Below are 57,750 nucleotides of genomic sequence, written 5' to 3'. Positions count from 1 at the left end.
CCCAGCCCTGAATCGCACCCCAGGACCCTGCTCTCCTCCTTCCGGGGAAGGCTGCCCCTCAGAGTCTTCTCTGCTCCCTTCCTCTGCCCACTCTGCAGACCCAGGCTTGCCCCAGGAGCTGGCTCAGGCCTCGTCTCTTCTCTCTCGATGTTTCTTCTGCAGTTTCCAGCTCTCACCAGCTCCCATGGTTCCAATCCCACCACCAAGGAGACACATGTCTCCTTCCCTGAGCCCCAGATGCTTGTGCTCCATTACAGTTGAGCATTTTCACCTGGCTGTCCCTCAGATACTGCCACCCAAACTACTGTCATTACCTTCTCCCCCATTACTAGCTTCTCCCCTACTCCCAGGTGCCCAGGCCAGAAATCTGGACATCACTTCTGACTCTTCTTTCTGTACAGGTTCAGTAAGGAATTTCTTTAGCCTATACCGTGCCTTAGCACAATTAGAAAAGGTTACCCCTCCCTCCAGCTGACTCAGGCCCTATTCATCACCTTTCCTGGGTGCTCGTACAGTAACCAACCTGCACAACTGTACATGACAGCCCTGTTCCTTTACCCTCAAACCACCAATCCAATCCTGTGGACTCTGCCTCCTTTAGTTCTCTCACTTCTGTTCCTTTCCCTCCTTCCCCATAGTCTCTGTCCTAATACAGACCTTGTACTGTCCTAACACAACCCAGGGCCTGGTGCATCCAAGCCACTCAGTAAAGGTTTGTTAAGTTAAATTGCCAAGTTCTCACCTGGATTATCCACAAGAGCTTCTTTCCCACCCCTCACCCTCAGCTTCTCTGTTTCCCTCAATACATCCTATAGATACTCCAGCAGTGCTTCTCAAACTTGAGTGCGCATCACACGGTGTGTTAAACTATTCCTGGGCCCCACCCCAGGGATCCGATTCAGTAGGTGTGATAGGGCCCAACATCTGCATCGCTAACAAGCTCCCCAGTGATGCTAACGCTGCTGCTGATGCTGTGGACCATACTTTGGCACAGCTCTGCCCATGGCCCTCCCCTGCTCTGGATTCTCCAGTGGCTCCCTGGTACCGACATGATAATTTCCATGTTATTCTGCAATCTGTGTGGCTTCCTGGAGGAGGACTCAGGAAGGATGTAGACCAATTTTGTAGACCTTCCTACTTTAGACTCAGTAGGATGTGGACCGAATAGGATGGAGGGGGTAGAGGGGGTGGAGAGATACCCTCTAGGGCTAAGAGGTATGTGTGTAAGGGGCAGTCTTGGGGCCAGCTCGCTGTGGGAGCCACGTGGGTGTGCGCCACTCCCATCTGAGTCCCTTCTTCCACATCTCTGTGTCACCAAGTCCAGGTCCTCACCTGCCTGTGTATCTCAGGCGTCTCTTGGTGCGTCTCCTCCTATCTCTGTGTCACTGTCCCCTCCATCTGCCCATCTCTGTGACCGTTTGTCTTTCTCTGTCCTCTCCCATGTCCTTGTCCCTAGATGCCGGGCTGAGTTCCAGGCTCTGTAAATCTCTAGCTGTCAGTCACTTGACGGGACCCTCTGGAACACCAGCGTCCACAGCCTCACGCTCATGCTAACATCAGGCCCGGGTCTGCCCTCCCTGGACACTCCCTGAGCAGCCCCCAAGGTCTAGGTGGGGACTTGTGGCTCCAGAGCCCATGAGCTGAGCTCTCTGTCCTGCGGGATCACTACAAGACTCTGAACCCCTCGAATTTAAACATGCAGGCGTGAGGACCGCCCCAAGGCCAAAGAGCTGCCTGCAATCTGCGCGGGGGGAGGCGGCCAGGCTGGGGCAGGGCTACCTGGGGGCTGCCTCACTATCCGGGTTGATGGCAGGACCAGAGGTTGCCCCCTCCCCACCTTGCCTACCCACCTGGCTTCGGTTCCACCAAGAGTCCCAGCATCCCTCCCCCCACAGGTAAGGCTCCCAGACCACAGGGGACCTCTATCTGGGAAGCAGTACTAGAAGGAGGCTTGAAGGACAGGTCAGAGTTCAACAGACCCATAGTGCCAGGTGATGGTGCAACATGGAAAACTGAGGGCAGAGCAAACATCTGGGCAAGGAAGACGAGGGGGCTCCTGGGGTGCGGGTGTCCAAGAAAACTTGCGGGTCTGGAGCTCGAGAGAAAGAGACATAGGCTGAAGACGAAAATAGGGCTTCGGGGCTGGCCCGGTGGCGCAGCGGTTAAGTGCGCACATTCCCCTTCGGTGGCCCGGGGTTCTCTGGTTAGGATCCCAGGTGTGGACATGGCACCGCATGATAAGCCATGCTGAGGCAGCGTCCCATGTATAAAGTAGAGGAAGATGGGCACATATGTGAGCTCAGGGCCAGTCTTCCTCAGCAAAAAGAGGAGGATTGGCAGCAGATGTTAGCTCAGGGCTAATCTTCCTCAAAAAAAAAAAAAAATAGGGCTTCACTGGCTGGGTTGGGGCAGCCTGGACGAGGGCCATGGGCTCACCCTTGGGGAAAGCACCCATGTTTAGGGAGTGAGAGGAGCCCACAGCAGCCCTGGGCTCCAGCACCCTAGAATCCAGACACCCCAAACTTCTCGATGTTTCCCTCTACCCCCTGCCTGCCTCTGCCAGCATGATCCCCACGCGTGGATGGTTCTTTCTGTCTTTCTCCTCCAGGCAGACGTTATTCGGCCTGGGCACCTCCTCCCCCACCTTATCCCTGACTCAGGCTTGGCACACAGTAGGTGCGCAATACAGTCTGCAGCCCAGGGGCTCATGCTCCAGGCCTCTGACAACCCGCCCTACCAGCTCCAGCCAAGCCCCCAGGATGGCTTCTCATAGGACCCCCTCTTCTTTGGGGCTCTTGCGGAGTCCTTCTTAGCTCCAGGTGGGAGGGGGCTTGGGCTGAACGTCCCTCCCCACAGGGGACTAGGTCCACCTCCCAGGCCCCCAGTCTCTGCCCATCTCTGAGACTAGACACCCACTATCCCCAGCTGGTCCTCCCTAGGGCGGTAGGAACAGCCAGGCAGGGGCAGAGGAACAGAAGAGGCCCAGCAGTGGGCAGGACCCAGGGCAACAACGTATCCTCAGGCAGGTGGCCAGGGGACTGGCCCTTCCCCGCCAAGGAGCCAGTCTCATTTCCCAGCAGAGGCCTTGAGCTTCTGACCGGGACTGACATGGGGGCGTCCCCTGAGACCCAGCTACCCCCAGGCTCCAGGCCGGCCTAGGCGGGGCCTTTTCGGCTGCCAATTCCTCGCCTTCTGGTTCACATTTGCAGCCTTTTCCGGAGCGCCACCCGCCGCCCGCTGCCTCCCCACGCCTGCCAAGATTCCTGGGCCTTCGCGGCTTCCCTGCGCGGTGGCGGCAGCGTCGCGACGGCAGGAGGGGCTGGGCTGGGTAGGGAGGGGACCCGGCAGGAGCACCCGCCAGGCCACTGCACTCGGGCAGGCCAAGCAAACACGGGCTGCGCCAAAGAGCTGGGGCGAAATAGTTCACAAATGAGAAAAAGCTGCTTCCGAATTGGGCCAGGGTTTTAAAGCCCAGGCTGCAGGGAGCTGAGGTCACTTGCAAGAGGGGCTGCCTGTCAGGACACCCTGAGCTGAGCCTGGGAGGGGCTTCCACTGTAGCAGGAGGGAGCGAGGTTAGACAGCAGCAAGCACAGGCCTCACCCAGCCAGGGAAATCAGAGAATCCCGCCCCAAAATCTAGCTTACCTTTCAGGTCGGAGGGGCCTCTGAAGGTCCCAGCAGAGGCAAGGCCTGAGGATGAAAGGGAGAAACAATGAGGAAGAGGCCAGGAGCCTGGGCAGCCTCTGGCCCCAACTCACAGCCACCCCCGTGCCTGCCACAGGCTTCTGACCAGGAGCCCCTGCTGCAACGTTGGCCCCCACCCCAGTCTCTCTTCTCAGGAGGCCAGGCTGTGAGACTCCTTCATTCATTCCAGGCACACAGAGTAATGCCCCAGGGCGCCTGGCCCTGGGTTGATGGCGTTCCTCCTGTCCTCGGGCCCAGGCTGAGGAAGTCTTTCTGTGTGCCAGGGTCCTACTGGAGAAGCCCCTACTATATGGCAGGCCCTGGACTGGAGTGGCCCACATTATAGGCTAGGGTTCCTGCTTGGGGAAGCTCCTACTATGTGGGGAACCCTAAGCTGGGCCTTGGGACACAGAAATAGCTCAGCCCTATACCCTGCCCTGCTCTGACTTAGCTAGAGGCATCAGACCAGTGGCCTGCATGTAACTGGCAAAGATCTCAGGCTATGGGAGCACAGAGCAGGGAGCACTGATTCCCCCTCGAGTCTCCCCAGAATGCTTCCTGTAGGAAGGGACATCGGAGGTGGATCCTGAAGGATGAGTGGGAGTCTCAAAGGCAGACCAAGTAAGAAAAGGAACTTCAGGCAGTAGGGAGCTACTTGGCAGATACAGGGAAGGTTCCAGAAGTGCTGTGGGGTTGAGAGGACAAGCAGGGGCTGAGAAGGCTGGAGCAATATAGTGAGGAGACATGAATCCCGTGCTTGCCTTTCTCTGGAAGGCAATGGGGAGCCATGGAAGGTTGTTCCTGGGGCCACGATGCAGTCAGAGCCCTGGACGGCCAGGTCCCCATTTCTGCCTCCATCAACCAGGATGCCAGGCTGTTGCAAGCTCTACTCCAGATCACACAGCTGCACACAGGGGAGCTGGGGCTGCAGTCCAGACCCAGACGTGACTCCCGGGTGACGGAGAGGGGACGCCTAGCCAGCCCACCTGGCAGAGAGGCCTGCTGGCTGCGTCACTCTCTCCCCCAGCTGCTTGCTCGCCTCTGCCCGCTCCCATGGAAACTCTGACATCCCGGCCTGTCTCTGCACAAGCAGCCAGAGGCCGGAGCCAACTCGCTGGGCCCTGCCTCCATCCCCGCCACTCTGAACACCCAGAGGTGGGTCATGAGGCTACTCTCAGAGGGCCCCTCCCGGCTGAGGGAGCCTGGAGGGGAGGTCCTCACTGCCCAGCTCAACCCCAGCTTCTCTGGCCCCAGCCCCCACCCCCACCGAGAGGCTCAAGGAGGGGAAGTGACTGCTGCTGGATCTGGGCTTTGAAGGATGAACGTGGATTTCACCAGGTGGTAGTGGGGAGAGGCGATGGGTCCAGGCCAAGGGAACCGCGCGGGTGACGGTATTGGAGATGCAAAAGCCCTGGACATATTCAGGGGATGGAAATAACAAAAAGAAAAGAAACAAACAAGAGAACTAACCAATTACAGCTAACACTGACTATGTACCTACTATGTGCCAGGCACTGCTCAGGGCTCTTCTCATAGATTATCTCATTTAATCCTCACAACAACCCAGTGAAGTAGGTACTTCATCTTCCCTTTTTTACAGATGGGGAAACCAAGGGACAGAGAGGTTAAGTAACTGGCCCAAGGTCACACAGCTCATCAAGGGTAGAGCCTCGATTTGAACCTAGGCTCTTGGCTCCAAAGCTTGGGCTCTTAACCTCTCCACTACACAGATGATTTGACGTGATAAGGGCTGGCTCAGGTAAGCCTAAGAAATGCCCTGAATATCAGGATCAGAGACCCCAGACCCAGCCTAAAGCTAGCTCCCCATCCCATCCACCCATGTTAGCCCTTATAACGGTTTCTAAATCCCAAGTCCGTGTTCGGCAGCAGACATAGCCCCAGGCACACCCCTGGCATTATTTTATCAGATTCTCCCATAACCCTGTGAGGTGGGAATTGCTGTCCCATTTTTCTGAGGAGGAGCATTGAGGCCCAGAGAGGTGACATCCATTCTCCAGGGTTAGAGGGCTAGGAAGCACCGGGGCTGGGGTCTGAACCTTGGGGCTTGTCCAGCCCCCAAACAGCCAAACCTGTACTCCTGGGCTTCCTGGAGACCTCAGCCACCAGTCTGTCTCTCCACTTCTCCGCCACCCTTGGCTGTCCCAGATGGCAACAGGGACAGGCAAGGCTGGGGACAGAGGGAAGCCACTATCAAGGGCCCTAGGAGTGCACACCCATTGACTAAGGCTCCCTCTGTCCTACAAAATAGGGAGCTGGGGCGGGTGGGCGTGCTGGGGCATTGCCTGAGCCAACTTCAATGGGATTCTGTTCTTAACCTCCGTCTCCAGCTGCCTTCCCTAATCTCCTCCTTGAGCCCCTCTCCTGGCGACATCTCCTCCTAGCACAGAGCCTGCTGCCAGCTAAATCCCAGGCCAGATGTGGGTGGGACAGTCTGCACCTCCTGTCCCCCACCAGCTTCTGACAGCTGCCGGGCTCCCAAGGAGGCTGGCCAGGGCCCATGGCCCAGGTGCCCACCCCAACTTTCCAAACTGAGGTGCCGATGGCCATGAGCTCACGGCTCCTCCCAGAGGTGGGCTCACGGGAGAAGAAGTCCTCATTTTCTGAGCTCCTACCCCAAGCGGGCCCTGGGCTAAGAGTTTTGCTTAAAAAAATCATGACGGTTTAAGGACCACTCAGGAGCCCAGCCACACGTGTTCTCCCAGCCGGACCTCTTGCTAGCATGTGGCTCCTCTCGTCTGTGCCTCAGCTGCTTCCTCAATAAAATGGGGACAATTCCTACTTCAGAGAGCATTTGTGATGACTAAACGAGTCAATTTCATGTAGCGGACTTCAAGCAGTGCTTGGCATATGGAACATTCAAGAAATGTTTGCTATTATTATTATAATCATCACCATGACACCTCCCAAAAGCCCTGTGATGTTAGTATTATAAACCCTATGTTACAGAGGAAGAAACTGAGGCTCAGAGAGAAGTCACTTGCCCAATGTCATCAGCTAGCCAGTGATGGACGGTCCCGGAGTTTGGACCGAAGCTGTCCACAGATGATGCTGATGGAGCTGAGGCACAGTGTGTGTGTGTGTGTGTGTCTGTGTGTGTTTATGGGGGGGTCCTCCACCCCCTCAGCCCGTCCTGCCTGACTCCCAGGGGCTCCCCTCCCCAAGCCCCTGCTGCTGCTGCAGGAGGGGACTCTGCATTCCTGGCTAAGCAGCCGGATTTGCTGTGCTCCGGGAACTATGAAAAGAATGTTTGCCACGAGCTGAGCCGTGGTCGCCTGTCAGAGGGAGCGTGGCCCGGAGGGCCCACGCAGAGCTGTGTGGAGGCCAGCAGCTACCACGGTGGGAGGGAAGGAGGCTAGACAGAAAAGAGAACTTCTGGGTAATGAGGACTGTGGACGCTGGATGGGGGCGGAGACCAAAGAGTTGGCCTCCTGGGATCTTTCAGGAAAAGAGGAATGATTCCTCCGCCCCACAGTCTACGGGGTTGCTCACCACAGGCTCCGTGGAGATCCAGGATGGCACCACTGGCCCATCTCACGGGGGGGATTATGGAGACCCAGAGGAGAGCTCACTGAGGTCACACAGCAGCTAGTGGCAGAATTGAGACCCGAGACCAGGACCCCCTCCTCCCAGAGGCTGCCCTCACTCACAGGACCCACCAGGACCACAGCATTCTTAGATACTAGAAAACGCCATCCCCACCCTCACTGCTCTGGGCTCTCTCCGGGCCTGATGTCATGCCTGCTACTCCCAATGTTCCCCACTCCTTGAAAAAGCACCTTGTGCTATGAAAATGTCTGGGACACTGTGGATATTCAACAGTTAAGTTTCCATTTCTTTCCCTGGAGAAAACCAGGCCAAACCAGGCCCTGGAGAGGGCAGTGACCCGGGAGGTCAGTGGGAAGAGCGTGAGCTGTGTGTCCTCTCAGATCTGGGAGTGAATCCCAGCTTGGCACTCAGCAAGGTGACACTTGGCCAGGTTACTGGCCACTCAGAGCCTCTACCTTCCCCTCTGTGAAATGGGCTACTGATCCCTGCCTTGCGGCATTGCTACAAGGACTCAATGAGACATGTGAACACAGGACCTGGTGCACAGGAGGGGCCCAATAAATTTACTGTTACCCTCCCCCAAGAGGACATAAAGAATTGAAATTAGAGACCTCAGGTGACAAGATTCCCTCCATCCCAGGTCCCTGCTGGGCCCTGCTAGGTGGGGCAGCCTCTAGGAGAAGGGATCTGGCCTCGGGCCTCAGTTCTGCCACTGGCTGCTGTGTGACCTCAGGTATGTTCTTCTCTGACGCTCCATAATGCCATCCCTGAGATGAGCCGGTAATGTCAGCATGGCTCTCCCCAGGAGGCACTAACCCTCTGCCACCGGCTTCTGTCCTCCAAGAGCCAGAAAGCTCAGCCTAGCTCAGTTGCACGGGGACAGTCACCTCCCAGTTCAAAACTTTACAAGAATCTGGGGGCTGGCCCAGTGCCGCAGTGGTTAAGTTCCCACGTTCCATTTGGGCGGCCTGGGGTTCGCCGGTTCGGATCCCGGGTGTGGACATGGCACTGCTTGGCAAGCCATGCTGCGGTAGGCGTCCCATATATAAAGTAGAGGAAGATGGGCATGGATTTTAGCTCAGGGCCAGTCTTCCTCAGCAAAAAGAGGAGGATGGGCAGCAGTTAGCTCAGGGCTAATCTTCCTCAAAAAAAAAATGAAAGAAAGAAAGAAACTTTAAAAGAATCTGAAGGGACGAAGAGCCAGGTCTTCCCCAGTCCCTTCCCAGGATCCAACCAGAGAGGTATAACGGGCAGTGATCAGCAGTCTGGGGGAAAGTTCCAGGCGCTGCACCCTGATCACGTGTGCAACCTGGGACCACTCCTCACCTCTCTGCAGGCAAAACGACCCCAGGGACAAGTATTAGCTTTACCATTTTATAGATGAGGAAACTGAGGCTCAGAGATGGGAAGTCCCTCACCCAGGATCACATGGAAAGTAACCCAGGTCAGTCTGACTCCCAAGGCCAGCTCTTCCCCTCCCTGCATGTGCTGCCTTCACTCAAGATCCGCTGTCCACACCCCACCACCGTGGAAATGCCCACAGAACAGAGTGGGTCTGGAATTCTCTTTCTAGGAGCGTGACTTCCCTGGCTGACATCTGGGCACATGTATGCACACATGATGGCCTCACACACCCCAGGCCTCCCAGACAGTTACCCCCCAACTCATGGCCACACTCAACACCCAGCTCCCCACCATCTCAGCATGCTAGACCCCGGGGTCCAAGCCCACATCTCCCCTTCTCCTGCCTCCTCTGGGGACAGGCCACAGCCACCCAGTGCAAGGCTCCTGGCCAGTCCTCTCCTCACCCCCACAGAGAGTCAGTCTCCGAGGCCTGTCCAGTCTCTCCCCTTATTCCTCTCCAACTATTTCTTCCTCTCATCCCCATGGCAACCACCCACCTCAGCCTCCATCACCTTCCTCCTCAAACTCTGCCCCGCCTCCGCAGTGGTTTCCTTGCCTGTAAGATGCCCCTTCGTCCTCGCCCCACCCCCGCCCCCAGCAAAGAGAGTGATTCCCAGACTGCACCAGTCTACAGCTCACACCCTCTCTCTGACAAGGCCCTTGGAAATCTGACCTCAAAGTAGTTGTCAGTCCCTCCCACTCACTCCCCAGTGTGTGGGCCAATTGCTCACTGTCTCCTGAGAGAACTCTGCAGCGTCCCTCCTCCACATCTTTGCACCTGCTGTCTCCTCCGACTGGAATGTCCTCCCAGCCACCCTTTCAGCACGCGCACCTGTCAAAGTTCTCATTCTCCTTGAAAGCCCAGGCAGAGCCGCGTCTTTGGGGCTGCCTCCCCTGATCCCCTCTGGCCCCCAACTTTGGCTTGCACGGTGCCTCCCCATCGTGTACGTTGACGGGCACCCTGAGACGCAGCTGCACCCCACATGAGAGGCCGCTATGCCTCTCTGGTTCTTCCACCCAACTCCGTAAGTCCCTCGGGCCACAGATGGGACCAGCTCATCAGAGGCCCCACTTCCCTACAAGGGGAGCCCCATGCCTGTGCCTGGGGGGTCTGAAGTGGACCAGGGGTCCAGCAGGGCAGGGCAGGAAGTGGGGGCTCTGGCCACCATTGGTCTGGCGCAGACCCAGAGGAGGGGAGGTGGCAGAGAGGTGCTCAGGCTGGCAGCCCTGCTTGGTGTCTTGCCCCCGCCTCTGGCTAGCAGACACATTCACTTCGATTTTTTCTTTCCCCTTCCTCTGAGCCAAAAAAGCCAAAGAGCAGAAACACTCATTTTCACTGTGGTGGACAAGGTGAAACTGGAGAGAGACCCTGGTGAGTATGTCTGAGGGTGAGTGTGAGTGCATGTGTGTTTGTTGTCCTGTCTGAGCACGTCTGGCTGGGCCATGTGGGGCCTGCCGTGTGTCTGTAGGAGTTTGGGTGCGTCTGTTATGTCTGTGTGTCTGTGTCTGTGTGCGTGTGCACATGCCCTGTCCTTGTTTCAGCATCTGTGGTGTGTGTTTCAGTAGAGCACGTTTGTGTATGTGATGGTGTGTGACTGTCAGTGGGAGGGAGTGTAGCTGTTTGTGTGTGTCTGGTGTGTCCTCATTATCGTTTCGGGTGATTGTGTGTCCAAGTGTCTGTCAGTGTTCACCAGCCCACACGGAGGACAGTCGGGGCATCTATGCCCTGATCAAGACCACCAGCTCCTCACGGGTGCCTCCCCATACCCCCACCTCCTCCCCTGGGCTCTAGAATGGGCTCGCTGAGGGCCCCCCGTCGGCTCAGGTCAGTGAGGGTCAGTCCCCAGAAAGGGACCTCAGGCTGCCTGACCCTCTGGCCATCTCAGCCCCACAGCCCCCAGACCTTCCAAAAGCCCAGGGCAGCCCCCAGGAGGCTGCCTTCGCTAAGGGCGCTCCAGGAGGGGATGGACACTTGGCGCCAGACAAAGGCTTGGGCCTCAGCAAGAGGCACTGAAGGCAGACAGGAAGGTCTTCCGGGTTGCCAGGGTGCCCCGAGGGAGGTCAGCGGCATTTCTGTGTCGGGAAACCACCATGTTCTCACACACACTGAGGGTCTCACACAAGCATACACAGACTGGCCCACATTAATAACATACCGGCAGATACTCGCTGTCCCCCTCACGCCCCACAAACACGCGCACTGACAGGCTCACACGGGGACACGCATACACACAAGCAAACTCAGAGGGTCTGCCTTTCCCTGTTGGCCATTCCGGGGCTCCTCGGGCTGAACAGCCTTTCTGCGGGGGGCCGGGGGGCCGGGGGGCCGGGGCCACAGTGCTCCAGCCCCAGGACAAAGATGTTGCAGAGGCTGTTCCGGACCCTCAGAGCCCAGTCCCTCGGGCCAGGCAGCAGCCCCCTTCCCCCTGCAAGTCTCAGTCCCCAGCTGAGGCGGGGACATTCCTCAGAACCCCAGTTTCCAGTTTAGGGGGTGCTGCGAGGACACCTAGAATAGGAGGGACTACGGGGCAGAGGCAGAAAAACACAGAAACTGAAAGGCCGCCAGCGAACGAGCAATGGCAGAGAGATGGGGAGAGAGGGGAGGGTAAGAGCTGAGGGGGCTTCCCGGCGGGGGGCTGGAAGGGGCTCAAGGCTCCCCACCCCCTCCTCTCTCTTCCGCCACCCTCCGAAGGAAACGTTGTCATTCCCATTTTACAGGTGGGAAAGGAGACCTCCAGAGGTGAAGGGACACGCTCGGAGCCACATCGTCAGGGATTCCAGCCGGGACTGTCTGACGCTAGAGCCCCCGCTTCTGGGAGAGGAAGGCAGGAGGGGGCTTTATCCGGGATTCTGCCTAGGCCGCTCTGGCAGGGCGAAAACGGGGTGCAGGGACTGGGATGGGCTCCCTCATCCCAGCACCGACCCCCGGGCCCGAGTCCCCCTCGAGTCCCCATCCCGGCGTCCGAGGCGCTGGCCCGGCCATCCAGGACAGTCTTAGCGGGAGCCCAGGCCGGCCCTGCCCTCGGGGCCCCCCAAGCGCGAGCCGCCGCGCCAGCCCCCGCCTTTACCTGCAGGGCCGGCCGCCGGGGCCGCTCCTTACCCTGGAGGGCGGCGGCGCGCGCGGGCTCCGGAGGGGCGCCGTCGGGGTCCGCGCCGGCGGGGCTCCGCGTCGCTCTGCCGGCGCCCCTCGCGGCTCCGGAGTGGGCGGGCGAGAGTGGGGGGCGGGAGGGGCGCGGCGGGGCGGGGCCTCCGCCCGCCTCTTTCCACAGCCACGGCCAAGGCCTGCGCCCCGCCCGGCGAGCGCGCGCCGGCCGGCCTGACATCGCCTCCCCCCCGGGACCGCTCCGACCGCCCACCCCCGCGCACGTCCCGGGCGGCTCGGCCCCAGCCCTCCTCGCGCCCCCTGTGCCTGCGTCCCGAGGGCCGTCCTGCAAGTCCCCTGCCCTCGAGGGCTCCGGGTCTAGGGGGGCCCCAAAGCCCGCCGCTGAGAAGGAGGGCGCGGTGTGGTCAGTGAGGGCAAGGGGCAGCACAGGGGTTGTGGCCCAGACGTGAGGAGTGCACGGAAGGCTTCCTGCAAATGGTGACCCAGGCCCAGGGGGAGGAGGAGGACGGGCGTCGGTGGCGATCGGCACGTTGGGGTTCAGCGAGGTGAGCCTGTGTGCTCAGCGGCAAGCAGGGTCCGATGCTGCGCGATCTTGTAGGCCAGGCTGAGGCTGGTTAGAGGGCACCTTCAGGGAAATGGGGAACCACAGAAGACTCTAGAGCAACGCAGTAACGTGGTCCAGAGTTGTGCTTTAGAGAGAGCGCCCTGACTTCTATGTGGAGGAAGATAGAGGCAGGGACAATAAGGAGGCTGCTGGCATAATCCTGGCTGGTCCAATGAGGTGGGACTGTGAGGGGGGCCGGGGAGGGGTGGGGGGCGCTGGGAAACCAGGAGAGCAATGACTCAGAAGGCAAAAGCAGAGTGTTTCTAGAAGGCCAGGGAGGCTCCCAGTGTCAGGTGTCACAGAAGAGCATCCTTTTGGGACTGGGAATTAGAGGCTGGTGGTTGGGGGCGAGGGGGCAGGAGCAAGAGCCAGGCTCAGAAGCCAAAGGAGCAGCCACAAGGGAGGAGGTGGAGGCAGCATGCGCAGTAGAGAGTTTAGATGAACTGAAGCCAGGAGAAGGGGGGTTGGGTGACAATGTGTGTGTGTGTGTGTGTGTGTATTCTAAGTGGGAAAGAGCCAAGCCCTCAGCAGGTCCAGAGAAGGAGCAGGGAGGGCCCAAGGCTGCCTGTCTCTGGGTCTAGGCCCACCTCCATCACCCCTTCCCCTTCCTACTGCCTGCCCTCCAAAGGCCTCCCACTTTGCTGTCCCCCTGCCAAGGTACACACCAGCCCCGCCACTCCTCGATGGGGCCTCTCACCCTCGCCCACCTCCAGAGCCTGGGCCCACTCCCGTCCTACCCCTCAGACCAGGGGAATTGCAAGGGGTCTTTGGGTCTGGTCTCCTGGCCTGAGCCAGCCCAGAGGGACTACAGGGGAGCCAGGCAAGGGCCTTGTTCAAGGAAGGCGACAGGGCATGGTCAGCCAGGTACCTAAGAGGACACGGGCTGGAGTGGAGAGCTGGGGCCCTGCCCAGAGATGGTGTGAACACCGGGCCCTTGATGGGGATCAGGTAGGGGCGAGTGTTCAGGGAGCAGATGGGAGCTAAGCAGCAGGGACTGAAGGTTGACAGCATGGATCCTGGAGGTATACTGCCTGGGTTCAAGTCCCAGGGCCACCACTCAGCAGCTGCGTGCCCTTGAGCAAGTTATCTGACCTCTGGTGCCTCAGTTTCCTCCTCTGAAAAGCTTGTTGTAAAGATTAAATCTGTGAATCCGCAAAGAGTGTTTAGCTCTGAGTGTGAGCTGATCTTCGAGTCAGGAGGGGAGCTCAGTGAAGGGGACACTGTGAAGCAAGCCGACCAGTGAGGGGGGCGCTGTGCCGGGGAAGAGGCTCCCGTGGGCTCTGCACACACAGACAAACACACTCAGCCAGTCCCCAACACGGTCCCTCCCCCAATACTCCTGACTCACTCCGTAAACTTCCCCAGGGCCGTCCGGCCTGGTTCTATGCGGTGCACACCATCCCCTCCCTTCTTGCCCTGCCGATGCCCTGCAGGGAGGGAATGCTCTGGCTCCTTCTTTCAGTCGGCCCTGGAAGGCCAAGTCTGGGCCCTGTCCTGTGGTCCTGTGGCCCCAGTGTTCACAGGCCCCCCTAGGTGGACCTCTGCTGCTCATCCCCCAACAGATGCTGAGACAGTCATGCCACAACCCCGCCACAGCTGCCTCCTTGTCCACCAGCTCCTTGCGCAGCAAACCTCAAGGCAGGAAATGCGTGTCTTGGAGCCAGAAGTCTGTAGACTCTCCCACCAGGCTCACCTCTGAGCGAGGCCAGGCCAGATTCTCAGCCAGGCTCGCCATCCCATCTGTCAGGGGCTTCCACCTTTGCTGTGTCTCTGGCGATGTCTAGATATCAGTGAGTCAGCTCTGCCTGTGGTCACCTGCTGTGTGGCCTTGGACAAGTGCTGCCTCTCTCTGGACTTCAGTTCCCTCAGCCACAAGAATCAGAGGCTGGCCAGAGAGGATTCAAGGACTGTTCTCGGCCTGAGCAGGGGTGTCAAAGGGGGTGGGTGGTTAAACTGAACCAGATGAGGCATGTAACCCGCTTAGCGCAGCCCCTGGCAGAGCCGCCGCTGGCGCCCGCCTGCTGGTTCAGAGCATGGGCTGAGGAGTTGAGCAGATCTGGGTTTGGATCCCAGCTCTGCCTCTCTGTGACTGTGGGCAAGTGACCTCATTTCTCCAAACCTCAAATTCCTTCTCTTGGAAAGGGGGATAATGATAGTCCCTAATGACAGCAGCTAACCTTCGCAGGGCCCTTACTCTGTGCCAGGCACTATTTGGAGTACTTTATGGGGATTAACTCATTGAATCCTCACAACAACCCTGAGATGACCCTTTGAGATTGGTATCATTATTGTCCCCACTTTCTAGCCTGGGAAACTGAGGCACAGACGGGTTAACTGACTCGCCATGGTCACGGAGCTGGGAAGTGGGTGAGCTGGGAATTGACCCAGGCAGGCTGGCTCCCCAGTCCTCGTCTTTCCCACAGTGCTAAAGGGCCTCTTAGAAGAGATAGTGAATACACAGGGCTTAACACAGCCTGGCACATAGTAGTGGCTCCGTAAATGTTAGCGACCCTTATTACCGTTACCATCTTCTCCCATCCCTTCTAAATTTCTATCTTGATCTGCCGATAAGAAAACTCTCCAGGCTCCAACCACCCCAGGTTGGAGCCTAGGGAGGGTGTGGATGGAACCTTCCTCTTGCCACCCTTTGTCTGTCTGGCCAGCTGAGGGGAGGAAGGGGTGTTTGCACAGATGTGTGGCCCAGGGTGTGCACCTCGTCTGGGGAGGGTTGTGGTGCCAGTAAATTCCTGCTCCACCAGGGCCTTGGTGATTGTGTACCCCCCATCCCCACCCCTGACTTCCCACATCTGCTGGAGGACTAGACTCCTCATTCTACAATTCCTGGAAAGTCTGTCCCCTGTCTAACCCTCCTTCTTCTTTTCGGTCGGGAAATGAAGACCCCTCCTGCAGCCCTCACCATTCTCTTCACTTCCAGCCCAGGGGATCTCTCAGCCCCATCCTCAAAAATCCCAGTAATGCAGTGGAAATTAAAGTTACCTTAAATATTCTAATCTTATAACAATTTTGCTTCAATCAACAACTAAATGTGACCACATGTGCCCAGACCACCCAGCAGCCTGGTTGGAGGTTGGGGGGTGTGAGGGGGTGAGCTCCTAGAGGGATGGAGGGCAGAGGGCTCTCTCAGGCATGGGCCTGGCTCTGGAGGGGCTCCCTGGTGGAGAGGGCTGCAGGTCCTTGGGGCCCTCCCTCTGCTTTCTCCTGGCCTACCCACGCTGGGCAATCCGTCCCCTTCCTCACCCTCCCCCAGGCAGCCTGGGGAGCACAGCAGGCCATGGGTGGAGTCTCCCTATACTCTCTCCTCAACAGCTGGGCTGGGGGGGCTGGGGGCTGGTGATGTTCTACGGGCGAGGGGAGACCAGGGCTGGCTTGATGGGCCTGCAACGGGAACAGAAGGGCTTGGTTTAGGGGCCGGCCTGGTGGCGCAGCGGTTAAGTTCACACGTTCCACTTCTGGGCGGCCCGGGATTCGCCGGTTCAGATCCCAGGTACAGACATGGCACCTCTTGCCAAGCCATGCTGTGGCAGGCATCCTACATGTAAAGTAGAGGAAGATGGGCATGGATGTTAGCTCAGGGCCAGTCTTCCTCAGCAAAAAGAGGAGGATTGGCAGAAGTTAGCTCAGGGCTAATCTTCCTCAAAAAAAAAAAAAAAAGGCTTGGTTTAATGCTCTGCTGGGTCATCTTAAAATTCGTAATAGGGGCTGGCCCAGTGGCGCAGCGGTTAAGTGCGCACATTCCTCTTCCACAGCCCAGGGTTCACCGGTTCAGATCCTGGGTGCAGACATGGCATTGCTTGGCAAGCCATACTGTGGTAGGCATCCCACATATAAAGTAGAGGAAGATGGGCATGGGTGTTAGCTCAGGGCCCGTCTTCCTCAGCAAAAAGAGGAGGATTGGCAGCAGACGTTAGCTCAGGGCTAGTATTCCTCAAAAAAACAACAACAAAAAAAGTCTTAATAAAGTCGTGCATCGCTTAACAATGGGGATACATTCTGAGAAAGGCATTGTTAGGTGATTTTGTCGTTGTATGAACATCACAGAGTGTACTTACACACATCTAGAGGTGTAGCCTACTACACACCTAGGCTATATGATACTCGCGTTGTATATGCAGTCTGTCATTGACTGAAACGTTGGTATGCGGCTCATGACTGTTCTTTTTTAACAGGGAGCTCTGCATTTTCATTTTGCACTGAGCCCCATAAATTACGTAGCCGGTCCTAGTGGAAGCCCACACTGCCCGCACACCTCTCTCTCTGTGGGCCCATCTCACTCCACTCTCACACTCAGTCAACCCCCCGTCAATAAAAATTGATTGGGCACCTACTTTGTGCCGAAAAGTAGTGCTGGAAGCTTGGGGATACAGCGATGAACAACACAGACATGGCCCTGGTTTCACAAAATTACTCTCTGCACACACGCAGACACTCACATATCCACATACAGTAGTTTTGCAAGACATTTCCCCTAATAACGTGCTCATCATAACTGCCAATTATGAAAGAGCCTATGCCAGGAAATGTTCATACTTCATCTTGGTTCATCCTCAAACAGTCAGCGAGTTAGGCGTTATTATCCCCATTTTCCAGATGAAAAATTGAAGCTCAGAATTCAAATCCTTTGTCTAATGTCACATAACCAGTAAGTAGCAGAGCCAGGACTTGTCTCTGTCTCTCGTTTTCACCCCGCCACACCCCGGCCGCCACATTGCATTAGCTGCCTCCCCAGGGGCAGATGCTCCAGCATCTCCATGTTCCCTGCCCCCAGAACAGGCTTACGTTTTTGTTAAACAAAGTAATTCACCTACAGACACACTCCTCAAGGAACATAAGCAGACAAACACACACTGAAACACAAAAACATACACCTGTAAAACAATGTACTGGATAAGACCTTGGTGTCCCATACTGGACTATTTGGTTCAAATCCTGGATCTACTATGTCCTAGCTGTGCATCTCAGTTTTCTCATCTGCAAAGCAGGAATAGTGATGGGGTTGTTGTGAATGCTGAGAAATACATGTGAAGTGCTTACACCAGCGCTGACAATAAATATTAGCCGTTGCTGTGAATAACATTTGTCCACACTCACTCACACATGCTCTCACACCCATCACACCATCTTCCCAGCTCTCCTCCAGCCTAGCTCTGTCCTAGATGCCCTCATGCCTGACAGTCCAGGCCCCCAGAGCCAGGAGGGAAGAGCAGCTGCCTCTCTCGGCGTCCTCCGGGCTATACCTGGGCAGCCCACATGTGCGGTGGGGGGCAAAGGTGCTGCTCCTCACCTGCTCTTGGTCCATCAGAGAAAGCTTCCTGGGGGAGGCCTCCGTCTAAGCAGTTAAGTGAGCCAGGTTGAGGCAGAAGGGTCTGTGCCTGTGCCTTGGCTCCCTCCATTGTTCCTCACAACACCTAACCTCCTCTGCAACACCCTCTCTCCACCCCCTTCCCCACAGTAGAAACTTTCCTCTCCTCCTGCCAGAAGCGTAAATTGCCCCCAGGAATGCACTGCTGCATCCCACAGCTCCCCTGGCAGTGGCCAGCGGCCGTCCTGGGGTCAGGCCTGGCCCTGCATCAAAGGCTGGAGAGCGGTAACAGTGAGGCTTTTCGCCTGCCGCCACCCGCCCCTCCCCTCCCACCGGCCCTTTGGCTTCCAGGGAACAGCACATGGTAGCACTTAAGCTGGGGGAGGACGGGAGGATGCTCTTCCTGCACCACCCCCCCATCCACAATGAACTACTTGTTAGACTATTTTAATTTCACTTAATGCAATTTCTGCTCCTGAGCCTCTGTTGCCACCTCCTTCTCAGACCTGGATGCCCAGAACAAATGTAGAGGAGGCCAGTCCACCAGGGGAGGGTGTAACCTGAATATGGAAGTGTCATTTGTGCCGGCGGTCTGGGGCAGGACAGGACTCTTACGTGGGGGAACCAGGCTGGTGCTCTGGTCTCCAAGCAGGAAGTAAAGGGGGTTGGTTAGGGGAGGGCTCAGAGCTGGCTTGCAGAACTCAGGAGGCCAGCAGGAGAGTTTAGGGTGTGCATGGGGGCCACAGACTTCTCAGCCAATGTGCTCTTTCCACTGCCCTGTATTGAGCAGGGAGGCCCTCAGTCTGGCCATGATGTGAGCTTTGCTTTCAAGTCCCGTGGGTGTGACAGGAGGAAGGGGGCACTTCCAGGCTCTGACCAGCCTCTGAGATATGCCCCATCAGGTGCATCTTCCAGCAAATTCTGAAAACCAGGAGTCCAATCATCACTCTCTGGGACAGCAGAGTGGTGATCTGGAGACCCCTGGTGGCCAAACGCTATAGAGCGAGGCCTTTCCTTAGAGCTCTGCCCAGCCAGCCAAGCCCAAAGGCCACCAGCACCGACTCCTCAGCCCCAGCACTCCACTAGGACCCAGGTTTCTGACCTCATTAGTCAGCCCCTCCCATACCGCCAGGCAAACCTGCGCCATCTGGCCGGGAGGGCGTGAACCAGTACATCAAGGAGAATGGGGAATGGCCTAGCCTGGGGGCTGTCCCAGCCTCACAGTCATAGTAAAGCAGAGGGATATGTAATTTACAACTAATTAATTCCAGGGGTGGGGGTACGGTGGGGGGACCTGAAGGTAAGTTGCTGGCACTTGTGTGTTTGGCTCATTTGGGAGAGATGAGGAGGTGACTTCCAAACAGCTCCATAGTCCTCAGCCCTTCCCTCCCCTCAGCCCCAGAGGTGCATCACACAGTTGAGGGGCTGTAACTGGGAAAGGTCACCAAGGGGCCTTTGCTTCCCCAGCTTGCCAACCCTGTGTTGTTGCCTAAGTTTAATTCTGGGGAAGGAAATATCCAAAACCTCACGCTGTACAAATGGCTGCTGGAAAGCAGGTTGTGGTACTGGGAGGAGAGGAAGGGCGAGGGTACCCCTGGAGAAGGGAAAGGGTGGTGCAGCTCACTTTTCCTGGCAGAGTCCAGACACCACACACTTTCCACATTTGGGCCCCAGCATTCATTCCGTTCATCTCTCCTTCATTCACTCAAACTGTGGTGTGATCTGACGCAGCTCTATACTGGGTGCTAGGGATACAGTTGACCAAAATGAGGTGCCTGCCCTAGGGCCCCAATTGAGGGGGAGGTAAAGAGGCTCAGAGAAGGATGGGATCCCAGAGAGAACATTAGCCTCTCTATACTTGGGGACACAAAAGTGACCTTTCCTCCCCCTTCGTGGCCTAACCCAGCTGGAGGCAGCCAGTTGTGTGCAAACTGCCTCTCACTGGTGTCCCAGAACCCTGGTCCTAACCTACACAACCCAGACACACTTCAAGCACAATGCATCTATAACTGTTCCTCTCATCTCAGGCCTGTCCACTGACCTTGGGGGAGGCCTAGGGACCCTGGTTACCCGCAACAACCTGAGTATTTGGACCTCAAAGCCCTAGGCTGTTCCCAAGAACAGTGCTATCAAATATGGCCTGACAACCTCTGATCCCCGCCTTTGAAAGCTATCCTAAAAAAAAAAAGCTATCCTAAGCTCTGTAAGGCCTGTGCCCTCCTCCCCCGACAATACTAACCAGGCAGCATCATTAAGAACAGGGGCTTTGGAATCTGGCTGGGGCTTTGAAACCCGGCTTCTCCACTTACTAGCTCTATGACCTTGGGCAATGTGTCGCCTTCCCTCTAAAAATGGGATGACACACAGAGCTCAGTACAGCGTCCAACACGTGGTGAGCACTCAATAAAGGGCTCCCCAACACCTGGGTTTTTTTTTTTTTTTTTCAAGATTGTTTTTTATTTTTCCTTTTTCTCCCAAAGCTCCCGGGTACAAAGTTGTGTGTTTTTGGTTGTGGGTCCTTCTAGTGGCATGTGGGACACCACCTCAGCATGGCTTGATGAGTGGTGCCATGTCCGCACTCAGGATTCGAACTGGTGAAACCCTGGGCCGCAGCAGCAGAGCATGTGAACTTAACCACTTGGCCATGAGGCCGGCCCCCCAATACCAGGGCTTAAAAATGGTCTTTCCTAGCCAAACCTTCCAACTCATGGTGGCCAAGGGCCCAGGATCATCCATTTTAGGTATGTCTGGGATAATAGTCTGTTTGTAGATTTTGCTACAGACAGCAGACCACAAATGACTCTGAAGGGGCCTCATTTGCTCCAAGTTTCCCAGACTCTGGTATGTGGGGAGAAGCCATTCCTAGACCAGGTAAAATGAAGGCAGGGCCCAGGAACTTAGCTGGTCTCCTCACCCCATTGCAACAAAATTCCCAAGGCTGAGCAGAAAGAAAACAGGACATGATTGGGATTTCACTCAAGAATGTGTCTTTATTGAAGAATCTGTAAGAAAAAAGGATGAACCCTCTGTAAAAAGAGGAGATGTTGCCTCCAAACAGCAGGCAGGAATGAGAGACCTGGGTGGCTTCCCAGAAGTCAGTGTTTCCGGCACGACCGGCTCCCCTATCCTGGCAAGCGCTAGCGTGTCACACTATAGCTAGCAACTCCGATCCACCCTCCCAGCCTCTCCTCTCCCGGTCCCACAACCCTGGATTCCCTATGGCCATTTCCCAACAGCTCCTGAAGGCCCAGGGACAGACGTGCCAGGCTTCCCTCTTAAAGGGGTCAAAGTGGGTTTTGCTTTGGAAAATTCAAACAGGAATGTAAAATGGTTTGAGCTCTTTCTAGTCCAATCAAGGATGACTACATTCAGCCCCTTTGGAAGGAAAGGGAACAAAGAATTTCCCTCCTGAATGTGCACACTTGTGGGGTAAATGGACTATGTTACAGTCTGTTCTTTATTAGCACGGAGAATGGAAACAAGGTGAGAAGAATATATAACATCCATGTTAAAGAGTCACTGAGCTCTAGAGGACAGAGGCAGCACTGAGGCTTTCTGATCCCACAAGTGCTCCTGTCAGCTACCCTGAAGTCCTGGGGACGGTCACTCTTCTCCAGCTGGGAGATTGTCCTCAATCCGCCTGATGAACCTCATCCGGATTTCTGTCACACCGTCTCCTTTCAGGGTGTCCTGGACAAACTTGGCCTCCACAGCCATCTGGACCTGGGGACAGTGGGGAAATGAAGAGGCAGCTGCCTAGCCACAGCCCCTGGGAAACCACTGGGGATGGAGCTACAACTGGCTAATCCCCAGCAGCCAAAACAAGGGGGCTGGTTTCCCACAAGGACAAGATTGCCAACTCCAACGTTTGCTTGCAAAAGGCAGGAGCCCAACCCAAAAGGAGAGACTTCACAAAGAACACCCAGGAATGAGACTGTCACCAGATAAGCCAATATGGGAAAGTGTTCCTAGGCTTTAGGGGCTGACAGCACCATCTCTCAGCCTAGTAGGGAGGATCATCATCACGTGGAGATGTCCAACTTGGATCCCACACTCAGCAGTGTCACCATCTCAGACAGCGAAGCACTGGGGTGAGCCAAAGATCTTTCTCCTCTCTCCCTCTTTCACTCAAACATTTTTCAAGCCCCTACTACATTTCAGGTGTCCCGGAAGGTAAAGAGCTGCACTCACCATCTCCAAGGCTCCCCGCAACACCCCACACAAGAGATTGGAATAAATAAGGGATGAGTGGTTATCGGGAAGTTCCACAAAGTCCACCAAGGGGTTATTTTCCAAAATGAGGGAGAATTCGTCACCAGCTGGGCTCCAATTGGTGATGCTTGGAGTGATGCCCAGGTACATCTTGAACGCCACCTGCCAAGGGACACACAACAGCACTATGGGGAAGAGGAGTAAGGCCTATACAAGAGGGAAGGTGATGGGACTGGCAAGGAGGAATTAAGTGGCTTGGGAACAAAACTGTGGCCTCTGCAAGACACTGAAGCTTTAGGTATTTGGGGCAAAAAGGAAAAGCATCTGTGCACAATTACACACTCCTCTTCTTCAAGGTATCTATGCAATTAGGCAACAACTTGCTGTCTACCTGCAGTTTTTTTTTTTTTTTGAGGAAGATTAGCCCTGAGCTAACATCTGCTGCTAAGCCTCCTCATTTTGCTGAAGAAGGCTAGCCCTGAGCTAACATCCATGTCCATCTTCCTCTACTTTATAAGTGGGACGCCTACCACAGCATGGCTTTTTGCCAAGCGGCACCACGTCCGCACCTGGGATCCAAAGCAGTGAACCCCAGGCCGCCAAAGCGGAACGTGCGCACTTAACCACTGTGCCACTGGGCCGGCCCCCCAACCTGCGCTTCTTAGTGGAAGGGAGCACTGATCTTCTGACGGGGGTGGCTGCCCTGAACCAGCACCTGAGCGCAGAGAGGCCCCAACCTACTTCCCCGTCCTCTCTCTGTGCTATCTGAACACTTCTTCTTGAAAGCGAATACAGGTTACTGGGGCAGAATTACTCTGCACACATCTTTCCTTCTGTCTACCGTCCTAATTCCAAACCTCACAGAGCTCTCTCCACTGTCAACCCTCTCTAGGATTTGGGCATGGCCAGCATGCTCCACAACAGAAACAACCAACCTTTAGGTAACTGACTCCACAAAGCTACAGGTGTCTCATCATTTATTATTAATGCTGTAATACGCAACACTAATATTATTAATAGCAAACAGTTACTATATACACACCAAGTTAAATATATTAATTTTACCTGAATGCTCACATTCATTATTTCATTTACTCCTTACAACAACCCTGTGAGGTAGCTCTTACTTTCTTCATTTTAAAGATGAGCTAACGGTAATTAAAGAGGTTAAAAGTAACATACCAAAGAACCAGTAAGTACTGGAGCCAGAATTTGAAGGCAGGTTTGTCGGAGTCCAAAGCCTGTGCTCCTAATGCTCCTAACCCCCTGCTCCTCGGCTACATCTTCGCGGTGGAGGGATCTGGCTTTGGTTCAGTGGAGCTTTCATCCACAGGGATGCTCCTAACCACTGCTCCCTTTTTCATAATCTGTGCTATTCCCAAACCCTCAGGAAGTGGTAGCTTTGGCTCAAACAGCTGCCTAACTAGTATTTTGGAATATTAAAGGCCTCTCTAAGGGACATGGAAAAAGTGGTAAGCAGTGCCTCCCAATGACAATTCTTCGGCATGGCCAGGTGGCCCCAGATAATGACCTTGGCAATGACATCTGCAGTTTCCCGAAAGTCGTGGCACCTCCCGACATTTGACCGTGCCAAGAAATCTTCAATCAGCCGGACTCCAATGTTGTAGCCCCTGGGAAGGAAAAGAGAACAGACTATACTATGGGGTCTGAATGTCTCATGTCTGAACATAAGGCTATTGTGGTAAAGGGAAAATGGGGACAATCCCAAAACATTCCACTAAATGACCTCAGTGGAAACTACCCAAAATGTTGGTTATAAGAGAGTAGACCCAGGGCTGGCCCCGTGGCCGAGTGGTTGAGCTCGTGCGCTCCGCTGCAGGCGGCCCAGTGTTTCGTTGGTTCCAATCCTGGGCACGGACATGGCACTGCTCATCAAACCACGCTGAGGCAGCATCCCACATGCCACAACTAGAAGGACCCCCAAGGAAGAATATACAACTATGTACCGGGGGCCTTTGGGGAGAAAAAGGAAAAAATTAAATCTTTAAAAAAAAAAGAGAGAGTAGACCGTGTTCTGGGTTCTAAAGGACCACGTAGATTCAGTGTGCTGGAAGCCCCGTTCTTGTCTCTCCCACAGAGGGGCTCACTCACATTTTGTCGAGCTGTTTATTCACATCTTCGTCATTTTCATAGTCCTTGCATAGTTGGGTGACCAGAGCCCCATAGGTCAGGGTGAAGAGCTCAGAGCTCTAAAAGAGATTCAAAAGGCAGTCAGGACCAAACTGCACAAAAGAGAAAGTTTGGTAAGAGTCTGGATCAGCCTCCATGAAACTGTCAGAATTCAAAGGAAGGTCACCTGTGTCTAGTGGGAAAGAATATCATTCACTGTGGAGTGGCCAAGAGATTTGGCCCTCTAGGGTCAACGTGGCAGAGCTGCAGCTAGACCCACTATCAAAGGCTGTAAAAGGCACCTCATGCACTGAGCAGTCACTCTTTTAACACACCAAGGTGGGCTTCTGCCAACCCTGGACCCACCATGGCTGCCAAGTCTAAGCTTGGGTCACCAGAATCTGATGTGGGAGCAGCAGTAGTCATTCACTAGATACTGTGAAGGACCCAAAACAGACATTTACAAATTAGTCCCTGGGTTGGCAGGAGTGACCAATGGCTTCTCCAAAGTTTAGCATATGTGGCATGTCCTGGCCTAGAGTTAAACTGCACTCCCAGGGTCCCAACTAGGAGCAGCAGAGGACCCAGGGGCCCAGTCAATCAGGAAGGAAGTCAGTCTTAGCTGAAGACCATTGCACTGATAACCCCTCTCCTAAGTCATCAGCATGGAAAAAATACTGTTCCTCTTGACACATAGCTAAAATGTTTCCATAAAGTGAGTAACTCTGAAAGCAATATACTCTTTTGTGTACCTGAAACACACTACTGACCTGGACTGGTTTCTATTACAACCGGAGCTAAAATCAGAGAAACCCTCAGATAAAGAAGCCTGTCACCTGCCTACCAAGAAACAGAGAGATGTGGAAGATGAAAGGAATGGCAAATACTAAGGTTACAAAATGAAAGCAGCAGGTGAAGGGAAAGGCATTATCAGAGTTAAAGTAAGAAACATGTTAACAGTACATTTGGACCAAAGGATTTACACAGAAATAAGGGTGAAAAATCAAGATTGCCACCCAACCACTCCCTTCCAAATGGAGGCTTGTCAAACTTGGAGCAGAGCACCTTTCTGTCTTTAAGTCTCCTGGGGAAGAAAGTCCAAGTAATGTTAAGGAACGGCCTGGTGGTGACGTCACTGCAAGAATAATAATGTGAGTGCCTTCTGCTTACATACTGCATTCTATTTTTCATCTCATTTTCCACCCCACAATAACTGTGTAAGACAGAAAGGGCAGGAATTAATCTCATTTTATGAAGTAACTGAGACTCAGAACGGTTAAGTAATCTGCCCAAAGACAAACAGTTGTTTATTGACAAAAGTAATTTTGGGGGACAAAAACCAAGAGTTTCTAAGCCAATGGTCATTCTATCCACTGTTAGTCACAACTGCAATATTAAGAACCCCACCTAAAAAAACAAACAAAAAAGCTTAGCTGCACTAGGGAGTCAAAGAAAATCAGTTTTGCAATCAAGAAGCTCTTTGAACTGAACTAAAACAGTCAAATCAGGGTGTCTCCAAGAGACCATTTACCAAATACGGCAATTAAGGGGAAACTACTAAGGAGGAAAATAATTTTTTAGTAAAGTTAAGGGTTTGGCACTAGAATGGCTTGGGCATGAATGGATGGAGACAATCCAGCACTTACCAATCCACAGGGTTGGCACCACTGCATTAAATCAGGAGAGCTTTCCTTCCATTATTCATGAGCCCTTGGATGGAGACTCCAAGAGCCTCGGCCCACCATGATGCCAAATAACATGCACATCGTGATGTTATCAAGCACCTTATCCAGGCAGCAGCCCCCAATTTACCAATAAGTAAAACCAAGGTCCTAGCAGATAGACCTGTCTGTGGTCACAGAATCAAAATGCCTGGGATCTGAGAATGAGATCCCTGACCCAGGCTCTCCACACCCTCTCTTAATTTGCAAGTCTGTCTCCATCTTCAATTGTGAACCAAGCCTACTTGGAACAGCATGCAACATAAATATACAACTTAAAGATCTTCATGCTTTAAAAATAGGTGTAGGGCTATGTACAGAAAAAAATCATTATGCAACATTTACTATGTATCAGGGACTATCTAATAGGAGGTAGACAGATAATAAACCAAATAAACAGAATACATGGTTTGCAAAAAAAAAAAACACAAAAGGAGATTAGGCAGTATTCATGTTCATATGTGCATGGGGGGGGGCGGTGTCAATTTTAAATAGGGTAGTCAGAGAAGGCCTCATTAAGGCGATAATTGTGCAAAGACCTGAAGGAGGTAAGGGTAAGCCATGAAGACAGCTTGGAAAAAATTCTACGCAGCAAGCATAAAGGCCCCGAGATAGGAGTATGTTTGCCATATCTGAGAAACAGTAAGGAGTCCAGCATGATTAGAGAGGAGTGAACAAAAGAGAGAACAGACGAGGAAGCGCAGAGAAGTAACAGGAGGTCGCAGAGTGTGAAGATCTGGGTTTTCAGTCCTCCTGACCCTTATAACGAACGTCCATGGGACCTTAAAGGTCAGCTAATTCACCCAGTCCAGTTTCTTCACCAAACAAAAGCACCACATTCTCCCTCCCAATGAAAACATGAATCTCTTCTGCAACACTTCTACTTTCAGACTGTTTTATGTTTAAGAATAATAGTTATTAACATTTATAAAACTCTCAGAATGTCTTCACAGTTTCTCACTGATCCTCAGAACAACCAAGAGAAGTTAGCAGAACAAACACAATTTACCCCCAGTTAAACAGGTTAAGTAACGGAGACTCATCAGTTTTCTTACAGTGGAGCACTGTCCTGAAAAGAGTTGTGTGATCCTAAACCACAGCTCAATCTCAAGCCTCAGTTTTTCCCATCTGTACCACGGTAACAATATTATCTGCCCTTCAGGGTTACTGTGAGATACCAAAGAGATAATGTTTCTGGAGCACCTGCTGCATGCTACATACTCAGGATATTGTTATTTTTATTCTTAAACTGGTTCACAGAGAGCACTGTGATCCAGGTTCAAGGAGGGAGATTTTGAATCAATGTAAAGAACTTTCTAACCATTAATAAGGCAGATAAAAAGAATACTTGGTTTGTAGGCAGAAGACCTGATTCTGAGTCTGGCCTTGCCACTTACTAGCTGAGACTTAAGGTAAGTCATTTCACTTTGCTAAGCCTCAATCTCCTCACAGAGAAACAACAGTAAAATCTGTCATGCCTATCACAGGGTTGTTGAGAGGAGCTAATAAGACAATAGCCTTGAAGATGCTTTGCAGATCAAGAAATGAGAGGAGCAGTTTCATATTGGCATAGCCAACATGATCTCCACATACTTCTCCAAGTACTTCAGGCACAAGCCTAGAAGAGTAAGTTAAGCCAAGCCTACATTCAGGCGAGCTACTGCACTTGATGTTTTCAAAAGGGTTTTCAGCTAGTGCCCCAAACCAAACATCAGATTTCCTTAAGGGGGCTGATCTTTGGAGCTAATGCTCCAAGAGTCACACTTACTATTTATGTCAAAACAAGTAAGCCAGTGTGACTGCCCCCCAGCAGCTGGGGAAGGAAGATCAGTAATAGGATTGAGTCCAGCCCCCTCTCTTTTCTCCAGCCTCCTGTCACGGAGACTGAGAGCTGCTACTTATGGAATAACTCACCTGAGCTCTGGAGAACTGAGAGGCTGGGGGTGGGTTACCAGTAACAAGACACAAAAGAAGGGCAGGCCTGATTGTCCCCGGTATTTAAGAACCAAACACTACACAGATACACGAAGGCGAATACTTTTACTAATGAAGATGCCAGCTGACATTTACTACGTGTCAACTGTGTTGCAGGTGCACGGCCACACTGCTAGCTTTACATGCATTACCTCAACCAAGCCTCTATCTTTACTTCATTTATTTATTTATTTTTAAAAGATGGTGAAATTGATGCTAGAAGAATGAAGAAACTTGTCCAAGGTCACACAGAAAGCAAGCACTGAAGCCAGGACTCAATCCCAGACGGGACTACACCCCTGTGCTGTGTATGTCTCTCTTACAGAGTACGTGCTTCTCAAGGTCAGAGACTAGGATGTCATCTCTGCGTTTCCCACAGCACCTAGAATAGAGCTCTCCATACAGCTGGGGCTCAGGAAAACTCTGCTAGACAAAGGGGCTGTTTCTGTTTGCACAGACTAAAGGCAGAGATCTAGCTACCTGAGCATATCAACCTTTAAGTCTTGGAAGGCTAACAGGGAACAGAGCAATTAGCAGAAGGTTGGCTGATTGGAAAGAAGGCTGCTAGAGGGGAAGACTCTCCACCTAGAGAGATGAGCGTGTCAAAACCCTGTGGCCAAAAAGAGCATCATGTGACAAGCCCCAAGCAGGCACCAGTTCGAGGATGCGCTCAAACTGTCACACCATTCATTCAATAAATACAGACTGCCTAGGCCCAGGCATCATTCTAGATGCTGGGAACGGAGCAGCACACACAACAAATCCCCGCTCTTGTGGAGTTTACATTCTCATGGGAGAGACTGAAAATACGCAAGTGAATATATAATTTGAATGAAATAATTAACATGAAATAAGACAGTGCTATGAAAAACACTAGAGTAAGAGAATAGAGAACTAGTCAGGTGGTCAGGGAAGGCCTCTCTGAGGAGGTGACATTTGAAACTGTGCATGAAGTGAGGAGGAGCTCAGTGACTATCTGTGGGAAGGAAGTTCCAAGCAGAGACTCCAGTAATTGCAAAAGCTTTGAGGCAGGCGTGTACGGCTGCCCCTTCCTAACCCCCTCACTTCGCTAAAGCTAAGTGCATAACGGGACTGGAGATGGAGCCTGCAGGTTCCTGCTCAAGTGGTATTAAAGATTTCAATATTGATTCCAGGAAAAAAAAGTACAAAACACGAGCAAGATACGAGAACTAAGCAGGAAGACCTCTCCTATCTGCTCACATCTTAGGAAAAGGAGCAGGAAATAAGCATTTACCATGGCCCATTTATTTTACACTGTTATTTAATCCTAGGTAGGCATCATTGTCCCCACTCTACAGAAAAAGAAATTGAGGACCAATCGAGTAAGACAGAATTCCAACCAATGCCCATGCTTTGCCCCTACATGTTACTGTTTCCTAGCAAAATATTCTCTTCTTTCTCTTATTCTTTCAAACTCTATTTCCTCCAAAATAGGAATTCTTAACCTGCGACCCTTGAAGTATCTTCAGGGGCTCCACAAATGCCCCCAAAATGTAAGCATATGTCTGTGTGTATGTTTGTCTATTTAATATTTCTGAGAAGATCCACAGGTATCATCAGCTTCTCAAACGGGGTCTGAGAGAGAAAAAGTTAACTACTTCTGTGGAGTAACAGGGCCTCTTGCAGCCCATGGTTGCTGGCTGTTCCTGGTGTAAGACGGAAAGGCGAGCGGAAGTGTAACCATCCCCTCTAGAGCAGAGTGTCAACAAAGGGCCCCTGATCTGCCCTGCCTGCAACCCCCTATACTAGGTTCTTAAACAGGAAAACAAAGCATGGGCAATTCTGGAGGAGGGAAGACTATGCCAAAGAAAAGGAACATCTGGCAAGAAGTCCCCCGAGCTTGGAGAAAAATGTCATCCACCTTACTTTGCAGGCCCAGCCCCCACTAGCAGCCGAACTTCATGGGACTATACGGTGTCTCCCTCTTCCCAGGACAAGAAGGGGGCGCCCCTGCCCCATCTCTCACCAGAGGGGCACCACTCACTGCCTACCCTGGCCCACCTCTTACTCCACGATACCCAGTTCCTTTCTGGCAAGACCACTATGGGAGTGTCTCTTACAATGCCAAGGCACAGTGCGCGAGAGAGAATAGTCTACTAGTCTGAGGCATTAGCTCTGGAGTTGAGAGAGACGTGGGTTCAAATCCTAACTCTTCCTAACTGTAAATTCGGGCAAGTTAGGCAGCCTCTCGGAGCTGTAAAAGGGCGATAACGCTATCCACCTGAGAGGATTACTTTGCGGATTAAATGAGAATGTACGTAAAGTCGTTGGCCCAGGACCCAACACACAGCAAGAGGGCAATGCGGGGTAGTTACTGTTACTACCGTCGTTGTTGTTGACCCAGCACAAGGCTGCACTCCGGCCTCGGGGAGGGGGTCTCTGAGCTACTCCAGCGGCCCTCCCCCCGGCCTCAGGCCCGGACGCCCCCGGGATGACCCGCCGGGCAGCCTCCTCCTCCTTCCCGCGGAACCACCCCTCCCAGCGCTCAGAGAGGCCGCCTCTCCCCCTGCGCCCGCCTCGCGTCCCGCGCCGGGCCCCTTCCCCAAAACGGGTCGTTCCGCCCCGCCCGCCGAGGTCACGCGCTCCCACTTACCATTTTCTTGCTCTCGGTGCCACGGTTCGCCTGCCTCGACATGGTGCCGGCCGTCCCACCCCGCCTCGCCACAGACCCACTCGGCGACCCCTCCTCACACCGCTCCACCAAGCCACGGCCCCGGAGCTTCCAGCCCTGACCGGCGCCGACTCACCGCGCCTGCGCGGCCTGCCGCGAGGCACCACGGGACTCGTGGTGTAGTGGACAAGCGTAACTCCCGCCCAACAAACATCAGACTACAACACCCAACAGCCCCGCTGGCAGCACCGCCCCTTAGTTCAGCCAGACTACAACTCCCAGAGAGCTTCGCGCGCGGCTGACTCGTAGAGCCTGGCTCCCCCAGGCTGCATTCTGGCCGCTGGGTGGCGTCCGCATCTTGCGGTAATCCTGTATCGTGCACACGCTTTTGGTTCCTCCCCACCCCTCCACCTCCCACTCAAAGATGCTCCGCAAATTCCTCTCTCTCTGGGGTTGGTCTTGGAAAGTCCCTCTTTCGAACTAGCTTCTTCCGCTGTTGCTGCGATTCAGATTCAGAAGCTCCCAGGGTGTCCCAGAAAACTAGCTATCGCTCATAATGCAGATCTGGGTTCTTCATTACAAAAATATTTAATGACCACCTACTATATGTCAAGCCCTTCGCTAGTGGCTTTCTCTTCAAATTGCCATCTCTTCAAATTGTCCCCGAACCCCAAACGCAGCCAGCATCTACATCCTACCACCTGTGCCCTCTTGATGGAATATCCAGTCTGTTAGAGAAAGTCCGGGTCACTTTCTCCCTCTGCCTCCCCCAGAACAACTATACTGCCTGGTTCCCAGAAAAGAAAGTTCATCAGCTTTGGTGGCAGCCAGTCTTGGATTTTAATCCCAGCTTTGCCATTTTAGGCAAGTTACTGGATCTCCCTCAGTTGCTGTGAAGATTGGTGAGACATGAATGCGGAGCACTTGGGCACAAAGTGAACATGTATTTCCTTTCTTCCAGCCACTCTCTAAAAACACAGCCCAACAAACAGTCCTCCAAAACACAAGGGGAATGTGCTGGCCACTTTCTTACCCACCACCAAGGGGAAGTCCTACAGTCCCTGACTGTAGCTCTTTGGTTCCAGCTCCAGCCATGCCTCCCTGACTGGTCAGTTCTGAAGAGGCAGGGGTGGGGGGGTCCCTGAGCACCCTCTTTTCACTTAGTCTGGTAGCCTGACTCTGCAGCAGCTGAATTCTAGCCCCTAGCTTTCACCATGACAACCAGCCTGCCCAGACATGAGCCAACCAGGCTGGGGAAGGCTGGGGGGCCCAGACTGCTCAGGCTGAAAGCCAGTGCCCGAGATTCCCCCAGTCTCTCCCTCAGGGTGCAAGACCAATCATTATTATACCCTGGGGCACAGACTGGGGCCTCCCTAGAGTCAGTGACCCCTGACTCTCCCTCCTGCGTCAGTGCTGCTGGGAGACAGGGCCAAGGGCTGAGGGTTCTGGGAAGGAACATGAGGGTGGGTTGTGTGTGTGTTGGAGGGGGAAGCAGGGGTCAGCTAGCCCCCAGAAGCCAGCACAGCTAGAGAGGAGGCTCCTGCGTTCCCAAGAGAGAGGACAGCTGAGGTGAAAGCTGCAGCTGGCTGGCCTGTCGGTCTGGGCTCCTCCCTGCCGGCTGCCCTTGGCTGCCCACAGAAACCTGAGTCACAGTCACGGCCAGCCACCAACCCCACCCAGCCTGCTGTCAGGCAGGGCAGTTCTGGAGAGACAGGAGGCGGAGCCTCTCTCTGCCTGTCTTACAACCTCTGAGATTCTTCCTTTGCCTGTGATCCCTCCTCTTGGCATCGTCTTTTTCTTTGGGACTCCTCCTTGTAGAGTCATCAGTCCTGAATTAAGAGTGGGGTGGGGTCCATTCAGGCTGATCTGTAGGGTCTCCTCCTTGCTCAGATGGGAATTTAAAAGTTCTTTAGCTGCTCCAAGGGCTCTGAGTACAGTTCCCATCATTCCCAAATCCCAATCCCTCTCCACCACCCCTGGGGCCAGGACATTTAGGGACACTGGGCACCCCCTCCCCGCCCTCATCTCCTTCTCCCTAGAAAACAACACAGCAAGGACAGCTTCCTATCCCTAGCAGGGAGTAGGGACTCTAGACAAGGACCTCCTCCCAGGAACCCAAAGGGTTGAACCTTTTTAGTCCTAGATCTGAGTTCCTCCTCCTCCAATCCCTCTCTGTTCCTCTCTCTCCCTGAGAGCTGGAGGGAGGGGGGCCTTATTGCACCTGGTGCCACCACCGCCCTTGAGGACGTTCCCCACCCCCGCCCCAGGGAGGGAGCCCTGGAGGCTACAGCACAGCCAGACTGGATTAGAGACCCCTTCCAGCTGCAGGACCTTGTTCATGGGGTGGCAGGGAGAATCCGGTGTCTGTTCTCTCTGCTGCCCCCACCATGAGGCCCCTCCCACTTCCTACTTTGTGGGTGTGGAGGCCGCCTCCAGGGCCTAGGTCCTGATTCACATCTGTCTGTCAAATCTCCCAGTGATTTCCTTCACCCCCCATCAGGTTCATCCTGGACCTAGCCCCACCAAACCTAAACACTCTGGCTCCTGCCCTCCCCATAAGGGGATCAAGAAGGAGACGTATTTCTGATCCCCAGTCAGGGACCTGCCCCCTGGTGCCAGCCCAGCCTCCCGGTGAGACTAATGGCTCATTCTTGCCAGTTTCTGTGGAGGGGGAGGGGACTGCCCCAGGCGGAAGGGGAGGCACAGGGGAAGCGACAGGCAGCCCCTGATGTTGCAAGTGCCCCAGTTGCTCCTTCTTTGGGATATCCAACATTTGCAGGGCACTGTGGGGCACACTGTCATGCAGCCTCAAACACAGAGAGAGACACCCATTCTAAACCCTCTCAGGTTCTGGGGCCTGGAATCTGCCAGGGATCCTGGTCAGTCAGGGGCAAATGAAGAGGAGGCCACTCCGTCTGTCTACTCCGACTATATCAATCACAGGACACTGTGCTCTCCCAGCTCCCTGTCAGTCATCCTCCCAGGACTCACTGTGGACCCATCAGCTGTGCAGGAAGCCTTCTGAGGCTGGCCAGGAGAACTGTCCATCAAGTTGCCTAGCTCCCAGATGCCCTGCTGGTCCCAACCAGTAGCATCTTGTGAGGGGGTGCAAGTGTCTCCACCCTCAATCTAGGGAAGGGTTCCTCAACCTTGGCACCACTGACATTTGGGTCCTGATGATTCTGTGCTCTGGGGATGGTCCTGTGCATTGTAGGATGTTAAAGGACATCCCTGGCATCTAAGCACTAGATGCCTGTAACATCCACAGTTGTGACAACCAAAAGTGCCTCTACACATTGTCAAATGTCCCCTGGCGGCGGGGGGGGGAAATTGCCTCTGGTTGAGAACCTGATGTAGGCTAATACCACACACTGTCTCTTTGCAGTGAGCTCTTCAGAGTCAATCCCAGATCATTGGACACAACGAAGGCTTTCCAGTTCTAGAGCACTGTTCCCCCTTCCCCTTCTGAAGAACCTTCAACAGCTCCCCACCGTCTACGTCATGTAGATCACGATGTCAGTTGACCTTCGAATCCTCCTATATAGACCATCCCTGGCCTGTCTGTTCATCTTGAGCTACCATTTTCTCCTCCACTATTTTTGAGCTCTAGCCAATGAGAGTGTCTCACTATTTGCACCTACATGTCTTTATTCCTGCAGTTACAAGATCAGGTGTGGGGTGGGGGGAAACTATCGCAGAGGGCTCTGTCCCTGTTGGGTTCCATTCATGAATTCTGAGTCTACTCACTGCTTGGCTCAGGGTGGGACTGTTCAGCTTTGAAAATGCAGGCCCTGAGGCCTCCAGCCCCGCAAAGGACAGTCTTGGACTCCATCATCCACGTGGTCCCCTCTTCCTGCAGATGGGATAGCTGACGACAATGATGGGAATGTGCTCCTCACCTTAATCCACTGTTACCTTGAAGCCCCATCATCATCATATTTATTAAGCACTTCCTATATGCCAGGCTCTGTGCTAAGCACTACATCTGCATTGCCTTATTTAACCTTTGCAATGACCCCATGATGCCTCATGGTACTATTATTTTCCTGATTTTGTAGGTGAGCAAATTGGGTTTCAGAAAAGTTAAGACACTAGCTTAAAGTTACCAGCTCCAGTTGCAGGCCTTCTATCACCATCTTTTTCTAATGATGGGTCTGAGGGGGCACTATTCCCTTCCCAGGCACTCCCAAGAGAGTTGAGGCCCCCAACTACTCCCACCTCCCAGGACAGGCTGCTCCCAGGTTGCCTGAGACCCAGACCCTTTTGTTTCTTGAAATGGCTGCTCTCTGGAGCTGCTCAAAGAAAGGAGACTCTGGCGGGAAAGGGGAGCAGGCGGACAGCATCTTACTGGGTCTAATCTCTGCACAATGGAGAACTAGAGAACTGACCCTCTGGAGGTCAGGACAAAGGGCAGGGATGGGGTGGGCAGGGCCCAGCTGCGCCTCCTACTTCTTCCTCTCTGTCAATCTCTGCAGCACCATCATTGATCCACCTTCCCAGCAAGCTCTCCCCTCTCTGCCCAGGCCGGCCGGACTTGGCTTGAGGCCCCACCTCAGCTGGCACTAACCAGCGGATTGGGGGATCCACTCCGGAGGGCTGGGAAGCAGGGCTCCTTGGGGGAGGGGAGTCAGAAGGGGCTCATTCCCTCCTTCAATAGGCCACAGGGGAGAAAATCCTTCCGGGGAGATTGCAAGGGTTGGCTGATGAGGGTGGGGGAGGTTCAGGGCCAGGACCACCCAGCTGGGAGCCGGGAGGGACCCAGCAGATTAGAGACCTGGGTAAAGCAGCGGTGCAGGCCTATAATTACCCCAGAGATGCAGAGAAGACACCAACCATAGGATGCTGGAGGAAGGGCAGCAGCAAGGCTCCCGGGCGGCATCCTATCCCAGCCATAACCAGGGAGACCTTTTAAGGGTCTCCTTGTGACTCTCCTTCATGTCTCCCTGGCGGGTTTTGCTTGAGGTGGGTTTGGGAGAGAATTTATATTTGAAGCTGCCGCCAAGGCCCCAAGAGCTGGCGCTCCCAGGCCCCAGAGTGAGATTGGGGGCTTCCACTCCCGCTCCCCCCCATTCCCCCCAGTCCTAGTGGCGGGTGAGTCACCAGAGCGCTCCCTACATAGTCTTCTCGCGCTGCGGCGCATACCAACGCGCGGCCGCAGGGGGAGGCAGCTCGACGGACGTCCTCTGGGAGCCTTGGCGCCCCTCCGCCGCGACCACAGAAGAGGCGCCGGGAGGCTCGAGGCCCCGCGCTCCAGAGGGGGGCGCGGCGGGCGTGCAGGGCGGGCGCGCGGCGTCGCAAGCCCCGGGCGCTGCGGGGGCCGCCCTCCCCGCGTCGCACTTGGTACGCGCCGGCGGAGAGGCAGGGCCCAGCCCGGGCGGTACAATAGGGTTGGGCCGCGGCCGGGACTGGGCCGGCGCGGGGCAGGAGCAGGATCGCAGCCGCAGCCGAGACACACTGGGCGGCTGGCGACGCCGAGCCTCGCAGGCCACCAGCCGCGCCAGCCTCCACCCTCCCCTGAGCGCCCCCGCCTCCGAGTCGTTGCCCGCCGGGCCGGCCCGGGCGTGATGCGCCGCGGGACCCCAGTCCTGGCCGCTGGCCGCCGCCGCCGTCGCCGCTGAGACCACAAGTCCTCCCAGTGACGCCGCAGCCATGGAGAGCGGCCCACATGCGGAGCCGGGTGTCGGCGCACCCCCAGGTATGCCGGGAGCCAGGCAGAAGCGAGACGGCGGGGAGGTCGAGGAGCCTCGGGGAGGCCGAGGATGAGGCCGGCCCGCGGAGCGAGGACCCCTCCCCCGCCGCGCCCTCTCACCACTTGGAAGTTTAAAAATAAAGGCTGCGGCGGCGGCGGCGCCTCCAGGGCCACCGACGCATCTTCTGACAGCTGCCCCCTCCCCCACCCCGGGCACTGGGCGGCGGGATCTGCAGGGACCCCGCTCCAGAGTTGTTCGGTGACCCTTCCGCCCCAGCCCAGTGCCACCTCGGCTTCCCCGCCCCCACCCCTCTTCCCGATCCACCCCGGGCCCTGAAGATCCTTTTCTACGGAGCTGAGGCGTGTGTCAAACTCCTCATCCCGGGTGGGCGCATCTGACCCCAGCCTGACTGTGTGTGTTGGGGGTGCAGATTCTCAGGCCTGGAACCCAGCATACCGAAGCCTAGGCCTTGGCCCAGACCTCGCCCCCACCCCATCCCTCCAGCTGCCGCGCAAAGGGCCTGTTGCTGCTTCGGGCCGGCCGGGAGGGGAGGGGAGGGGGAGGTCTCTAGCGGCGGCTGCCAAGTAACCAGCCGGATAAAGGCGAGGGGGAGGGGGAGGCGGCATTGTTTGGGGCGAGGGCGGGAGCTGGGGAGTGGGCCGCCTCCCCTGCAGCCTGGCCTCCTCCAGAGCCCACCCAGCCCGATTTGAGGAAGAAGGGGCCAGAAGTAAATCTGCTTATTCTGCCGCCCTCCTCCCCAGCCTCTCTGCGCCTGAGTCTCGCCCTGGAGAATGAGGTGAAGGCTCAAGGCCGGCACTCTAGGGACCTGCCACATCATTCTTCACCCCGAGGCCTTGGCTATCTCCCCTCTTCCACACACACACACACTCACACACTCTCCAGGCCCCAGACCATCAAAGCGCCCCTGCCCTCCCCTCACCCCACCAACCACCAGTGCCCAGGACTTCTGCAAATCCCATTCGGATCTGGGAGCAGCTGATGAGGGGGTGGGGACAGGTTTCTGGTTGGGCCTCGTGTTCGAGGGAGGGATTTCTCTTTCTTTTTCTTCCTGAAAGGGGAGGGAAGAGCATGATTACTGAGGACCCAAGTCCTGCTCCCATTGACTCAGGGGGGAGGTGGCCCCAGCCCCACACCTCGGTGGAGTCCTAGAACTGGTGGAGTCCTAGAACTTAATCCGGGTCACCTCCCTACCCCCTGGGGCATGGGCCTAGGAGGAAACAGTGTCTGTGCCTGTGGAGAGCCCAGGACACGGTGGAGCTGCTTGGCTGTGGGTGGGCTCCTCCTGTGCCATTGCGGTTCTTCGAGGGGACTGTGTGGGTGTGGGAGTTGGAGGGCACAGAGGGGAGGCTATCTGACTGGTGCACTTTGGAGGTCTGTAGGCCGTGCTGAACAAGGGCACTTGGGTCTGTCTTGGCTCTGTTGAGCCTGAGAGGGCCTGAGAGGGAGGTCCTGAGTCCATTGCATGTGCTTCCTGGCCCTCTGCACCGGAGGCTTCCTGGCAATGGTGTGTTCCATGGGGCCTGAATGGGGGTGGTGACTGGGCCATAGATGAGGGCCCGAGTGGGTGGCTAGTTTATAATTAGGGCACTTGAGTGGGATGCTGGACGAAACATGAGGGCATGCATGGGATGTACTGGGGAGCCTGCATGGGGCCTGCATACAAGGTCCTGGATTAGGAAGACTTTTCTGTACACAGGGGTCTAGATAGAGTTACTTGAGTACCTGGATTGGAGTGGTGGCTGGTCCCTACACAGAAGTTGAAGGTGATAGGGGCTCCCTATGAACCAAGGGCTTCCTGGGAATAAAAGTCATGCCCACTGCATGAGCCCTGTGAGAGTCTGAGACATGGGTCTGAGACTCTGAGTGTGCATGACGTGATCCCTGTTCTCTTTGAGTTCCCTTTGCAAACAGCATTAACAGGAGGCAGTGTGGAGTAGGGGACCAGTGTGGCATCTGCTTTTGGGTCAGAAGACCAGGATGGAGAGCCCAGGATGGAAAGCTAAGCCATTTACTGGCTACTGGACTGGAGCAACTGACTTGCCTCCTCCACACACAGTTTGTACCCCTGGAAAATGGAGGTAGTGTTATCAACCTGGTGGAGTTAATGTGAGGGTTAGAAATGATGTACCTGAAGGAAGCTGGCACCCAAACACCCGCAGTACAGTATCATTACCGTCATTATGGCTGTGCTCATCGGAACCGGTGCCAGCAGGGAGGTACGAAATATGGGGGAGGCGGGGACAGAAATTGGGAGTCATTTTACCTAGGAGCAGAGACTCTGGAGTCAGACAGTTGAAGTCTCCATAATTTACTGCTTTGTGACCTCAAGTAAGTTGCTTAACCTAAATCTTAAGTTTTCCCATCTACAAAATGAGAATAATGCTAGAAATGATCTCACAGAGACATTGGGATCATTAAATTAGATGAACACACAAAACTCTTAGCCTAGTCCCTGGCATGTGGTTCATGCTCAGTAAACACTATTTGGTTTTGGATGTTATTATTTTTCGTTCCTCCGGAGGCCTGAGAAAGAGGTGTGACTAATGAGAACTTCAGGAGGTAAATGTGGGACAGAGGGCAAGGGGGAGGGGAATTCTAGAAGGACATGAGCCAGGGTGTGTCTGGGGAAAAGAGGGGTCCCCTGTACTTGGAGTGGGATAGTGGGAGTAGGAGAGAGACACAGGAGATGGGTCCAGCTAGCCAGCCGGCACACCCATGCCGATGCCCGCCGTGTGGCCAGCTTGGTGTGGGCTATGCAGATGGCAGAGAAGTGAATCAGAGTGGCTACCCTTGGGGAGCCGCCGGCCCAGTGGCGGACACAGGCTGTTCACTGCAGGAAAACCCAGGTATAATTGGGCTCTTCTTGTGGAAGGCTTCACAGAGGAGGCGGCATTTAAGGTGGACCTGAAAGCATGACGAGAAGTTGGTGAGACTGGCACAGTGGGCCACTCTACATACAGCAGCCAGCCTGGCTGGCACCTTCCACTGACAGCTTCCATCCCTCCTGGGGCTGGTGGGCCCAGTAATGAGACCTCTAATGAGCCCCTAGTATGCAGTCACGCATATGCAAATGAGGAGGAAGGGGCACTAGACCAGTTCCCCTGCCCTGCCCCTCAGGATGGGCATCAGTGTTGGTGGGCGGGGCTGAGGGAGAGGGGGAGGAGCTGAAAGCAGGGCGCAGACTGGAGTGGTGGTATTTCCAGGCAGTCAGGGCAGGTCTCAGGTCTTACCAAGCCCGGATGGTAGGCCGCAAGCAGCTGGGAGCCATGTCCCTGGGTTCCTGCTGGGCCTTGGGGCCAGTAAGGGAGCCAAGGGGCCAGGCTCAGATAATGCAGCTTTGTTGGCAGTGGCAGCTCTGCCTGGCACCCCAGGGCACAGCCTTCAGCATCTCCTCCATCACTTCTCAGCTGCAGCTCTGCCCTGAGAGGAGCAGAGAGCACGGTACGGGGCAGAGAACACAGTATTGCTTCTCCTATTAGCACTGCTCGCCAATTTAAGAGGAGATATGGGCCAGGAATAGACTCCCTGGAGAACCAACTTATTTCTTACTCCTATTTATTAAGGGCCTTCTCTGTGCCGGGCACAATGCTCAACACTCAGATGCGTTGTCTCATTTGATCCTTAAAGCAATCTTATGAGTAGGGGCTAATGTTATCCCCATTTGACAGAGGAGGCACAGAGAGGCAAAGTCACTTGCCTAAAGTCACACAGCTAGGAACTGGGAGAGTCAGGATATGAACCCAGGGCCATCTGATTCTAAAGCCTCCAAACCTCTATGCTGAATTATCATGGCTAAGCTGGCTAGTGACAGACTCTGGCTTACTTCCCTTGCGTGACTGTCTTCTGTGGGCATCTTGGTCTTGGGGGCTCCATGATCTTTTCTCTGGCAGGCAGAGGTTGAGCAGGTTCGCCTTGCCTCCTGCCAGGTTGGAGTCTGAGCAGGTGGGACCAGAAGGAGGCCCTGGACCTGGGCAGCGGTGACAGACCAGCCCATGGGGCATCCTCAGGCCTTGGCCTGAGGCTGGGCCTCTGCCCTTACTATGTAGGCCTCCTTGTGGGCAGCCCTGCTGGGGCCGAGGGAGGGCCCCGGGCTGCGGCATGGGGTCATTTCCTGCCGCCTAAAATAACAGGAAGTAGGTGCTCCTGATTGGAGGCTGGGAACAATGGCTGCCAACCGGGCCAGACAGCTCCTTCAGATCTGCAGTCTCGGTTGGGTTCCCAGCTTTATCACCCTCAGAGGCCCCTGGCCTGGGCCCGATGCCCTGCTGCCAAGGGCCTGTGGCCCAGGTTCTGAGGACCGCTGGAGCAGGCTGCCCGCCTCCTAGTTCATTCCCTTCCACAGCTGGCTCAGCTCTGTCCAAGCCAGGAGTAATGCCTCTCCCTAAGGGCCCCTTCTGGCCCAGCCCCACAGTCAGGCATCCCCCAGGGTTCATCCTTCCTGCCCACTCCCCAGCCTCCAGCCCAGATCTCTCCAGGAGAGGAGACCCAGGAGGCTGCCCCCTTAAGGTAGCAGAGTGCAGGTACAGGCTGTCGCACGGATGCAGCTCCAAACCCCAGCTTTGCTACTTGTCAGCTGTGTGACCTAAGCAAGTGTCTTAATGTTTCTGAATCTATTTCCTCATTTGTAAAACGGGGTAATAATATCTACCTCATGGGATTGTGGTGAAGATGAAATGGACTGATGTGTTTAAAGTGTTTAGCTGTGCCTAACACAGCATTAACTGTCGCTGCTGTTAACTGGAATTTCCCTGGGCCCTGGTAAAGGAGTGCCCAGAGGGGCAGGGCAGAAGTGCGCTGGAGGAGGCCATATAAATATACTGGGGGCACTGTGTCTCTGAGTGCTGTGTGTGCGTCTCTGAGGCTTTGTCCGTGCCTTGGAGGGGGTGCCAGGCTCCGTGCGCAGGCATACCTGAGGATGTGTGTGTGTGTGTGTGTGTGTCTGTCTGTGTCTGTGTAGAGTTCCAGATCCCAGGAAGTCTGTTTCCTGAGAGTATGAGAGAGAGAGAGAGAGAGAGAGAGAGGAAAGAATGTGTCTTGTCTCTTGCCATTGTGCAGGCTCTGTCCACGTTGTCTGGGTGTCCCGCTCTCTCTGTGGTGTGTCCTCTCTGTCTCTCTGTGTGTCTTTGCCCTCTGTCGGCCTCACTGTCTTCATTTGTCTAGTCTAGAGCTGCCACCTAAGGAGCTGCTTCGAGAGCCAGGAGGGCTAAAGCTAGATGTGCTGCTCTCTGTCCTGTTTCCTTTCTCTGCCTCACGCCTCTGCATCCCCATGCTCCCCGTCCAGGAGTGCTGTCTGTGCACCCCCTCTCCGCCAGCTCTTCCCTTGGCACTCCCTTGCTCTGTCCCGTGGAGGAGGGCCCCTCTTCCCCACCCCTTGTCCAGGTGCCTCACTTCCTGCCTCCTGGTGGCCAGCCTGGGCAGGAGCCTGTCTTCCCTGCATTCCTGCTCTCTGAGCTCAGTGCCTGCCCGCCCCACCTGCATCCTTCACCATCAGAGGGGAACCTCCCTGGGGGAACTACCAAATCATTTCCTTCTTCGGGGAACAGGCAGGAGGCTTGGAGAGGGGTGACGTGACGCCTACCAGAAACAGTGTGACATAAGGGTTTTGTCATCAGACAGCCTTGGGTTCAGGTCCTACCTCTGACACTGACATGAGCAATTCACTTAACCTGTCTGAGTAAGCAGTTTCTCACCTGTGAGGTGGGGGTCCTCCATAGTACTTTTCCCTTAGGGCTGTCGTAGGAATTAAATGAGATGAGGGAAAGTGCCTGGTATATGGTGGGGCTTTGGTGAATTAGTTTGTTTCCCTTCCTGGGCTTAGGAGCTGGCTGGGCACACACAGGGCCCTGATATGATCAAGACATGTAGGGTAGGGGCTCGCCTGGTGGCACAGCAGTTAAGTGCACACATTCCACTTCGGTGGCCCGGGGTTCACTGGTTCGGATCCCGGGTGTGGACATGGCACCGCTTGGCACGCCATGCTGTGGCAGGCATCCCACATGTAAAGTAGAGGAAGATGGACACAGATGTTAGCTCAGGGCCAGTCTTCCTCAGCAAAAAGAGGAGGATTGGCAGCAGTTGGCTCAGGGCTAATCCTCCTTAAAAACAACAACAACAAAAAGACATGTAGGGTTCAAGAGACTAAGCTTGGAGCAGGTTGGGGTTTTACTATGTTTTCCACACTCTGTCTGTCCATCCATCCATCCAGCTGCTCATTAAACAGACACAGGGGCCAGCCCGGTGGCCCAGCAGTTAAGTTCACACGTTCCACCTCGGTGGCCCAGGGTTTGCCTGTTCGGATCCCGTGTGTGGACCTATGCGCCACTTAGCAAGCCATGCTGTGGTAGGCATCCCACATATAAAATAGAGGAAGATGGGCACAGATGTTAGCTCAGGGCCAATCTTCCTCAGCAAAAAGAGGAAGATTGGCAGCAGATGTTAGCTCAGGGCTAATCTTCCTCAAAAACAAACAAACAAACAAATGCAGAACTCCTGCTCTGGGCCAGGTCCTGCATCAGGCTCAGGGCTGCAAGAAGGATCTTTTCTCATGATGCGCTCTCAGCCTGCCAGGGGCAGGAATGGCAGGTGAACAGAAAAGCCAGACTGGGTTATCAGTGTTGTGAGAGGAATATTTGGCCCAGCAGCAGTTGCTGGGGAGGGAGGAGGTAGGGATGAGAAGAAAGGACTGCCAGCTCCCAGAGGGTGGAGGTGGGGAGTGAGCACCCTGAGACACGTGACAGGCCCTCTGAGACCCCTGTCCCTGATGTGTCTGCCCACCCCGGGGCAGTCCCTCTTGATCAGACAAGACTTACTGACCCCACCACCAGCTCCTGCGGCTTTGCGCTGTGAAGGCTCTTTGTGCCAAGAAATAAATACAAACTATCTGTCTCTTATCCAGTTCTTAACAGACACTTCTGGGAGATGTCAACGTAGCGAAATAAAACTAACAGTGGCTAAAACCTCACAGTCCGACACAGACCAAGAATAAAATAAAACGAAGTGGCTGAAGGATTACATTTGATGATTGAAAATAGGAATAATCAGATGTTGGTCTAACCATACCATATAGGTACTTAACCAAGGAATTAATTTGGCTTAATATGATTTGTTCCCGATATCACCGTCCCAATGACATTTTACCTGGGTTGGCACATTTCTGAGGAAAATATTTGTATTCAGGGTCAGTAGTTCATCGGGTCAAAAGAAGAGTCCCAAACGACCTGTTTGCCTCTCAAGAAGTCTGCCTTGTCGAGCTGCTGGCGTAAACAGTCATTATTATTTTTATTAACTTCTACCTGAGTGCCTTACCCAGGAAGCTGCCCAGACTCGACTGAGATCGAGTTGTTTTGCTTCCCTTCGAGTATGTATTCCTTTGCACTAAACGGCCACACGGATTCACTCCCTGTTGAAGCAGGAGTCTCCTCCTTCTCTATGCACCTGCTCTAGGCAAGGGTGGCTTCTTAGCACAGCACTTTATTCTCACTCAGCAGCATTCTGTGACCGTCTCGATGTGCTTGGCATTCGGGTGGCTGCTGGTGATGCAGCAGTGAGCAAAGCAGCCATGGCCCAGCCCTTGTAGGGCTTCCTCACAGTCTAGGGTGAGGCTGACAAGAACAAAAGAACTACACAAGCAAGTTGTGTACAACTGTAAGTCACAGTACTCCAAACATGAAGCCATGACTGTATATAGTGAAGGAATTTGTCCCGATCGGAGAGGCCAGGGAAGGCTTCCCTGAGGAAATGATGACTGAGCTAAAAGCTGAAGGGTAAATGGGAGTTAAGAAAAGAGGGGAAAGAGCATGTGCAAAGGCCCTGTGGCTGAGGAAGCATGGATGGTTATCAGAATGAAAAAGGTCAGTGTGGCTGGAGTGTGCAAAGAGCAAGAAGGGAGCAGGGTAGGAGAGGAGATTCAAGAGGTGCAGGGAGGGAGGCAGGGACTTAAGATGATGCCAGCCTTCTAGCTTGGGTTCAAGGATTTTGTCTTTATCTCCAGAGCAATGAGAAGCCACTGAGAAGTTTCAAGTGGCAGAGAGTACCATCATCAGATTCGCATTTGGAAACAATTACTCTAGCTGCTCCATGAAGAGCAGAGTGGGAATGGGTGTGGGTAGAGCAGTAGGAGGAATTTGTAGTCACCCAGGTAAGAGAGACGATGATGATATCTGCCAGGGTGGAGTTCATTGATATATTCATTCAGGAATTAGTTGTGGAGTAGCTATTTGCTGGGCTCTGCTGGCCTTGGCGATCGAACAGCTAGCAAAACAGAGAAAAATGTGTGCCCTCTTGGAGATTATCTTCTGGGGATGGGAGACAGTGTTAAAAAGGTGCTAATGCTTATTGGGCAAAACAGAGTTGAAAAGAAAAAAATACAGTTGGCAAGGGGAGGGAGGCTTCCATGGCAGTTGGTAATTTTAAATAGGGGGTAAAGGCTTAACTGAGAAGGGACATTCGAATAAAGACCTGAAGGAGGTGAGGGAGTGACACATGCGGAATCTGGGGGCAGACGGTTCCCAGCAGAGGGAACAGGGAATGCAAAGCCTTGAGGCGGGAGTGAGCCTGGCCCAATCCAGGATCAGTGGCCGGAAGACACTGAGCATGGGGAGAAGAGGAGGAGGAGATGAGGTCCAAGAGGTAATGGGCTGGAGAGGGAGGATCCTGAAGGGTCTTGGGGGCCATTGTGAGGCCTCTGGCTTTTCCTCCCCCTGAGATGGGGCATCCTTGCAGGATTTTGTCAGAGGAGTGACTCAATCTGATTTATTTTTAAACAGAAGCACTCTGCTGCAGTGTTGAGAAAAAAATCAGAGGAGGACAAAGAATGGCACCAAGGAGTCTTTTATAAGGGATGGCAGTGGCTGCACTGAGACGACAGAAGTGGAAACAATGAGAAGTGACTGGATTCAGAATATATGTTGCACATAGAGCCAAAAAGATTTAGAGAGATTAGATGTGGGGTGTGAGATGATAAAAGGTTCTAAAATGACTCCAAGATTTGTGGCCTGAGAAACTGGAAGGACGGGGTTGCCATTGACTGAGATGGGGAGGAGCAGAGATTTGGGGGAGGGGGGCGATCAGGAGCTCAGTTTTGGCTGTGTTGAATTTGGGGTGTAAGACATCCAAGGGTGTCAAGTAGGGAGTTGCATGAGCGAAACTGGAACTCGAGGGAGAGGTCTGGGCTGGAGACACATATTTGGTTGTCATCAGCAGAGAGATGGTATTTAAAGCCCTGAGTCTGGATGAGATCACCAAGGGAGTGCACAGAGGGACGCAGAAAAGAGCTGAGGTCCTCCTCTGAGCCCTGGGGCACTCCAGCAAGGAGGTTAGGGAATGAAAGAGGGAGCAGCAAAGAAGACTGATAAGTCACAGCCGGCAAAGTAGAGGGAAAACCAGGACGGTGTATTGTCTTCAAAGCAAGTGAAGAAAGCGTTCAAGGATCACCCAGGGATCCACCGTGTCAAATGAAGCTGATAGGTTAGCAAGACGAGGACAGAAAAATGGCTGCTGATTTAGCAACGTGGAGGTCACTGGTGACCTTGAGAAGAGTAGTGTCATGGAGCACTGGGGGTGAAGGCTTGACCCAAGTGGGCTCTTGTGGCAGAGACGGGGAGAAGTGGACAGATTCTTCCGGGCAGGTGTGACTTACTGAGCCCCAGCCGGGTGCCAGAGATGATGTACCTACTCCCAACAGCTCAGTGAGGACCCTGAGGCTCAGCCAGGTTCGGGACTTGTCCCAGGTCCCACAGCAGAGCTGGGCTTCCCCACTCAGGCCTGTCTGCTTCTGAAGCCTGACACCTTGCTGCTCTGCTGTATCTGACACCCTGGTCCTTCCTGGGCTGGTCCTTCCAGGCCTTACTCTTCCTCCTCCTCCTTCCAGACTTCCTTCACATGGCTAGCCGGGACCTAGGGGGAGATTCACCATCTTGCCTGGTGGGTGTGATTTGCCTAGGTGTAGACAAACACCCGCCTACCCGTTTTCCTTGCAACACCTGCAGCACGCACAGGTGCTAGGAGAATAGCAACAAACAGGCCTCACCCTCAGCCTTCAAGCTTAGTGCTTACACACCTAGTCCTTTTGGCTCCAGATAGCCCTGGGTTCAAATCCTGCCTCTGCCACATCCTAGTTCTATGACCCTGGGCAAATCCCTTAGTGGGGTAAGCTTTGGTCGTCTCATCTGTGTAATGGGGACAAGAATCTCTGCCTCTCAGAGTTCATATGAGGATGCAGGATGGGGACACAAAGGGCCCACCTCACTCCTGGTACGTAGTAAGCACTCATTAAATGGTTGCCACCAGTTTTATTGCCCACCAAAGTTGGAGTGGAGTTTGCAGGTGGCTGGGGAATAGGCTAGCAATGACCAAGCAGCCTTCTGGAGCTTGCATGGGGAGAGCTGGGTGGACAGTCATGGAGCCTAGGGGCTGACCTGCAGGGGCCACTGGGGAGACAGGGCCTTAGGTGGGGCTCCTGCCTGGAGCCCAGGAAGCTGGAGGGCAAGGAAGGAGGGGTGTGAGCCTCAGATAATTTCATTGCGTAACGTGTATGACCTCATACTGCCTTAAACAGAAGCAGGAGGGTGTAGTGGGTTAGAGCACATGCTCTGGTGACAGACCCTGGGTTCAAGTCCAGGCTGCTGAGCAACCTCAAACTGCTTTACTTAACCTCTTTTTGCTTTGCTGTCCTCCTTTGTATGAAAGAGATATTTATAGCGCCTCCTTCTTAAGTATTGTCAGTGAGGATTAAAACTAATATGTGTGAAATGCTTTGAACTAGGAAGCTCTGAGAAACATATAAATGTTAATGGTTATTGTTATCACTAACACTTATCACAATCCTGTGAGGTATGTACTATCTCCATTTTATAGAAGAGGAGCCAGTGGCACAGAGAGGGTCTGTAACCAGCCCAAGGTCACACGGTTACTGGGGAAGCCAGAATTCATATTCGAACAGTCTACCTCTGGAGCCCATACTCAACCACTGGACACCTGTCTGCCTGAAAAAGGTGCCCAGAGTCCCAAAGGTGACTCCTTGGGACGGTCTTCTCCTTTTGTGCATGTTGTCACCCACAGAGATGGGGAGTTTGTCACCTCCTGAGAGGGCCAGAGTTCCCAGAGCGGAAGACTTTGCTTAGATTGACTTTCCCGTGGACCCTGGGGCTTCTTTCTAGGCCCAGGTCAGTGGCTGTGTCCCCACTGGTCCCCTCAGTGCCCAGAGGGTAGCAGCAGATGTCACCAGGGCTCAACATGCAGAGCTTCTCTTTGGCAGCTTCGTAAGACCCACAGGAAAAGGGAGAGGTGGGTTGTTTACTGGCACATGAACTGGGCCAGTCTCTTTTTTGACATCCCTACTGGTTTGGGCTCATTGTCCCCATTTTACAGATATGAAAACTGAGACTCAGAGAAGTTGAATGGCTTGCCCAAGGTTACCTTCTGGGGAAACAGGCCCTCTCTTCCTGTCTTGGGGTGGTGAAATCAGAATTGGGCCCTCATCTGACTGACTCCGAAGCCTGTCTTTCAAGTGTCTCATAACGTACATGTGTTCACATGTGTGCACATACATGTACATACCCAAAAATGTGGCTTTCTTACTTGGCACTTTGGTGTTGTTTACAGGGACCCTGAAATGTTAACATCTTAAAAGAAGAAACCCAGGGTTGGGAAGGAAAAAAAGATTACAGTGGAGACGTAGCCAGTTGCCCAGCCCATTGGAGATTTTTGTGACTTGGGCATCCCTGTTGTCCCCATGTTTATGTCCTTCCTCTTGGCCAGCCCCATGTGCCCAGCGCTGGCACCCTCTGAGCACTGGGCCCTGGGTTGGGCACCGTGACCCTCAGGCCAAGCAGAAAGGTGAGGGAGGCAGACGTGGAAACCAGTCATTACCATTGGAGGCACTAATCAGTGCTACAAACTTTTTCTCGGTTTTTCCAATGCAACCTGCTCCCTTCCGCCCCTTTGCAAATGCTCTTCTCTTTGCCAGAACCCTCTCCTTCTTAGTTTGCCAATTCCAGCTCATCCTTTAGATCTCAGCTTGGTTGTTACTTCTGTAGGAAGCCCCCCAAAATTTAGGTTAGCCATCTCTGCTGTGCAACCCCCAGACATAGTACTTATCCTCTACTGTAATTGCCTAGCGATTTGTCTGTCTGCCCTGCTCGAGTGTGGGCTCCACAGAGGCAGGGGCCATGGCCATTTTCTCACCATTATATTATTAGTACCTGGAACAGGGCCTGGCACATAGAAGGAGCTCAGTAAACATGTTGAATGAATGAGTGAATGTCACTTGGACAAGGGAGAGAGCTACATGTTGAACTTCTGGCACAGATGTTCTATCTGACTCTCTCTCCTCTCTTGTGTTCATTTTCCAGCTTTGGCAGCCAGGACGCCCCCAGAGCCAAGACCTTCTCCAGAAGGTGACCCCTCCCCACCGCCACCACCACCACCGATGTCAGCCTTGGTTCCCGACACTCCCCCGGATACCCCTCCTGCCATGAAGAATGCCACTAGCCCTAAGCAGCTCCCACTGGAACCAGAGAGCCCCTCAGGGCTGGTAGGGCCTAGGCCAGCCCCCCAGCAGGAAGAGTCGCCTTTCTCAGAAGTGAAGATCAGGGGACCCACCCCACCAGCCACAGGCCCACGGGATGCCAGGCCTCCTCGAAGGAGCAGCCAACCATCCCCAACGGCAGTGCCAGCTTCTGACAGCCCTCCCACCAAGCAAGGTGTGTGTGATATCCGTAGTTCTGGGCTCAAACCCAGGGAGATGGGAAAAGAGATGGGGATGAGGCCTGTGGGGTGGGCCCTGAGGCTGACTTCCCTTTAGAGGGAGCCTCTTGGCCTAAGTCTGTTCTTATTCCTTCCACTAAGACGTAAAGAAGTCAGGAGAGAGGCACAAGCTGGCCAAGGAGAGGCGAGAAGAGCGGGCCAAGTACCTGGGTGAGTGAGTGGGAAGCATCATCACCCTCTTCACCATCATCACCGTCAACATCCTATTAAGGACGCTAACCCTGTGGAACACGTCAATATGTGTGCCGTGCTGAGAGCAGCACGTGTTGTCTCATTTAATCCTCTCTGCCCATTTTGAGGATGAGGAAACAGAGGCTTAGAAAGATGAAATCATTTGCCTAAGCCACATATCTAGTGGAGTAGCTGAGATTCAGACCTGGAAGCCTCATCTCACCCTAAATCCCATGCTCTTCCCACAACACCTACATGGAAATCTGTCCAGCAGGCCCCCAAGTCAGACAGGGATCTGGCACTGAAGGACTCATTTCTCCTTCAGCGCCAAGAGACCAGGAGGCCAATGTGGGAGGAATAGGCCTCTTGTCAGAGAAGCCCTCATTCTGGGGCCTAAGCCAGTCTTCAGGAAGCCCTTAAACCTGAAGGGGGAGTCTGAGAGTCAAGGCACCTCCCCCCAAGCAGACAGGAGGAAGACCCACCCAGGGCCGGGGTACCAGGCAAGGCCCAGCTGCTGCAGAAGCCCTGACACCCCCCGGGGCTCCTTTCCCACAGCGGCCAAGAAGGCGGTGTGGCTGGAGAAGGAGGAGAAGGCCAAGGCGCTGCGGGAGAAACAGCTCCAGGAGCGCCGGCGGCGGCTGGAGGAGCAGCGGCTCAAAGCCGAGCAGCGCCGGGCGGCCCTGGAGGAGCGGCAGCGGCAGAAGCTGGAGAAGAATAAGGTGCGTCCGTGCTGCTTTCTGGCTTGGGTGTGCGTGGATCTACATACCTGTGTGTGTACACACAGCTGTGTTCACAACTCTGCGTCACATGTGTCTACATGGTCATATCTGTGTTCACATCTACAGTTGTGTCCCTGGTTGCACAACATCTGGGCATCTGAGACTGCAGACATGTTTGGTTCTGTACACGCCAGGGTGGGCATTTAGAACGGTGCGCTGTCAGTATGCGTATTTGGGCGTGTGTCCTGGGTGTGCGTGTTTGTATGTGTGCAGACGTGTGTCTGTGTGAGTGTGCTGAGCTCCACGACATGAGAGTCCTGGCTTGAGCCCCAGTGAGGAAATGGAGGGAAAGGTGGCCGGGGCCCTGCCAGAGGCCCTCAGGCTAAAAGGAAAACAGCCCCAAGGTCAGGACCCGCAGGCCCAGGGGGACGTGGCCCTGCCTGGGAGCGTCCCACCCCATCTCCAGAGAAACAGCTCATCCACTCAGGAAGTGACTCAAGAACAGTGAAAAGCTCCCCAAGAACAATTTGAAAGGGACTTGTTGCAAATGGTCTTTAATCATAGCAAGGATTCGGTAACCTTGGTTACCTGCAATGAGTCAGGGAAAACTTCTCGGGTTGGGAGAGGCATTGTCACAGGAGAGAGGAGCCTTTTTCCCAGGTATGATGAATGATTCTGAGCCCAGACCTCTCCCTCTCCCCTCTGCCCCCCAGGAGCGCTATGAAGCAGCCATCCAGCGGTCAGTGAAGAAGACTTGGGCCGAAATCCGGCAGCAGCGCTGGTCCTGGGCAGGGGCCCTGCACCACAGCTCCCCAGGACACAAGACCAGTGAGTGGGCTGAGGGACTGGGCGAGGCTGGGGCCTGAGGAGTAGGGGAAGGGAGCAGCTTGAGTGCAAAGAGCCGGCCGCTCCCTGTGGCAGGTATGCCTTGTTTCATGTGACTTGTGTCTTCTGGAATGGTCTGTCAACCAAACTGTCCATTCCCAAGGACTTCCACTCTCAAGCCAGAGATGGATTCTCTTCATTTGGTTTGCTCATCAAACCTCTGTCATTTTAGGATTAGCTTTCTTTGCTCCTGTCAATTATTATTAGTTGATGATACATAAAAGAGGACTTTAATGCCCTGCGGACACTGGGTATTTAAAGAAAACTGTCACCCCTATGTACCTATCTTGGAAGGTAGATTTTTGTCTCTGAGCATTCTTCATGTAGGGCCATCATGGATTTTGGTCTGATTCTTTGCTGGCATGTATGTACCTCTGTGTTTGGATGTCTTTATGTAATGGCAAGGTTCAGAGTATCTAGCGGTGTATCTTTTGGTGTATGTACTCATGGATCTGTGTGTTGTGTGTCTTCATATGCGTTTGCCTTGGTGTGTTTGTGGCCTTCTGGACCTCAGTGAGGGCTCCCAAGTCAGACAGAATTGGGTTAGGACCCCAGCTCTCGCACTTGCGGTGTGAACTCTAACTGCTCAATGTCTCACTTTCTTCATCTGTGAAATGGGGATAACCATCCTACTTGCCTCCGAGGTTGTAGGTAGATGTTTGGGAGGATCAAGTGAGGTAACAGGTGTGTGGTGCCCAGCACAGTGCCTGGTACATGGTAAGCATCCCACAAATGTTAGCTGTTACAAATACTAAATGTTGCTTCGATGTCTTTGTGCCTGTGTGCATCTGGGTCTGACCCGTTATCTGTTAGTGTTTGTGTTTCTCTATCTGTGCATGTCTGCACACGTGTGCATGCGGGTACCTGTCACTCGATATGCTCGCGCCTGCATGTCTTTGTCTCTGTGTGTCCGTATGAATATGTGGATTTGTGCGAATGACTGTGTCTGTGGGTTCTTCTGTTTAGGACTGTCTTTGCATTTGTCCCAGTCCGTGGGTGTTGTAGCCATAGCGCCTTGGCTGGGCAGTGTCAGCAAGTGCCAATACTGGGTGGCTCTGGGGGAGGGGTTGCAGCGCCCAGCCCTAGGGAATGGCTTCCTGGCCAGGAAGGCTGTAGTTTCTGTAGTTTTACTCCGTCTCCTTCCTCTGTTCCTTCTCCGTCGGCTCCCCCAATCCAGGTGGTCTCGGGTCACCTACCTCCCCTCCTCCTAGAGCCAAGTCTGCCTCCTCCTCCCCTTCCTAGCCTGCCCACTCCTCCCTCTCCCACCCTCCCCTTGGAGCATCCTGCATGGAAGGCCTCAGTGCCCCCCCTGGCTCCTGCCCGGCCCGGCCCTAATGCCGTGTCTTTTCCCCTCCAGGTGGGAGCAGGTGCTCCGTGTCGGCAGTAAACCTGCCCAAACACGTGGACTCTATAATCAACAAGCGGCTCTCAAAGTCCTCTGCCACGCTCTGGAACTCCCCCAGTAGAAGTAAGAGAAGGCCCAGCCCTCCTCCCTCCAGAGCCCCTTGTAGCCACAACCAAACCTTCTCCAGAGCTCAGCAAGAACCCCAGGTCCCCGGACCCTCACATACTCCAGGTCTCCATCCCCACTCTATCCCACCCAGGGCTCTGTGCCCCTCGGGGGAGCCGGCATTTGGGTCTGGACCCTGAGGACAGAGGTGTGCCCTGCAGGGGAGGAGAACAGAGACAAAGGGCAGTGTCCCAGCAGGCAGAGAGCCTGGCAGGGGCCTCAAAAGCTGGTGGGGGGGGAGGGGGAGTGGGAATGAGCAGGCAGCCTCATCTCCAACCACAGCCAGCTGGCCTAGGCCAGCCTTAGGCAGGTGTCCTGCCCCTGAGTACCAGACTGGCCTGGGTGCTGCGTGGGTGGAGGGGGCCCCTTATTCTGGCTCCACCCTGGAGACCCCATGCAACCCTGCCCTCTCTGCCTTCAGAGCCCCAGCCATGGCCTTGGCTGGTTCCAGAGTTGTGAACAATCGGGGTGGCATGGCCCCTGTGTTCCCACCATGCTCTGGTGCTCACATGTTAAGAGGCCATGATAGGAGTTATTTATAAATTCCTCCAGCTTTTATTTGGTTGCTCTGTTGCCCAGCAACCAAATCAGCTGCTGGACCAACCCCACCTGACTGAGGCTTAAAAATAACCCAGCAGCTGAGGAGACAGAGCAGGGTGGCCCAGGGCAGCCAGGCCCCCTAGCAGCCTCTCCCTGGCATGGGATGCCTAAAAGCTGGGACTCTCCTGAGTCAGAGGGGCACAAGGACCCTCCCTGTCCCAAATCCATGGGGTCATGCCTTGCCAGGCCAGCCCTCTGAGAGCAGGAGGGGAGGGGCCCCACAGTGCGATGTAGAAGTGGGCAGTTGGGTCTTCCACCAACCCTGGGTGGCTCCTTTCTGTGCTCACAGTTCAGAGCCCTTTCACCTGGGGAGGGTGGTCGCAGAAGACCCTCAAGAGATGCAGAAGGTTGCCCTGGGAAGTGTATTGTTGCCTGGGTCTCCAGTGGAGCTCAGACCTTAGGGTGGATAAGTGTGGTCCTGCGTGACTGGGGGGAGAGTCCTCCTGGGGGAGACTCCTTGGGTTTGGCGTGGGGATGGTACATGGCCATCCCCCTATGCCTCTGCCTGTCTCCTGCGGCCCCTGGCGGTGACCGGCTTCTCCTGGCGTTCTTCCCCTAGATCGCAGCCTGCAGCTGAGCGCATGGGAGAGCAGCATCGTGGACCGTCTGATGACGCCCACCCTCTCCTTCCTGGCACGGAGTCGCAGTGCGGTCACACTGCCACGAAACGGCCGGGACCAGGGTAGGGGTGGCGGCACCGGGAGAGCCCCCGCGAGGGGCGGGGCAGGGGCCCGCCTCGCGCGTGGGCCTCACCCAGACCGCACTCATCCCTCCGCAGCCGTGCCGGTGTGTCCGCGCTCGGCCTCCGCCAGCCCCCTGACACCGTGCAGCGCCCCCCGAAGCGCGCACCGCTGCGCCCCCGCCGGGGAGCGCCGCAAGCCCAGCGCGGGGGGCAGCCCCGCCTCGGTGCGCCGCCGGCCCGAGGCCTCGCCGGTGAGTGGCGGCGCAGGTGGGGACAGGGAGCCAGGCCCGGGGAGCCGCTGACCGTGCTCCCCCTCTCCCCGCTCTCCTTCCCCCGCCTCGCCAGGTGCAGAAAAAGGAGAAGAAGGACAAGGAGCGGGAAAACGAGAAGGAGAAGAGTGCCCTGGCCCGCGAGCGCAGCCTCAAGAAGCGGCAGTCACTGCCTGCCTCTCCGCGCGCCTCTCCGCGCGCCTCTCCGCGCGCCTCTCCGCGCCCGCGCCTCTCCGCTGCCACTGCTGCCGAGCTCAGGTGGGCGGGCCAGGGGCAGGGCCGGCCATTCATTCATTCACAAATATTTGTTGGGCACCCATCCCTAGCCTGAAATATTTTTTTGAGCGTTTTGATCACTGAAGTACTATAGCACCTAGAACAGTGCCTGGCATCTGGGAAGCGCTCAACGCATCCCTGCGGAATGAATGAATGGATCTGCCAGGTACTGTTCTGAGCGCTGAGGACATTTCAGTGAGCCAAACCAGGCCCAGTTTTCATTCATATTAATCGTACCGGCTACTAGGGAGACAGACATTAGTCAAAGAATCACAAATGAATATGTAATTACAAACTGGGATATATGCTCTAACAGGAAATTATATGGTTCTGTAAGAGCATATAAGGTGGGGGTGCTGACCTAGCCCTGGGAGGACACTTCCCTGATGAAGTGACATGCTCAGAGTGTGTGTGTGTGGACACTCTGTGCCCTCAAGGCCTAACTCTCCCCTTTTCTCTTCAGTCCCAAATCCAAGGCCCGGCCATCCTCTCCCTCCACATCCCGGCACAGGCCTGCCTCTCCCTGCCCCAGCCCAGGACCAGGCCACGCTCTGCCTCCAAAACCACCATCCCCCCGAGGCACCACTGCATCACCCAAGGGGCGGGTTCGGAGGAAGGATGAAGCGAAGGAGAGCCCCAGTGCCGCAGGGCCTGAGGACAAGAACCAGAGCAAGGGCAAGGCCAGTGACGAGAGGGAGCCCGCAGCCCCTGCCTCTCCAGCACCCTCGCCTGTGCCCTCACCCACCCCAGCCCAGCCCCAGAAGGAGCAGCCCACGGCGGAGATCCCTGCAGGTGGGCAGGGCAAGAGAAGCCAGCTTTTCCTGTGTGTGGGGGAGGTGGCCAGAGGTGTGGGCCACCAGAGATGCCTGGGGAGCGGATGTTGGGAGACAGGAAGGGGAGGCTCCTGCCCTCAGCAGGACCAGCCCCAGAACACAGGCTAAAGGGGAGGACCTCACCACTCTGAGACGATGGCAGGTTGCCCTGAGGTCCAGCAAGCATGGGGCATGCTGGGGTGATGGAGGTCCCTGTGCTGGTGTGTGCTGACTCCTGGTCCTGGATCCCGTTCCAGATACTGCTGTCCTGACCACACCCCCAGCCCCTGCTTCCCCAGCGACCCCTAACAAACCCATGGCGGGCACCACAGACCGAGAGGAAGCCACTCGCCTCCTGGCTGAGAAGCGGCGCCAGGCCCGGGAGCAGCGGGAGCGCGAGGAACAGGAGCGGAGGCTGCAGGCAGAAAGGGACAAGTGAGTGCGCCCTCGGGGACTGAGGAGGCCCTTACGGGGTCTGCAGAAGAAGCACAGGACGGAGCCTGAGTTCCCTCTGTCCCCCAGGCGAATGCGAGAGGAGCAGCTGGCGCGGGAGGCCGAGGCCCGGGCTGAGCGGGAGGCCGAGGCCCGGAGGCGGGAGGAGCAGGAGGCCCGCGAGAAGGCGCAGGCGGAGCAGGAGGAGCAGGAGCGGCTGCAGAAGCAGGTGCCCCTCGGGGCTGGGCGCGGGCGCCGCCTGGTGGCAGGCCGGGGGCTGGCCCGGAGGGAAGGCAGGGGTCCAGCTGCCTAAAGCTCCCCGGGGGTCTTTGGCAGAAAGAGGAGGCCGAAGCTCGGTCCCGGGAAGAAGCAGAGCGGCAGCGTCTGGAGCGGGAAAAGCACTTCCAGCGGGAGGAGCAGGAGCGGCAAGAGCGCAAAAAGGTGTGCGGGGGAAGTGGGCGGGGCTTGTGTGGGCGGGGCTAGCTGCTGGGCGGTGTCCAGGCTTCAGTTAGCGGGGCTGGAGGGAGTGGGCCCTGCCTTGAGCTTAGAAGGTAAGACGAGAAGGAATTGGGGCGAGCTCTGGTTCCTGGCCTGGAAAGGACTGGTATGAGCCGGAAGGGCCCTGCGATTCCAGGACCGGGGATGGCTGGTGGGAGGTTGGAGACTAGGGCGTGGCTTGGGCCTAACTGGTGTGGGACCTCCAAACAGCGCCTAGAGGAGATAATGAAGAGGACTCGGAAGTCAGAAGCTGCTGAAACCAAGGTCAGGATTCCCGAAGGGAAGTGTTGGGAGTGGGGGTCCAGTGAGGAAAGGTGGCGGGGGAAAGGTATCTAGGGTGGGGTCGGAGGCTGTGGGAAGGCCGTCAGGGTCTGGGCTGGGCAGAGAGGAATTCAGCCCCTCGGTTGGTGGGGCCCGGTATCCCTTGAGTCTGACCGCTCTTCCTCTTCAAAGCAGAAGCAAGACAGAAAGGAGGCAAAAGCCAACAATTCCAGCCCAGGTAAAGACCCTGTTCCCCTCATCTCCATCCCCTTTGCCATCCCATCCTCTAACCTCCTCCTCTCGCCAGCCCCTAACTGATGGCCATTCCTTCCCTGTGGTAGACCCTGCAAAAGCCGGGGAGGCTCGGCCATTGGGGCTGCAGAAGGAGGCTGTGCAGAAAGAGGAGCCTGCCCCCCAGGAGCCTCAGTGGAGGTATCTGCTCCGATTCCCAGGGGCCCCGAGCAGGGAGGCAGGGTCAGGCTGGAGCTGTGGGGTGCCTAGGCTGTCCTGGGATGGGAGGTACCTGATTGTTGGCCCCTGCGTCCACAGCCTGCCAAGCAAGGAGTCACCGGGGTCCCTGGTGAATGGCCTGCAGCCTCTCCCAGCGCACCAGGAGAATGGCTTCTCCCCTAAGGGACCCTCTGGGGACAAGAGTCTGGGCCGAACGCCAGAGGCACTCCTGCCCTTCGCAGAGGCAGAAGCCTTCCTCAAGAAAGCTGTGGTTCAGCCCCCACAGGTCACAGGTAGGGATCCCTGATCTTGGACCCACAGCCTTCCCTCTCAGCAGCCTTTCTTCGCTTCCCCGGTCCTGCCCTCTCTTCCAGCTCTGCCACCGGCCCTCTCACACTCCGCCTGGAAGACCACCAGCCCTCTGGGCTTGGAGGCATGGTTTACCTGATGTTTTCCCTCCTGCTTTTTTCCCAGAAGTCCTTTAAGGAGGTGCCTTGGATCCAGGCACAGCTATGGGGGCTCCTCTGCGTCATCCGCTAGGATGTCTGGAAGAAAAAGAGACAGAACAAAGCCAGAAGTGGCCTGGGCCCCTGGGGGTGGGTCCTCTCTGTTATTTCTAATTTGCACCTTATAGACTGACGTCTCTTTGGCCAGAGCCAGACCCTGACCCTCAGTGCATTCGTGTGCTCACATGTGCAGACACCCCCTCCCCCCAGTACACACACATACACTCACAGCCTCTTGGGCCTCCTCCCTTGGGGAAGGGCCACCTGTAGTATTTGCCTTGGTTTGGTGGGGTACAGTGGATGTGAATACTGTAAATAGCTTGTGCTCAGACTCCTCTGCGTGGAGGGGGTGGGTGCAGGAGGCAGACCCTCCCAAGACTCCCTGGGGAGATCTTCCTCTCTCTATTTAACTGTAACTGAGGGGGAACCCAGGTCTGGGGATGGGGGGCACCTTGGGCCACAGGATACTTGTTGCTTTAGGGGTACCCATGCCCCCTGCCCTTGCCTGGAATCAGTGTTATTGCATCTGATCAAACTTCTGCAGAAATAAAGTGAGAATAATTCTGCCAGTCCTGTCTATCCTTGGGGCTGGCAAGTGGGGCGGGTGGTGGGCTTGGGAGCAAGTGGCCTTCTGAGTTCTAATGTGAACTTAAGGAGCCAGGGCCTGGGGATATCTACCCCTACTTGGTACCAGCCTGTGGTCTTCCAATTAGTCATGAATTCATTCATTTACTCATTTAACAAATACGGTCGCATCTCCTCTGTACCAGGCAGTGGGCTACATGCTGGGGTGCAGTAGTAGGAAAAGATGTAGCGTCTGTTCTCCTGGAGTTTACAGTCCAGCAGGGGAGCG

The 57,750-nt window shown here is 55.0% G+C and overlaps 3 protein-coding genes across 10 annotated transcripts in view; 1 reads left to right on the top strand and 2 right to left on the bottom strand.

Annotated features, from left to right (window-relative positions):
* COL8A2 (collagen type VIII alpha 2 chain) overlaps positions 1 to 11,836 on the bottom strand; it is a 26,735-nt gene extending 14,899 nt beyond the window's left edge. Inside the window, exons 1-2 of the mRNA XM_046662185.1 lie at positions 11,723 to 11,836; positions 3,645 to 3,689 (exon numbers count right to left, since the gene is read on the bottom strand). The gene's annotated coding sequence lies outside the window, so the exon portion shown is untranslated. The remainder of the gene's footprint in view (positions 1 to 3,644; positions 3,690 to 11,722) is intronic.
* Positions 11,837 to 20,645: 8,809 nt separating this feature from the next.
* On the bottom strand, positions 20,646 to 30,484 carry TRAPPC3 (trafficking protein particle complex subunit 3). The gene is made up of 5 exons (XM_046663244.1): positions 30,333 to 30,484; positions 24,006 to 24,103; positions 23,425 to 23,524; positions 21,873 to 22,055; positions 20,646 to 21,404 (listed from the first exon to the last, which is right to left on the bottom strand). The coding sequence occupies exons 1-5, from the start codon at positions 30,372 to 30,374 to the stop codon at positions 21,285 to 21,287; spliced, it is 543 nt and encodes a 180-aa protein (XP_046519200.1). The 5' UTR covers positions 30,375 to 30,484; the 3' UTR covers positions 20,646 to 21,284.
* Positions 30,485 to 35,717: 5,233 nt separating this feature from the next.
* On the top strand, positions 35,718 to 57,466 carry MAP7D1 (MAP7 domain containing 1). Of its 8 annotated transcripts, none has more exons than XM_046662108.1 (18): positions 35,721 to 36,045; positions 48,412 to 48,762; positions 48,908 to 48,976; positions 49,553 to 49,716; positions 50,430 to 50,544; positions 51,959 to 52,069; positions 53,271 to 53,393; positions 53,490 to 53,644; positions 53,739 to 53,920; positions 54,402 to 54,730; positions 55,008 to 55,185; positions 55,273 to 55,411; positions 55,519 to 55,623; positions 55,891 to 55,944; positions 56,134 to 56,179; positions 56,283 to 56,373; positions 56,491 to 56,684; positions 56,866 to 57,466. In XM_046662108.1, the coding sequence occupies exons 1-18, from the start codon at positions 36,000 to 36,002 to the stop codon at positions 56,874 to 56,876; spliced, it is 2,463 nt and encodes an 820-aa protein (XP_046518064.1). In that variant the 5' UTR covers positions 35,721 to 35,999; the 3' UTR covers positions 56,877 to 57,466. The 8 variants fall into 8 exon arrangements, with proteins under 8 accessions (XP_046518062.1, XP_046518066.1, XP_046518064.1 ...); XM_046662109.1 differs by having other exon boundaries at positions 35,723 to 36,045; positions 56,137 to 56,179; XM_046662106.1 differs by having other exon boundaries at positions 35,718 to 36,045; positions 53,271 to 53,644.
* Positions 57,467 to 57,750: the final 284 nt, after the last annotated feature.

Source organism: Equus quagga, chromosome 5, assembly GCF_021613505.1.
Source record: "Equus quagga isolate Etosha38 chromosome 5, UCLA_HA_Equagga_1.0, whole genome shotgun sequence".
NCBI classification, from domain to species: domain Eukaryota; kingdom Metazoa; phylum Chordata; class Mammalia; order Perissodactyla; family Equidae; genus Equus; species Equus quagga.
This window is presented reverse-complemented; position numbering and strand designations above follow the sequence as displayed.

Bases quoted from the DNA above. Each gene is read 5' to 3' on its own strand.
- TRAPPC3 (XM_046663244.1), bottom strand. From the start codon at position 30,374: ATGTCGAGGCAGGCGAACCGTGGCACCGAGAGCAAGAAAATG. The intron at 23,525-24,005 runs GTGAGTGAGCCC...TTTCCTTCCCAG, and splicing joins AATAAACAGCTCGACAAAAT to GGGCTACAACATTGGAGTCC. The intron at 21,405-21,872 runs GTGAGTGCAGCT...CACTGTCCCCAG, and splicing joins TGCGGGGAGCCTTGGAGATG to GTCCAGATGGCTGTGGAGGC.
- MAP7D1 (XM_046662106.1), top strand. From the start codon at position 36,000: ATGGAGAGCGGCCCACATGCGGAGCCGGGTGTCGGCGCACCCCCAG. The intron at 36,046-48,411 runs GTATGCCGGGAG...TTCATTTTCCAG, and splicing joins GGGTGTCGGCGCACCCCCAG to CTTTGGCAGCCAGGACGCCC. The intron at 54,731-55,007 runs GTGGGCAGGGCA...ATCCCGTTCCAG, and splicing joins CACGGCGGAGATCCCTGCAG to ATACTGCTGTCCTGACCACA.